Source organism: Lolium perenne, chromosome 2 (assembly GCF_019359855.2).
Source record: "Lolium perenne isolate Kyuss_39 chromosome 2, Kyuss_2.0, whole genome shotgun sequence".
NCBI classification, from domain to species: Eukaryota; Viridiplantae; Streptophyta; class Magnoliopsida; order Poales; family Poaceae; genus Lolium; species Lolium perenne.
Genome location: NC_067245.2, coordinates 286,739,876 through 286,811,342, shown reverse-complemented (window position 1 = coordinate 286,811,342; position 71,467 = coordinate 286,739,876). Strand labels below are relative to the sequence as shown.

The following is a 71,467-nucleotide window of genomic DNA, read 5'->3' as shown; positions in this document are numbered from 1 at the left end:
CCGGAGGACGTCAGCCTCGCTGATTAAAGAAGATACCGGCGTCACCTATGATTAAAGTTACTTTGTAAAGTAGTTTGTCTAGTCAAAGATGCCATTAGGGTTTGCTAGGGTTTCTTCCCCTTTAAGCCACCCTCTCCCCTATATAAGGAGAGGGGGCACACCCCATCGCGGGCATATCTGAAGGTTAGTCTGAAACTTGTAACCCAATGAGATCAATGAAGAGAAAGATCTAGAGCAGAGTTCTTCCTTGTGTCTCTCTTCTTCTATCTTGGGCCTAGGCCTTGTTCTTGAGGAAAGCACCCGGAAGTTCATCCAATCTAATCCAAAAACCCTCCCCCGAATCCTCTAGCACCCATTCGGCCCCAACTTAAGCCATCCCATGGCATCTGCTCATTCGCCACGACGACATCCATACCGCTTCTGATGAAGCCTCTGAAGCCGCTATGTACTCTGATTCTGTTGAAGACTTCGCCACCGTGCACTGCTTCGAGCTTGCTCAGCTTACTGCAGCACCATTCAATATAAACACGTACCCAGACTGTGACTTACAGTCATCAGGATCAGTGTTCCAACTTGCATCGGTGTAACTAGTTACAACGAGCTCTTGGTCACCTCCATAACAAAGAAACATATCCTTAGTTCTTTTCAAGTACTTCAGGATATTCTTGACCACTGTCCGGTGTTCCATTCCTGGATCACTTTGATATCTGCTAGTTAAACTAACATCATGTGCTATATCCGGTCTAGTACATAGCATGGCATACATAATAGAGCCTACTACCGAAGCATAGGGGATCTGACTCATCCTTTCTCTTTCTTCTGCCGTAGCTGGACCTTGAGTCTTACTCAAGACCATGCCTGGTAACATAGGTAAGAATCCTTTCTTACTTTCGTCCATTCTAAACTTCTTTAGAATCTTGTCCAGGTATGTACTCTGTGATAGCCCTATTAGACGTCTTGATCTATCTCTATAAATCTTGATGCCTAATATATACGATGCTTCACCAAGGTCTTTCATTGAAAAACTATTATTCAAATAACCTTTTACACTGCTTAATAGTTCTATATCATTCCCAATCAATAATATGTCATCTACATATAATATCAGGAACGCTACAGAGCTCGCACTCACTTTCTTGTAAATACAGGCCTCTCCATGACACTGTATAAACCCGAAGTATTTGATCACCTTATCAAAGCGTCGATTCCAACTTTTCGATGCTTGCTTCAGTCCATAAATTGAACGCTGAAGTTTGCATACTTTGTCAGCATTTTTAGGATCGACAAAACCTTTGGGTTGTACCATATACAACTCTTCCTCAATGTCTCCATTAAGGAATTCCGTTTTGACATCCATCTGCCAAATCTCATAATCGAAAAATGCAGCTATTGCTAACAAAATCCTCACAGATTTTAGCTTCACTATAGATGAGAAAGTCTCATCGTAGTCAACACCTTGAATTTTTCGAAAACCTTTTGCGACAAGTCGAGCTTTATAGACAGTAATATTACCATCAGCATCTGTTTTTCTTTTGAAGATCCATTTATTCTCGACAGCCTTGCGGCTATCAGGTAAGTCTACCAAAGTCCACACTTTGTTATCATACATAGATCCCATTTCGGATTTCATGGCTTCTTGCCATTTGTTGGAATCTGGGCTCATCATCGCTTCTTCATACGTCGCAGGGTCTTCATCATTGTTGTCCACAATCATGACATTTAGACAAGGATCATACCAATCAGGAGTGACACGTTCCCTTGTCGATCTGCGAGGTTCAGTAGCTATCTCGTTCGAAGTTTCATGATCATTATCATTAGCTTCCTCTGTTGCCGGTGTAGGCGGCACAGGAACAACTTCCGGTACTGCGCTACTCTGATCAACGAGTGAAGATTCATCAATCTCATCGAGTTCTACTTTTCTTCCAGTCACTTCTTTAGTGAGAAATTCTTTCTCAGGAAAGGATCCGTTCTTAGCAACAAAGATTTTGCCTTCGGATCTGTGATAGAAAGTGTACCCTATAGTTTCCTTAGGGTATCCTATGAAGACGCATTTCTCCGCTTTGGGTTCTAGCTTGTCCGATTGTAACTTTTTTACATAGGCTTCGCAACCCCAAACTTTAAGGAACGACAGCTTAGGTTTCTTATTAAACCATAATTCATACGGTGTCGTTTCAACGGATTTTGATGGTGCTCTATTTAAAGTGAATGCGGCTGTCTCTAATACATAACTCCAAAATGATAACGGCAAATCAGTAAGAGACATCATAGAACGAACCATATCTAAGAGAGTTCGATTACGACGTTCGGACACACCATTTCGTTGTGGTGTTCCCGGCGGTGTCAATTGTGAAAGTATTCAGCATTTCTTTAAATGCATGCCAAACTCATAACTCAGATATTCACCTCCGTGATCAGATCGTAGAAATTTAATCTTCTTGTTACGTTGATTTTCTACTTCACTTTGGAATTCCTTAAACTTCTCGAAAGTTTCGGATTTATGTTTCATGAAATAGATATACCCATATCTACTCAGATCATTTGTGAAGGTTAGAACATAACGATAACCACCGCGCGATGCTACACTCATTGGTCCCCACACATCGGTATGTATGATTTCCAATAAGTCAGTAGCTCGCTCCATAATACCAGAGAATGGAGTCTTAGTCATTTTTCCCATTAGACATGCTTCGCATTTATCAAGTGACTCAAAGTCAAGTGATTCAAGTAATCCATCGGTATGAGTTTCTTCATGCGTTTCACTCCAATATGACCAAGACGACAGTGCCACATATAAGTAGAATTATCATTCAATCTAATTCGCTTAGCATCAATGTTATGAATATGTGTATCACTACTATCGAGATCTAACTGAAATAAACCATTCTTTTCAGGTGCTCGACCATAAAAGATATTATTCATAAAAATAGAACAATCATTATTCTCAGACTTGAATGAATAACCGTCTTGCATTAAACAAGATCCAGATATAATGTTCATGCTCAACGCGGGTACAAAATAACAATTATTGAGGTTTAAAACTAATCCCGAAGGTAGATGTAGAGGAAGTGTGCCGACAGCGATCACATCGACTTTGGATCCATTTCCAACGCGCATCGTCACTTCATCCTTCAATAGTCTTCGTTTATTCTTTAGTTCCTGTTTCGAGTTACAAATATGAGCAACTGAACCGGTATCAAATACCCAGGTACTAGTACGAGAACCAGTAAGATAAACATCTATAACATGTATATCAGATATACCTTCTTTCTTCTTCTTGACAAGGCCGCTCTTCAGATCAGCCAAATACTTGGAGCAATTACGCTTCCAGTGTCCCTTCTGTTTGCAGTAATAGCACTCAGCATCAGGCTTAGGGCCATTCTTAGGTTTCATAGGAGGCGTGGCAGCTTTCTTGCCACTCTTCTTGAATTTTCCCTTAGACTTGCCCTGTTTCTTGAAAGTGGTGGTCTTGTTGACCATCAACACTTGGTGCTCTTTCTTGATCTCAATCTCAGCAGATTTCAACATGGCGAAGAGTTCAGGTGACTCTTTGTTCATGTTCTGCATATTGTAGTTCATCACAAAATTCTTGTAACTAGGTGGCAATGATTGAAGGACACGATTAATCCCCAGTCTGTTAGGAATCACTATTCCCAAGTCACTGAGTTTCTTCGCATGCCCGGTCATGGCGAGCATGTGCTCACTAACGGAGCTGCCTTCTTCCATCATGCAGCTGAAGAAGTGTTTCGATGCTTCATAGCATTCCATGGCCGCATGAGTTTCAAAGATAGCTTTCAGCTCATTGACCAACTCATGAGGATCGTGGTGCTCAAAACTTTTTTGAAGATCGGCTTCCAGAATGCATAGGATGGCACATTGAACTTGAGAGTACCGAGTTTTCTGAGTCGCATAAACATTCTTTACTTCATCGGTTTCAGTTTCTGCAGGAGGGTCACCTAGCGGTGCATCAAGCACATATTGCAAGTTTCCACCAGCGAGGAAGATCCTCACATGACGGAACCAGTCGGTGAAGTTGCTACCGTTGCTCTTAAGCTTTTCTTTTTCTAGGAACTAGTTAAAATTGATTGGGGACGCCATATCTACAACATATATTTGCAATAGTTTAGACTAATGTTTATGACAAATTGAGTTCAAATTTTAATTCAACAAAATTTAAAATCTAGGTGAACTCCCACTCAAAACAATATCCCTTGAATTGTCTTAGTGATCACACGAACCAAATCCACCACACCTAAGTCCGATCATCACGAGACAAGATGTAATTTCAATGGCGAACACTCAAAGTGTTCATCATATCAATCATATGATTCATGCTCTACCTTTCGGTATCACGTGTTCCGAGACCATGTCTGTACATGCTAGGCTCGTCAAGGCAACCTTAGTATCCGCATGTGCAAAACTGGCTTGCACCCGCTGACATAGGCACCCCCAATGGGCCTGCCGAAGATAGTACTCGGGGTTTACTGAAGGCCCACGACTCGAAGAATAAGAAGAATCAGAAGCCCAAGTTGTTATTAAGGAAAGCTAGAGTTGTATTAGGAGATAATATTTGTAATCTTGCGGGATGAGTTGGAAACCCTCCCGGACTCTGTAACTTGTACAATACGAATCCCTCGTCTCCACCTCCTATATAATGAGGAGTCGAGGGACAAAGAAAGCATCGAATCATTGTCTCGCAAACCCTAGTTTTCATATCGTCGAGTACTTTTCGGCTGAAACCTTCGAGATCTACTTGCCCTCTACTTCCAACTAAACCCTAGTCTACAACCCGTAGGCATTTACAAGTTAATCCCTTGTCAATTGGCGCCGTCTGTGGGGACTAGAGGCGTCAAGGATCTGATCTCGATGGCACGTTCAAGATCATCGACTTCATCAACTGCAAGCAACGCGATGGATCGAGGTAAACAGATCGCAACTGGTCCTATCGATTTTGTTCCTCACCCGCCCTCCCGTTTGGATGCATATGCGTATCTGGAGGAGCCTATGGAGATGACGTTCGGAAGATTCCACTTTCGCGTCGAGAAAGAGGGAGCTTATCGTCTCGAAATTCCGATCTTGTCGGGATTATCGGCGGTCGATTCCGATTTTTCGAACTCAACATCGTCAATCGAGTCAGGCGAAGAGGAGACTTCATCGCCACGCTTCATCAGCATCAGGGCAAGTGAAAGGCTCGCCAAGATCTTCAGTGACATGTCCTTCGAGTCATCCGCGGACTCCTATATAAGCGAAGACTCGAGCAGTGTCGACAGCTTCAACTTCATCGACAAATCCACTACAGTGGGCAAGGTCTTCACCAATCTTTATGATGGTGTCACCAAACCCCGCATAGATCTGAATACAAAATACCATCAGATTTATGCCATCGGAGAGCCAAGCCGCGATCAGGAGGAAACATCTGAGGCTTTCGACGATTTGGGAAATCCATACGTCGATCCCTCTGATTTACGACGAGGTCTAGGCAACAAATATATCGGACCTGAGCCTCGTGATAGGGTTCAACTCCCGCAAGCAGCATGGGATAGAGCCGCAAGAGCTATGGATGGCTCAGAACCAATGGCCACAACAGCCACGCCAGAAGATTTGCAAGCATATCAATATAGGCTCGCACGAGCTGCAAGGGAATTGGAAAAACAGACAGCTGCCCTGAACAGAAGAAAGGAGGCAGCCTCCGCGTCAAGCAGGCGAAGGGCAGAGCTGAGTCGACAATCTGGAACCTCGGGAGATAGCCACAGGGAAGCTCGGAACAGAGCAAGATCAAGGTTGCAACATATACCTGAAGGAGAAAGAGAGCAGTTGGTTCAAAACCTCGACATGTCTTTTATGTCGATAGACACGAGAGGGAATATTATCCCCAAGACACCGGAAGCTGGGTATATGGCGACACATGCCTTTATCCTTGCATCCAGGCCACCTCCAGGAGATCCAAGGGAGGCACTGTACAACATGGCAATGGCAGGAGTCGGAGCCATGGGAATGGCGTTTGCATCAACACCTCCCGAAGGAACAGCAAGGCAAAATAGTCCACGACCTGCGGCAGCAGCAGCGGTTCCCAAAGGAACAAGTGGAGCAAGAGACACGGCAGCGCATGCAAGGGTGGACAGAGCACGACAAAGTAGAAGGGAACATCGGCACTCCCCAGAACTAAACGACGAGGACATGTGCGGTTTACCATGCTTCACGAGGAGAGTCCAAAAAACTCGAGTCCCTTCAGGATTTAAACTGCCTGATAACTTCAAAAAATTCGACGGCCTGCAAGATCTAGAGGATTGGCTAATTGATTACCTCGAGACGGTGAAGCTCACAGGAGGAACCAGAGCAACAGCTATGCAAAGCATCCAGGTGCATTTAAGTGGAGCCGCGCGATCTTGGATAAAAAAGCTTCCCCTAGGATCTATCGACAGCTGGGATAGCTTCGAGGACGTGTTCGTCAAGAATTTCCGGTCCACCTGCAAAAAACCTGCATCGCTAGAGGAATTGAGGGCGTGTCGACAAAAGCCAGATGAATCAATGAGAAAATACATCCAAAGGTGGAATATCATTAAAAACTCGGCAGAGAATATATCTGACGAGAGAGCGATAGATGCGTTTGTCGCAGGAATCAGGCGAGGAGATTTTGTCGAGGATTTGGGGAGAACCAATCCAAAGACAGTATCCGCATTAATGGAGATAGCAAACAGATGGGCAGATGGAGAAGATGCTGTTCACAACAAACGGCATAGGTCACCAGAGGAGGACCACGACCGAAATTATCAAAATAGGCGACGATTTCCTCGGCAGTACTTGGGCTATGATGCTCCTGGGCAAATTTCGGCTGGCTTCCGAGCAAGCGTCGGAGGAAACAATAGAGATGATTATCAGATGAGCAGCGAGCAGCGAGGCGACAACAGAGATGACTCTCGAAACAACAGGCAAAATACAGGGTCAAGGTTTCAGAGACCTTTCGTGTCTCCCGAGGAGATGATGAACGGGCCATGTCAGATGCATTTTTATCTCGATAATAACGGAAAAAGACAGTCAGGACACTTGCAAAAGGATTGCCGAAATTTTCAGGCAATGTTAAGGTGGGCAGGGCATGCCAATGCTCAGGCAGCGCCCAGAAATCCTCAAGGACCCAGGAGTGAGATTCACCTGCCACCTCCTCCCGCAATTACGGACGATAATTGACATCAGCTCAGAATTGCGGCAGCACCTGCACCACCGCCTTATGTTGATCCCAATTCCAATGGAGCGGTCTCGATGATTCAGAAAGGCAGGCCATCCAATAGAGCTCAGAAAGCAATCTCGCGACAGATGTTCATGGCAGAGAAGATGCCTCCACCAACGGTTGAGTATTTAAACTGGTCAGGGCAAGATATTGGATTCACAATAGCAGATCATCCACAGCAAGTTCCTCGATCAGGGCAATCAGCACTTATATTACCAGCAGTGATCGCAGGATTCGATGTATCTCGAGTGTTCATAGATGGCGGCAGCAGTTTAAACCTTATGTATGCAGATACACTAAGGAAGATGAACATATCCCTAGCAAACCTGTAACCAACCGACATATGATTCCACGGTATCACACCGGAGAAGCCAAGTTATCCGCTAGGGAAGATTAATCTCGACGTTCAGTTTGGGACCCGAGAAAACTACAGGATAGAGAAGCTAGAATTCGAAGTCATGGATTTCCCATCACAATACCACGCTTTGTTGGGACGTCCAGCATATGCTAGGTTTATGGCGGTACCACATTACACATACCTGCTGTGGAGGATGCCTGGGCCTAAGGGACCAATCACAGTCAAAGGAAGCTTTGCGCTAGCCGATAAGTGCGATAAGGATTTTCATCGACTGCCAGAAACTTTCGGGATGCAAGCAGAATACATGGTGTCCAGGCTCACAACTGATTATGATGTGCTGCCAGATGTAGGAAGACCAAACAAAGAATCAACTTTCAACACTGAGAAAAATTCTAAGGAGGTGCAGATTCACCCGACAGACCCGAAAAAGACGACGTCCATTGCAAAAGACATGGACCTCGCATAGGAAAGCGCGCTCGTCGAGTTCCTCCGTGAGCACTGGAAAATCTTCGCATGGTGTCCAGCTGACATGCCAGGAGTACCCAGGGAACTTGCCGAGCACCACCTAAACTTGGATCCATTAGCGAGACCAATAAAACAACCTTTGCGGCGTTTTTCGGAGCCAAACCGCAAAGCAATGCTATCAGAAATCGATCGACTAAGAGAAGCTGGTTTTATCAAGGAGCTGCATACAGAGGCCACATGGGTAGCAAATCCAGTGTTGGTGCCGAAGAAAAACACTAAAGTCCTTCGCATGTGCGTCGATTTTACGTGTCTCAATAAACATTGTCCAAAGTATCACTTTCCCCTCCCGAGGATCGATCAAATTATCGACTCCACGGCAGGATGTGAACGTCTTTCCTTCCTGGATGCATATTCTGGTTATAACCAGATCAGATTGAAAGAAGAAGATGAGGTCAAAACAGTGTTCATCACACCCTATGGCGTATTTTGCTACCGAACAATGCCTTTTGGTCTGAAAAACGCGGGAGCAACATACCAGAGGATGATGCAGAAGTGCTTAGCAACACAGATTGGGAAAAACGTACAAGTGTACATCGACGATGTTGTCATAACATCAAAGAAGGGGACGACGTTAATTGAGGATCTGAAGGAAACCTTCGACAACCTCGACAAGTTCTGCCTCAAGTTGAACCCGACGAAGTGTTCCTTTGGTGTCCCCACAAGAGAACTTCTTGGGTTTCTAGTCTCAGCAAGAGGGATCGAAGCAAATCCCGAAAAAATCCAAGCTATCGTAACAATGAGGAAGCCAACAAAGTTAAAGGAAATACAGCAGTTAACTGGGCGAGTCGCAGCTTTAAGCAGATTTGTCGCCAGACTGGGAGAAAAAGAGTTACCGTTCTATGCTTTAATCAAGCAAGGAGAGAAATTCCAGTGGAACGAAGAGGCCGATAGAGCCTTCGAGGATTTGAAGCGCACAATTTCGACACCACCAATCTTGGTGGCACCGAAAGAAAAGGAACCTCTCCTATTATACATCGCAGCCACACCTCAGGTGGTTAGCACGGCACTAGTCGTCGAAAGAGAAGAAGAAGGGAAACTCCATGGAGTGCAAAGGCCGGTATATTTTATCAGTGAAGTGTTATCGCCTTCCAAACAGCGGTACCCGCAGTACCAGAAGTTAGCATATGGAGTATTCACGACAGCAAGAAAATTGCGCCACTATTTTTCGGCACACCCGATAATAGTGGTCAATGAAGCACCTCTATCACATATACTGGACAATCCAGAAGCTACAGGGCGTGTCTCCCTTTGGGGAATAGAACTTTCCCCTCGGGACATCACGTATGAAAAAAGAAAAGCAATCAAGTCGCAAATTCTGCCAGATTTCATTGCAGAGTGGATGGAGTTACAAAATACAGGACCCCCAGATTTGTCGAGAACTTGGACCATGAACTTCGATGGATCCAAGAGAGTAGAAGGAGCTGGTGCAGGGGTGATACTCATATCACCTGAAGGCGACAAATTGAAGTATGTCCTACGGATGATGTTCCCAAACGCATCTAACAATGAAGCAGAATATGAAGCCCTTATACACGGGATGAAGATGGTGAAAGCTTGCGGCGCAACTCGACTAAAAATCTTTGGCGACTCACAATTGGTAGCTCAGCAGGTTATGAACCAATGTGATGCAGTCAATGACAGTATGGTGGCATACAAGGAGGTGTACAACGAGCTTGAGAAGCTGTTTGATGGATGTGAAGTAAATCACATCAGTAGGCTGAGCAATGATGAAGCCGACATTCTCGCAAACATCGGGTCACAGTGCCTTCCAATCCCGCCGGGTGTGTTTTGGGAAGAAATAGCTGAGAGATCCACAAAGCCAAAGAAGGCGCAGAAGAAGACAAAGGAGGAGAAAACTTTGATAGTTAACAAAGAAGCACAAGAAGAAGAAGAGGACCAGGAGTTGGTAATGATGGTACAAATCCCATGGATGCAAGCGTACATATCGTATATCCTAAGGAAAGAAATACCCGACGATCCAGTTGAAGCAAGGCGAGTTATTCGACGATCCAAAGCCTTCACAGTGGTCAAAGGGGAGTTATACAAGCGAAGTATTTCGGGCGTGCTGCAAAGGTGCGTTACACCCGAAGAAGGAAGGAAAATCTTAAAGGATGTACACGAGGGAATAGGTGGTCACCACGCGAGCAGTCGAGCTATTGCAGCCAAGGTTTTTCGGGCTGGATTTTACTGGTTGACAGCGATCGAGGATGCAAAAGAGATAGTACGAACCTGCGACGCGTGCCAAAGATTTGCCGCAAAACCCCACTCTCCGGCAGCAGAGCTGATGCCAATACCATTGTCTTGGCCTTTTGCCCAATGGGGACTTGATATGGTGGGAAAATTGCACAAGGCTTCACCAGGAGGATACGAGTACATGTTGGTTGCTGTCGATAAATTCACCAAGTGGATAGAAGCGAAGCCGATAAATTCACCAGATGCAGCGTCAGCAATAAAATTCGTGAAGGGCATCGTTTTTCGATTTGGAGTACCTCACAGCATCGTCACAGACAATGGTAGTAACTTTACGTCCAAGGAGTTCAAGGCATACTGCGCAGAAGTAGGCATCAAATTACACTTCGCGTCAGTTGGGCACCCGCAAACCAATGGCCAAGTCGAGAAAGCCAATGGTATCATCTGCAACGGTATTAAAAAGCGCCTGCTAGGACCGCTTGAAAAGGCTCGACATACCTGGCCAGAAGAATTGCCAAGTGTCCTGTGGAGTATTCGAACAACACCAAATACGGCGATGCAAGAAACTCCGTTCTTTTTAGTCCATGGAGCTGAGGCAGTACTACCGATCGAAATAGAGCATGACTCCCCAAGAGTCACAGAGTATGACGAAGAAACTTCAAGAAGAGCTTTGGAGGACGACGTGGATGCACTCGACGAAGCCCGAGATGAAGTACTCTCACGAGTCACCAAGTACCAGCAAGACCTAAAAAACTACTACAGTCGACGATTGCGGCCAAGATCTTTCCAGGTCGGAGATTTGGTTCTACGACTCAATAAACAAAGTACTGAAAAGCTCGAGTCACCACGGCTGGGGCCTTACATCGTCACAGAAGTAATCGAAGGAGGAGCGTACAGGATCAAGGACAAGAAGACAGGGGTTCCCGAGAAAAACCCCTGGAACGTGGCGCAGCTCAGGCGTTTCTACGCTTAGAGCCGAAATATAGTCCTCCTTTGTAAAAATACAATGTACTGAAACGCCCGCGAGTTTTCAGACGCACTCTTTTCCTTTTCAGGGCACCAAGTGGGGCTGGAAAGGTTTTTAATGAGGCGGGCTCGCGGTGCTGCAATATAATAAAAGATAGTGATGAGATACATCTTTTTTCTTCGACACACTCGAGGGCTAACGCCTTCGAGGGTACAAAATATACACAACATAGATGAACTCAACTTGCAAAAAATATTTCGCCTTGGTACAAAACACCTCGCCAAATAAAAAGAAGATCAGGGGCTAACACCCATAAATATAGTATACTCAATTGCCTTGGTTTAAAACCTCGCAAAAAGCAATATAGAAAAGTCGCCACCAAAACACTCGGGGGCTTGACGATCAAAAATAAAAAATACATATACATATTTGGCGGCTTTACAATATAGATTATGCCCACAACATACAAGACGCAACAATGGAGAAAGTACATCAAGATAAAAGAAAAATCCTCAGTGGATGCCTAGCACATGATCTATGGTTATTCGCTCATTTGTAGCACGAGTACTATGCTCAGCATAGCTACCCTTCACGAAGAACTCAGCATCCATCCGAAGAAGTTCATCCATCATATCTTCTGCTACAGGAGTCACAATATCATCAATTTTTCCCATGTTTCTTTTCCTTTTTGACATCTTGGCCAGGCACTTGGAAACAACTTGATTCATGGGCAATTTTGGATAGCAAATTTTTATCATCATCATAGCAAATCTTGCGCTAGCAGATAGTTGGGCGCGCACAAAGCCATGGATTCGAGGGGCATCTCGAAATTTTTCCATCAAAAAAGGAAGAGTTTCTGACATCTTGTTGCGCGGAAACATGGTCCCATAAACTAAAAACAAGGTCCTTGTATAGAAGTCGAGGAAATCACGGACCTGACCCGCGCGATCTTGGAATCTGACAATTTGGCGAGTACGCTCAGGCGTAACCCAAAAGTTAGAGGGATTTCTATTTTCGTGCCCCTGGTTCGTTAGTTGTACTAAGTTTTCCCCAGCCTCTTAACTTTTCCTCAGTTTTCCCCTCCCTCTAGTTTGAAACCCCTCGCAGAGGCTTGGACGGGAGGGTTGCCGTCTGTTCCCGTTACCGGTGACGGCTAGGGAGCCGCGGTGGTTTTGACTTGACCGTTGCTTTCGAAATGTGTTGACTATTGACTGGAAGAGCTGACCCAAAGCTTTCCCCTCCGCCCGAGACTGGAGGAGCTCACACACCGCCCCTCCGCCGCCACGCCATCCTGCCCACCTACCTTATGGCGTCGTCCGCCGCCGAGCCGGCCCCGCCCCCACCACCACCCCCGGGCTCCGCCTCCACCAGATCTGGATCTACCCCTGTCCTCTTTGTAATTCCGTCTGGTGTGCCGACTATTGCCGCCAGCCGTGGAGAAGATTGGGAATCGGAGGGATCTAACGCATGGATTCCATCTAGGTAAGCATCATCTGCCTATGTGAATTAATAGTAGGCAGTTTTTGAGCGCTAATCGTTGTTGCTCAACTAACTGCGTTGCTTTTCGAATAGGATGGATCCAGCGCTGGCTTTTCGGCTGGTGGTTAGGCTGGATTCTAGCTTTACGCGTGATTCTGAACGCTGTAAGACTGGGTTTTACTTCCCTGCGGTGGTTGCAACCACCATCTCGTTAAGGGATTTCAAAGCTAACATCTATGATAAGTACACCTGGAGCTCTTTCGATGCAGTTCATTTCGATTATTTCAACAGCCCGGAGGGAAGATTTGTTCCACTAATTTCCGAAGACGATCTGGGAAATCTTTTTTGCTTTGAATGCTTCTTGCCGGTTCGGTAAAATTCGTATCCATGTGGACAGGGGCCAGGCATCATCTGGTGCTGGGGCATCATCAGGTGGTCGGGCATCATGTCTCTCTACTGCTGCTGCCTCTGCTAATAGTGTGCGCCGTGGCGCTCCTTGTAGGTCCACAGCAGCACCATCTGTCCCCAATGCTAGTGCTAGCCAGATCGTTCGTACGGTCGATGTGGAGGACGATGCAGACATTGAGGATCAGTGTCCTCAAGATGATGAGGATGAGTTGATGTTTCCTGAATTGGTAGATCGATGCGATGGTGCAATGGAGGATCAATACATGGAAGATATTGCTTTTGGTGCCAGATTTGATGACACTGATGATGAAGAGAAGAATGAGAATGATGACAGCCTCGTTTTAGCCGATTACGAAGGTGAAGACTTGCCAACAATTGAGTGGAACAGGGAGAATCCCAAGCTTTCAGAAGGCACCGTGTTTCAAACGATGATGGACTGCCGTAATGCAATTACTACATATCACATTCTCACTAAGAATAATTATGAGGTTATTAAAAGTGAGCTAGGTAGGTTCACAATTAAATGCCCATACCCAAGGTGTAGGTTTAGGCTGCATGCATCCACAATGCGCAGAAGCAGCTTGGTTCAGGTACTACGCCAACCAGTTGTGTATTTAGATCACGGTGTAAAATTTGTTATCTATTACTGACATCCCTTATCATTATGTTTCATATAAAGAAGAATAAGGAGATCCATAGGTGTCCACCTCTAGGGGGAGAGCCAGAGCTGAAAACAAAGCTAGCGAAGACTAGGTGGTTGGCAGATATAATCCTAGATTGGCTGAGAGAAAATCCTTCACTTGGTCCAACAGCACTCGTAAAAAAGGTGGTTGAGAAGTATAAAATGGAAGTACCTTACATGAGGATGTTCTATGCAAAGGAAACGGCTCTTGACAAGATCAATGGTCCATGGAATGAAAGCTTTCAGTTGCTTTACACTTTCAAAGCTGAAGTGGAGATGGCTAGTCCAGCAAAGTGTTGTAGCGATAGACAAGCATACGATTCCCTACAAATTGAAAAGCGGGAAGGTAATGCACAAGGAATGTTTTAGAAGGGCTTTTGTTTGTTTCAAAGCTTCTTTGGAAAGGCTTTTTGGACGGTTGCAGGCCTTATTTGGCCGTGGATGCATCAGCTCTTCATGGCAGGTTTAAAGGACAGCTAGTTGCTGCTACTGCAGTTGATGGACATAATTGGATGTTCCCTGTTGCTTATGGGGTTTTGGAGGTTGAGTCACACGAAAGTTGGACTTGGTTTCTGCAGAATTTGCGCGACCTTATAGGTCATCCACCAGGACTTGTTATCCACACAGACGCTTGCAAAGGTTTGGAGACTGCGGTAGAAGCAGTATTCCCTGGAGTGGAGCATAGGGAATGTATGCGACACTTGGTACATAATTTTACAAAGAAATTCAAGGGTAAAGTTTTTACTGACAACCTATGGCCAGCTTCATACACATGCAGCTCTAGGAAGCATCTGTTTCATTTGGATGTGTTGTATAAACAAAAACCTGGGGTGAAGGAGTACTTGGATGAACATCATGGTAGGGTGTGGTCAAGAAGCCAATTCAATGAAATTTGCAAGGTAGACTATGTAACAAGTAACCTTGCGGAGAGTTTCAATTCAAAGGTCAAGTCATTGAAAGGGCTTATGCTGTGGCAAATATTTGATAAGATTAGGCAGATGATCATGATAAAGATCGATCTGCGTCAAAGAATTGCATCCACAAATTATGTTGGCCATCTCATGCTCCCATCTTTGATTAAGTCTTTGCATGCCAGGGCAAAACAATTGAGGATGCAATGCGTCAGAAAAGGAATGGAGGCTGAGGTAACCTACACTGACAAAGAAAACAGGCAGTGGAGGTATCCAGTGAGTTTGGTTGATAGGACATGCCATTGTAGGGGATGGCAGATCCGTGGGATACCCTGCATACACGCATTATTTTTCATGAGTGTTATAGGGGGTGAAGAAGGTGAAGTTGATCAGTATGTGTCAGAGTATTTCTCTATTGCCAAATTTAGGGCTGCATATGCTATGAATGTTCCTACCTTGTTAGGAAAAGACCAATGGATGAAAGTCGATCCAGGCTTCAAACTGTACTCTCCAGTATTGACTAGACCGGCAGGTAGGCCGAGGAAGAATAGGATCAGAGCTAGTGCAGAGGGTGGTGCACCGATTCGAAAACGTAAGTGCAAACGTTGTGGAATCCCTGGACACATTGCTAGGCTTTGTGAAAATGCAGTTGACCCAGCTTTTGGAATGGAAGATCAGGCGGGAGCAGCAAATGCAGAGGAGAATGAAGAAGCAATTCAACTTGAGATTGAAGCAGCAGTTCAACATGAGTTGATTGAAGCAGCAAATGGAGAGGAGATTGAAGCAGCAAATGCAGAGGAGATTGAAGCAGCAAATGCAGAGGAGATTGAAGCAGCAATTGAACATGAGGAGATTGAACCGATGGATCAAGAGCAGAGGGAACAGATGGATGTAGAATGGCTTCAACCGATGAGTCCAGAGGATAGGGAACAGTATAATCGAGAGTGCCTCGAAAGTACTAAGGCCATGGTAGAAGCTAACTTCGCAGAGTACATGGCAGAAGAAAAAGCACAAGCTTCGCAGAAGAAGAAGAACAAGAAAGAGGGCAAAAGGAAGGTAGACACCGGTAATATCCCTGGTAGGGTTACCCGGAGTAAGGTGGTGGCCCAGGCGAGTCACACCAGGAGCAAGAGAAAGATTTTATTCTGAACAACTAATTTGAATTTGTATGAACAATTTGTATTGGGGTTCCCTTTGTATTGGGGATCCCTTTGTGTTGAACAATTTGTATTGGGGTTCCCTTTGTATTGGGGATGCCTTTGTGTTGAACAATTTGAATTTCTATGAACAATTTGAATTTGTATGAACAATTTGTATTGGGGATGCCTTTGTGTTCAACAATTTGAATTTGTATGAACAATTTGTATGCCACATTTAAGCCACATTTATCATTTTCTCTAGGGTTTAGGGTTTTAGGGTTTTAGGGTTCAATTCAAAATAATTCAAAACATGGTGGAACCTTCCCATGGAGCCTTGTTATGTTACCTATAACCTAGAGAAATAATAATGGAAAAGGAAATATAGAGATATGAAGTTTTTATGCCAAAAGCTTCAAAACCACTTCCTAGTCCATGAGCTACTAGTATGAAGATGCAGGGCTTTCTGCTCAATACACCTCCCAAATACCCACTATGCTTACAAACTTTGTCCAAATGAGTCCAAATTCGTCACACTTGTGTATCTTTGAATTGCAAACAATATCTAGTCGGCCAAAATGTAATATATTGTTCAAATAACACAATTTTACAATTTTATGCCAAAAGCTTCAATTTCCCTTAGTCCCTTTATTATTTGGGTGCCCCTGTTTTACTTAGTGTTACTCAGTTTTCCCCCTCCGGGCCCACTTGTTGTACTCAGTCCTACTCGGTTTGCCCTTCCGATAAACATTTCCTCACTTTTCCCCCTCTTAGTTCTACTCAGTTTTCCTAACTTGTACTCACTGGCTGATCTCTGATTGGTCGAGATGTATGTCACACGGATCTTGGTTGGTTGAAAGCTCAACGAACGCTTGCACCGTACGATCATTTATGATCGGACGGCCTGTATATCTCTCTCTACCACGATGGACGCATACGGAGACAAGAGCAGACACATACCTACCAACCCTGGCAGTCGCATATTCCAGTCGCATCTTCCTCTCTCCTCTTTCCTCTCTTACTCCGGCGGTCGCGGCGGCGCAGATCTAACCGTGCGTGCAGCGGCGCGGATCTAACCGTGCGTGCGGTGGCGTGCGGCGGCGCGGATCTAAGAGTGCCGGTGAGGATCTAACCGTCAGAAATAGTTGAAATGTCTCTCTCTGTCTCACTTTCGTTTCTCTTCTCAGATCTGTTGAATGATGAAGAACCCCAAGACGGCGGCCGTGCCGGCTGGTGGTCATCGATGCCACGAACATTGAAGCCATCGCCTACAACATCGCTTCGACGGCGCAGATCCAGCATTCAATGTCGGAGGCTGTTGATGTCTCACTTCCGTTGCCCTCCTCAGATCCGTTGCTGATGAAGGACAACAAGACGGCGGCCGTGCCGACAGTGGTCATCGATGCCACGAACATTGAAGCCATCGCCTGCAACCGCGCTGCAAAGCCGCCGATACAGCCCTCCGCAGATCCGTCGCTGATGAAGTACACCAAGACAGCGGCGGTTCCAACAGTGGTCATCGATGCCACGAAAATTGAAGCCATCACCTGCAACCGCGCTGCAAAGCCGCCGATCCAGCCCTCCGCAGATCCGTCGCTGATGAAGTACACCAAGACAGCGGCGGTTCCGACAGTGGTCATCGATGCCACGAACATTGAAGCCATCGCCGATAACATCGCTTCAACGGCGGATGGCGCAGATGACCACCCTCGGCCGCCCGTCGACCCGGCCTTTCTTGCCCATCGGCTGCAGCGGCCGTGTTCGACGCCGCAAATTGAGATAAATTATGATAAATTTGTATTTTTCAATTTCCAATTGGGATAAAATTGTTCGAACTACTACCACCGTCTCAAAAAAAGCTTCTCCACGTTCTTGATGTGTCCATGTACATCCGTATGTATGATTTGAATTCTATCCCAACTTGATTGGGAAGATATTGTCCCATATTGATTTGTATTTGATCCGGAGGCTGGTACATGCTTTCACTTTTGGGATCCCTTCACTTTTATAAAATGTTCATGCATGCTAAAATTATGGCGCGCATTACATAGTACAACTAGGAAATTGTACGCCAAAATACAGTGCTTAGAGCCACAACAAAATACAATGGTTAGAGCCATCTACTGAATAACAATTCTATACAAAATCGTCTACCAGAACCACATAACTGCTAGGACAGGGATGACACCTAATAAAACTGCCCAGATGAATCTACTTTTCTCCTCTCCCATCACTTTAAGTTCATGTTCTAGATTTTCTACCACTTGATCAAATACGGCAAGATCTGTCTCAACTCTCAACTTCTCCTTGCGAATAAGCTCTGAATTCTTATTTTCTTCCTCCACAATACGCTTCAGCTCGAATATCATCAGGTTTTTACGGGCCAATTCATCACCTAAATTGGCCACTTTCTCCTCCAAATCCATCCTCTGGCTACACCACTGGGTTGATTCATCTTGGTATGCAATGTACCATGGATCATCGGCTTGCCTGGCTAACTGTAACAATAATGGAAAAAAGAACAACTCAAATCACTCCAACAGGCCGTGGCGGAACTTTCAACGGTAGTACAGAGAGCTAAAGCTAGATACCTGCACTTCCGACGAGGTAGGAGAAGTAGAACGTGGCCACGACATGATCGAATCCCCACCCTCGCCGGTGTACCCGCTACGACCAGACATTGAGGACTATTTCGTACCTGCAAACTCCAATAAATTAAGGGAACCGAATCGATTAGGGGGCGGGAGGCGAAGCGGAGGTCTTACCAAGCTATACTACCAATTGGTGCGCGGAACAAATCCCGGCCGTCGTGGGCGGTGGATGCGCTTGCGGCGGAGTTTCTGTGGTGGGTACAATGTGTGCGGACGAAACAAGTGCTGAGAGCCGTGGTTGATGTGCAGCGCCGCAGATCCGTCTGACGCCGCCGGGATGCAGAGCCACGGCGCGACGAGGCGCCCGGCGATGGCTGCTCCGTCCGACTCGGTGGGGAACGAGCTGCCAGCGGTTCTCCGGTCTAGCTTAAGAATAATTAATTAGCGAACTTGTTGCTTCTCTCTATGATATTCTCTAAAGAAATATATCAGAGCGGCAATATGTGTCTTTTCCTGAAAAATAGACGACCCCACTCATCATTGGCTGCGGAGGCCCCACAGAGTGGCAATATATGATTTTCTCTAAATAAATAGACGACCCCACTGGTCATTGGCTGCGGCAGCCCCACAGAGCGGCAATATGTCTTTTCCTGAAAAATATACGACCCCACTGGTCATTGGCTGCGGCGGCCCCACAGAGCGGCAATATATGATTTTCTCTAAATAAATAGACGACCCCACTGGTCATTGGCTGCGGCAGCCCCACAGAGCGGCAATATGTGTCTTTTCCTGAAAAATAGACGACCCCACTCGTCATTGGCTACGGAGGCCCCACAGAGCGGCAATATATGATTTTCTCTAAATAAATAGATGACCCCACTGGTCATTGGCTGCGGCAGCCCCACAGAGCGGCAATATATGTCTTTTCCTGAAAAATATATGATCCCACTGGTCATTGACTGCGGCAGCCCTATAGAGCGGCCCCATTTGTCATTGGCAGCAACGCGTATAAAATCATGACATAAAACGGCCCACACGTCAGCGATAGATGGATGGCTTCTCCGACATGTCTCCTGACCCTACCCGTCAGCACGAGACGGTCAGGGAGGAGCTGCCCCTGTGTGGCCCCACCCGGTTAGACTAACGGTCAAGGCCTCTGACCTGACGGCTACCGGCCGTTCCAGCACTTGTGGGTGTTTCAAACTAGAGGAGGGGAAAACTGAGGAAAAACTAAGGGACTGGGGAAATTTGAGTACAACTAACGAACCAGGGGCACGAAAATAGAAATCCCAAAGTTAGAACCATGTTGTGCAGCAAGTCTGAGTAGTACATTGGCTCGAGCCTCAACACGTTGATCTTCGGCAGCAGTATCCAAAAATGAGCCTGTTTCAGCGGAGAAATTATTAAAGAAGGAAAAATCGCAGGAACGACATCAATCATGGTTAAATGCATGAAGCATACCTGTCATATCCAGGCTGGCGTCAGTCATCAGTTGAAGCATATAATTTTCTCGGGAAGAAGCTTCGGTAGCCTCAGTAACCGCGGCATCCTTCACAGCCATAGCATCCTGAGCCTGTTGAAGAGAATTTTTTCCCTCTCTGAAGATCTTCGAGACTATTCCATTAGTACAAGCATTTGTTTTTTCATGGATTGAAGTTGCTGGCGAAGTTCTTGCAAATCTTGCGAGGAGTGTTTACTTGAAGAACCTTCGATAAGGTTATCATCGACAGGAGTTTTCTTCGAAAAGGAGGAAGCAGGAAAAGTATCGGCAGGATGAGGATTTGCGCAGTAGTTATCAAATATCAACTGGAAAAGAAAATTTCAGTATCAATGATCACGCAACATAGAATTCCATTGATCTTCGGGAAATTTACACAGGTATTACAGAGGGAGTTTTCCAAAAGAATTACTACAACAGTTGTCGCCAAAGCTACTGCGACGACAACATCAAAAGAGGCAGTAAAAATAAAAACAGAAAAAGATAAGGGCATTCTACTAGACCTCCGGCTTCGACGAGCTAGGAGCAGGAGTGGGCTTGAATCCAAGATAAGCAAGGATCTTTTTTGTGTTGGGCTTCGCAGCCTTGATCAGCGATCGCCACTTCGTGGTCTCCATCTCCTGTGTGTCGCCAATTTTGGTCCAGTCGATGTTTTGCTGGCTGTCAGCAACCAGGGCGATAGTACTTTCAACGGCAACCTTCATATTTTCTTGGCGCAGCTTCAGTCCAAGATCTTCCGGCGGATTAAAGTCCTTGGCAAGAGCAAGAAAAGTCGCAGGTTCCTTTTTCTTCGGGAAGAAGTAGGGGAAGAGCCGCGACAATCCTTCCTTGGCCTGATCAATGCCGTCGCGCGCTTCTTCTCCGTGAAACTCAAGGAACGCAAGTGCGTCAAGAAGAGGATCATTGTCGGGATCTTCAAGTTCAAATTCCTGAGATGTTTTACCTGTCGAGGCAGAAATTTATTGATGAACAAACGAGTAAAGAAAAGCAAGTCCAAAGAATACAAAAATGGTTCGAGTACTCACCGACAAAGCGACGGTTTTGCGACTTCAGGCGTTTAGTAATCGCGTCTTCGCGAGCAGATTGTGTGGCTATATGCTCGCTCAACGAAGTCTCGGCGTCGTGAAGCCTCTTCTGAAGTTCTTCGACACCAGCAGCGTCGGCCTTGGCCTTGTCAGCCTCTGCCCTAGCCTTACTAGCATCTGATTCGGCCTTCTTACGAGCCTCCTCACTTTGCTCTAATTTCTGAGCAAGTGTGTCGGCACGTTTGTTGGCCTCTGCCAATTTTTCTACCAAGATAGTAAAATCCAGTAAAAATCACGACAAGAAAGGAGTAAGAAAGGGAAGGGTAAAGAGAAGCAAAAAGACATTACCTTCAGCTTTGCTAGCATACTCGCGGTACCCAACGAATTGGGCACCGAAGCAGATGAATTCCTTAATCAAAGGCTGTTAAAGAAAGATAGAGAAAGAAAGCGTCGGTAGGGGAAAAAAGTGTGATAGCACAAAATGAAAAGAAGCAAACAGTGAAAACATCGACAGCATCAGAAAGCATTTAAGGACTTACATCATCCAAAAGAGGAGTCGACGAGCTACCCAATTGTAAGGTAGGCTCTGTGATTGATTCAACCCTCGCCCTTTTTGGTGAAGGGACGAGGGGGCTTGCAGGAGGAGTAGGCGCATCGGTGTTTTGTTGAGGAGGCGAAGATTCTTCTCCTTCAACTTGCACCTCAGAAACAACTAGAGTATGCGACGTACTCGTTCGAGCAGTCGCATCAATAGCTAGCATTTCTTCCTCGTCACCACTACGATTAAATGGTGACAGTATAAGAAGCAAGATAGACAAAAATCTTCAAGTAGCAAAACAGTGAGAAACAAAAGGTGACTTACGAACTGACGAGGGCTTCAAGGTATGGATCGAAAGCTGCCTTCCGACGTGAAGGAGCAGCTTCTTCGGCTTTGGAAGTGCCGGAATCTTCGACGTCTGCCCTCTTCCTTTTGTTCTTTGGAGAAACAGCAGGAGGAGGAGACTGTGCCGACGTGGTAGCCTTAGAGCCAGCCTCCTTTTCAGAGGATCCCACAGATTTTCGAGAACCTGCGGGTTCATTCTCAGGGCAAGGAGCATCTTGGTTGTCATCAGTGACAACGGCTCGTTCTTCGACTTCCCCAACTTCAGGAAGGGGAGGAAGAGAGACAATATCTGGATGGTTCTGTACAAAGCAAAGATGGATGTCAATAAAGGAGTTATGCAAAGGATGTCAAACAAAAATAGAGAGTCGACAAAAGTTACCTTGGGAAGCGCATTGGCGGCGCTGTATGATTTTACTCGACAAGAAGACGGGACAGGATCTTTTTTGCTGAGGGAGGAAATTTTCCGGACAAGTTTTTCTAAGTCCTTGACCGGCAAATCCACCGACAGGCGATCCACATCATTGTCGCTAGCATACTTCCAGAGGGGATTTTTGCGAGCCTGCAGAGGCTGCACTCTGATCCTAAGGAAATACGCCGTGATTTGGATACCCGACAGTTCTTTACCGCGGGTGCTTTGGAGCTCGTGGATGCGGGTCATTAGTGCCTCCGTCGCCGTTTTTTCTTCCTCGGTAGCCTCTGCATCCCAGGAGCGGCGGCGGTAGATTTTCTCGGCACCATCAAAAGGAGGGATGTTGTCTTCAGCACATCCATGATTTTCCTCATGGATGTACAGCCATTTTTTGCGCCACCCTTGAACTGAGTCAGGGAATTTGACATCGAAGTAATCGACATCAGGGCGAATGCAGATAACAACGCCGCCTATGTTATAGGCGACATTGGGAGAGCCATTACGGTGACCGAACAAGATGCGTTTCCACAACGCCCAGTTAGGCTGGACGCCAAGGAAGGACTCGCAAAGGGTGATGAAGATGGAAATATGGAGGATAGAGTTGGGAGTGAGGTGATGAAGTTGCAGTCCATAAACAAAAAGCAACCCCCGAAGAAAATGGTGAATGGGGGCAGAGAGACCGCGGATGAGATGATCGACGAAACTAACCCGATACTCCATTGGAGGGGTTGGGTAGCTCTCTTCGCTGGGGAAGCACAGCGCCTTTGGCTTCTTGCTGATCCCCAGTTTCTTCAGGAGGTTGATGTCTTGGGTCGAGATTTTGGATCTCTCCCACTCAGCCTCCCTAGATCCACGGAAGCCATCTGTGATTCAGGAGTGTTGTGCCTGATCAATCTGCGCAGTGGTGATACGTCCAATTTGCATCACTATTTTGTATCATAATTTGCTGTTATTCATTGATATATTTCATATTTGGACACAATACTTATGTTATTTCATCTATTTTGCATGTTTCATCATTATTGGAGGATCAAGCACCGGAGCCAGGATTCTGCTGGAAAAAGCACCGTCAGAACGCAATATTTCGGAAGATCAACTGTGGAAGGAAATTATACCAAAAATCCTATTTTTCTAGATGACGAAGGAAGCCAGAAGGGGGAGCTGAGAAGGCCCAAGGTGGGGCCAGACCACAGGCCGGCGTGGCCCATGGCCTGGCCGCGCCACCCTGTGGTGTGGAGGCCCCACATCCCCTTTCGCCTCCTTTTCTTCGCGAAACCCTTCGTCCCGAAGACCTAAGCCACAGAGGGTACCTCACGAAGAGTTACAGCCGCCTCTGCGGGGCGGAGAACACCGGAGAGAAAAGAGCTCTCCGGCGGGCAGGAATCCGCCGGGGAAATTCCCTCCCGGAGGGGGAAATCGACGCCATCGTCACCGTCATCGAGCTGGACATCATCTCCATCACCATCATCATCATCTCCACCATCATCACCGCCGTCTCCACCGCTGGACACTGTCACCGCCGTAGCAATTTGGGTTTGATCTTGATTGTTTGATAGGGGAAACTCTCCCGGTATCGATTTCTACTTGTTGTTGATGCTATTGAGTGAAACCATTGAACCAAGGTTTATGTTCAGATTGTTATTCATCATCATATCACCTCTGATCATGTTCCATATGATGTCTCGTGAGTAGTTCGTTTAGTTCTTGAGGACATGGGTGAAGTCTAACTGTTAGTAGTGAACTATGGTTGAGTAATATTCAATGGTATGATATTTAAGTTGTGGTGTTATTCTTCTAGTGGTGTCATGTGAACGTAGACTACATGACACTTCACCTTTATGGGCCTAGGGGAATGCATCTTGTACTCGTTTTCCAATTGCGGGGTTGCCGGAGTGACAGAAACCTAAACCCCCGTTGGTATATCGATGCAGGAGGGATAGCAGGATCTCAGAGTTTAAGGCTGTGGTTAGATTTATTCTTAATTACTTTCTTGTAGTTGCGGATGCTTGCAAGGGGTATAATCACAAGTATGTATTAGTCCTAGGAAGGGAGGTACATTAGCATAGGTTCACCCACACAACACTTATCATAACAATGAAGATTATTTAGCCGTATGTAGCGAAAGCACTAGACTAAAATCCCGTGTGTCCTCGAGAACGTTTGGTCATTATAAGTAAACAACCCGGCTTGTCCTTTGCGCTAAAAAGGATTGGGCCACTAGCTGCAATTGTTACTCTTGCACTTTACTTACTCGTACTTTATTCAACTGTTACATCAAAACCCCCTGAATACTTGTCTGTGAGCATTTACAGTGAATCCTTCATCGAAACTGCTTGTCAACACCTTCTGCTCCTCGTTGGGATCGACATTCTTACTTATCGAAGATACTACGATACACCCCCTATACTTGTGGGTCATCAAGACTATTTTTAGCGCCGTTGCCGGGAGTGAAGCGCTATTGGTAAGTGGAATTGGTAAGGAAAACCTTTCTTTGTTTGTGCTGATTTTATTTCTCGCTTTCTTGCTATTAGTCATTATGGAGAGATCTTCTCTTCAATTTCTATTTGGGAAATCTACTACTACTGCAACGGTAGTGGATGAGGCGCCAGGTGAGGAAGTGATACCATATAAAATACCTATGAAAATTATTGAACGTGTTATGGATAACCGCTATGAAGGGGATGGAACTGTCCACCCTGGAGATCATTTATTGTTCTTGCATGAATTATGCGGTTTATTCAAGTGTGCAGGTATTGCTATGGATGAAGTGAGAAAGAAACTATTCTCTATATCGCTGTCTGGTAAGGCGGCGCATTGGTATAAATTACTGGATAATGGGGATTCTCTTGAATGGAATGATATTGTGCCCCGGTTTTATTCTAAGTTCTATCCTCCAAGTGAAATTCACAAGGATCGGAATCACATATATAATTTTTGGCCTCATGATGGAGAGAGTATTGCCCAAGCTTGGGGGAGATTGAAGTCTTTAATGCTCAAATGCCCCATTCATGAGCTTCCTGGTAATGTTATTATTGATAATTTCTATGCAAGACTTTCTTTTCAAGACAAGACCTTGTGGATACTTCTTGTTGGATCATTTACACGCAACAAAGAAGAGTTTAAAAGGGACCTTCTTGATCGGATCCAAGAAAATACTGAAGGTTGGGAGAACGACAAGGATAGAGAATCAGGTATAATTTATGATTATAAATGCATTGAAGCTTTTATGGATACTGATAAATTTCGTAATATGAGTGCTACATATGGTCTTGATTCTCAAGTTGCTGCAAATCTTTATAAAGCTTTTGCCTCTCATTATGAATTGCCTAAGAAGAATTTTGATAAGTATCATGAACCGTATAAAGATAAAATTGATTCATCTATTAATAAATGCGTTGTAGTTGAAACTGCTGATCATGTTATTCCTGAAGCTTATATTGAAAAAACTCCTTTCCCTGCTAAAATGAAGGAGTACTCTGTTATAAATAGTGCGGTTCATAAAAGTGAAAAGAAACCCGTAGAACCTGAAGAGCAAATAAAAGTTGAACTCATTGTTGCAATAGTTAAAGATCTTGTGACTGAAAATGTGGAGGATGGTCATATTATTTTCTGTGAAGATGCTTCTAATATTGTTTCACATCCTAATAAACCCAAGCAAGCTAGTGTTCCTATGCTATCTATTAGAATTGGTGATCATTGCTATTATGGTTTATGTGATATTGGTGCAAGTGTTAGTGCTATTCCTTATGAGCTTTATACGGACATTATGCACGAAATTGGTTCTTGTGAACTTGAAGATATTGATGTGGTTATTCAGCTGGCTAATAGAGAAACTATCTCTCCAATTGGTATTGTTCGAGATGTGGAAGTTTTATGCGGTAAGATTAAATATCCTGCCGACTTTTTGGTACTTGGTTCTGCTGCTAGTGATTATTGTCCTATCATTTTTGGTAGACCTTTTCTAAATACTTGTGGAGCTATTATAGATTGCAAGAAAGAGAAAATTTTGACTAAATTTGCTGGTGAATCATATGAGTTTAACTTCTCTAAATTTACCAAAGCTCCTTATAAAGCTGATTTGCCTAATAATGATTTTAAAATGGAAGAGTGTGCATCTATTGTTTTTGTTCCTAATAATCCTTTGCAGCAACATTTGGAGGATAGCGAGAGTGAAGTTTTTAGGAAAGAAAGAGATGAGCTTGAAGAAATTTTTCTTCGCCAACCTATTCTCAAGCATGATTTACCGGTGGAAGATCTGGGTACAACACCGCCACCAAAGGAAGATCCTGTCTTTGATTTAAAACCATTGCCTGATAATCTTAAATATGCTCATATTGATGATAAGAAAATATATCCTGTTATTATTAGTTCTAAGCTTACAGAGTTTGAAGAAGAAAGGCTATTGGAAATATTGAAGAAACACCGAGGCGCTATTGGCTACACTCTTGATGATTTGAAGGGGATTTCTCCTTCTATTTGCCAACATGCTATTAATATGGAAGATGATGCAAAGCCTGTTGTTGAACATCAGCGTCGTCTAATTCCGAAGATGAAGGAGGTGGTAAGGAATGAGGTATTAAAACTTCTTGAAGCTGGTATTATATATCCTATTGCTGATAGTAGATGGGTTAGTCCTGTGCATTGCGTTCCCAAGAAAGGAGGAATGACTGTTGTGCCTAATGATAATGATGAGCTCATCCCTCAAAGAGTAGTTGTAGGGTATAGAATGTGCATTGATTTTCGAAAAGTTAATAAAGTTACTAAGAAAGATCATTACCCTTTACCTTTTATTGATCAAATGCTAGAAAGATTGTCTAAAAATACTCATTTTTGCTTTCTTGATGGTTATTCTGGGTTTTCACAAATTGCTGTTAAAACTAAAGATCAAGAGAAAACCACTTTTACTTGTCCCTATGGAACTTATGCTTATAGGCGTATGCCTTTTGGTTTATGTAATGCTCCTGCTACTTTTCAAAGATGCATGTCTGCTATTTTTCATGGCTTTTGTGAGAGTATTGTGGAAGTATTCATGGATGATTTTTCCGTCTATGGGAATTCTTTTGATAGTTGCTTGCGAAACCTTGATAAAGTTTTGCAGAGATGTGAAGAAACCAACCTTGTTCTTAATTGGGAGAAATGCCACTTTATGGTTAATGAAGAAATTGTATTGGGACATAAAATTTCTGAGAGAGGTATTGAAGTTGATAGAGCTAAAGTTGAAGCAATTGAGAAGATGCCCTATCCGAGGGATGTTAAAGGTATTCGTAGTATTCTTGGTCATCTTTGGGTTTCATAGGAGATTTATTAAAGATTTCTCCAAGATTTCAAAGCCTCTTACTAATCTTCTTCAAAAAGACGTACCTTTTGTTTTTGATGATGATTGTAAGGAAGCTTTTGAAACTCTAAAGAAAGCCTTAACAAGCTGCTCCTGTAGTTGAACCTCCGATTGGAACTTACCATTTGAAATTATGTGTGATGCTAGTGATTTTGCTTTGTAGTATTTGTTCTTGGACAGCGGGTAAATAAAAAACTGAATGTTATTCATTATGCTAGTAAAACTCTTGATGCTGCTCAAAGAAATTATGCTACTACTGAAAAGGAATTGTTAGCTGTAGTTTTTGCTTGTGATAAGTTTAGATCCTATATTGTTGATTCAAAAGTTACTATTCATACTGATCATCTTTGCAATTAGATACCTTATGACAAAGAAAGATGCTAAGCCGAGGCTTATTAGATGGGTACTTCTTTTGCAAGAATTTGATTTACATATTGTAGATAGGAAAGGTGCTGATAATCCTGTTCTTTGATAATTTGTCTAGATTGGAAAATATTGCTTATGATCCTGTTCTGTTAATGATAGTTTTCCAAATGAACAATTGGCTATAATAAAGGTGAGCTCGCGAGACAGTCCTTGGTATGCTGATTATGCTAACTTTATTGTTTCCAAGTACTTGCCTCCAACCTTTTCAGCTCAGCAAAGGAGGAAATTCTTTTATGACTTGAGGCATTATTTCTGGGATGACCCACACTTATATAAAGAAGGAGTGGATGGTATTATACGAAGATGTGTTCCCGAATATGAACAACAGGAGATATTGAGTAAATGCCATGGTAGTGCTTATGGAGGACATCACGCCGGAGAAAGAACCGCGCAAAAGGTTCTACAATCAGGTTTTTATTGGCCAACTCTCTTCAAGGATGCGAGAAAGTTTATTTTATCTTGTGATGAATGCCAAAGGGTTGGTAATATCTCCAGACGTAATGAAATGCCTATGAATTATACTCTTGTTATTGAACCATTTGATTGTTGGGGATTTGACTTCATGGGACCTTTTCCCTCTTCAGAAGGTAACACTCATATACTTGTTGCTGTTGATTATGTTACTAAATGGGTGGAAGCAATACCTACAAAAAGTGCTGATGGTGAGACCTCTTTAAGAATGCTTTTAGACATTATTTTTCCTAGATTTGGAGTGCCTAGATATATTATGACTGATGGAGGTTCTCATTTTATTCATGGAGGTTTTAGAAAAACTCTTGCTAGGTATGGTATTAATCATAGAATTGCTTCCGCTTATCATCCTCAAACTAGTGGGCAAGTAGAATTATCAAATAGAGAGATTAAATCTATCTTGCAAAAGACTGTTAATAAAACTAGAAAGAATTGGGCTAGTAAATTGAAGGATGCACTATGGGCTTATAGAACTGCTTATAAAAATCCCATGGGAATGTCACCTTATAAAATGGTTTATGGGAAAGCTTGTCATTTACCTTTAGAACTAGAGCACAAAGCTTATTGTGCTGTTAGAGAATTAAATAAAGATCCTAAACTTGCTGGTAATAAGAGGTTGTTGCAATTGAGTTCTCTAGATGAATGGAGAAGTGAAGCTTATGAAAATGCTAAACTCTTTAAAGAAAAAGTTAAAAAATGGCATGATAGAAGGATTATCAAAAGAGAATTTAATATTGGGGATAAAGTCCTATTGTATCGGTCTCGTCTCAGATTCTTTGCAGGGAAATTACTCTCGAAATGGGAAGGACCATATGTTGTTGAGGAGGTGTATCGTTCAGGAGCAATCAAAATTAGCTCTCTCCAAGGCAATGCCACACAAGTGGTGAATGGACAAAGACTCGAGCATTATATCTCAGGTGATTCCTGTAATGTAGATGTTGATATTATTCAAGTGGAAACACCGGAGGCTTTCATTAAAGGACAAATTGACAGTCCGCCAGAACTCGACTTTGAATAGGTAACAGTACTGGTAATGAAAAGTTCGCAATTTACTTTCCGAACAATATTTTTGCTGTTTTTGGAAAATATGAAAAATTACGAGATCGAAACGGAGTGGAAAAGACGCACGAGGGCGTGCCACCATAGGCCGGCGCGGCCTGGCCTGGGCTCGCGCCGACCTATGGTCTGGCCGCCTCGTCGCCCCTTTCCGACTCTAGTTCGATCTGGTACTTTCCTTTTGTTGTGAAATTTTTTGCTATATAACCCCCCGGACCCCTGGAGGTCCGTATATCGCTTTCTCGACGAGTTTTGTTTCGAGCTGTTTTTGCCAGGATCTATTTTCAGTTTAGAAGCACCATGGCCTCCAACAACAAGGGCAAGGGGCTTTCGGAGGAGGAAGTGAGAATGGTGTCGCCAAAACAAGAGCAGCAAGCCGTTGGGAGTAAGCAAATCTTGGTGGGATCTGTTGACACTCGACGTTCTTTCTCTCATAACTTGCAGGGACCCTTACCACCCGCTCTTAGCCTCGACTCCTTCCCTGTGTTGGAAGAAGCTCTACGGACTACCGATGAGTTTTGTGATCAATATCGGGCTCTGAGAAGAGAAGTGGAGATACTCCAGGAGGAGAATTGCCGTCTCCGTAGAATGCTGGAATACCACTCGATTCACATCACAAGGTCATCATCGCCAACTTCAGATAACAATGAATCTCTTCGAGTCTTAGTGCAGAATTGCCAAGCTGAGAAACTGAAGCTGAAGGAGATCTGTAAGAAGCGCGGGAGGAGTTCATCACCACCATCGCCGCAGGAGTAATTCATCATCGGTATTGGCATCCCCTTGGTTTGTTCCAAGCTTGGGGGAGTGCCGCGGTATCACATCATCACTATCTTTTACTTTTTACTGTCAAGTAGTGTCATATCATGAGTAGGGAAGTTATCATATAAGATGGGTTGTAGTTTGGAAGTATCTCTCCTTTAGTTAGTTATCTATGTATCCCTTGGTGTGAGTTATCGTTATGGAATATTAATGAGAAGTCTTATCATTTACATATTGCACATCTTATTTTAGTTTGCAATCCTTATTATATGATTGATCTTGTTATTAGTATTGGTATCACTTTGGGAGCATTGAATAAATCTATTTGGTTTTGGCAAACTTAGCATTGGTCAATAGCAACAACACTTTGAGGTTTAAGTAGAAAAGAAAAATACATGTAGTTGTTTCATTGTCTTCCTTTCTTGATTAGCTCATAGCTTATTATTCTGAAGTTAAAATTGTTTGTGCTTACAAGGAAGATGCATGATTGTTTCTGCCACATGTATATTTGTTTGTTTTCCCTCGACTCTTATGCTTGCTAATTAACCTTGCTAGCCAAAGACCTGTACTGAGAGGGAATACTTCTCGTGCATCCAAACCTCAACCCAAACCTATGCCATTTGTGTCCACCATAACTACCTACTACATGGTATTTCCTGCCATTCCAAGTAAATACTTCGTGTGCTACCTTTAAATAATTCAAAATTTATTATCTCTTATTTGTGTCAATGTTTTATAGCTCATGAGGAAGTATGTGGTGTTTTATCTTTCAATCTTGTTGGGCGACTTTCACCAATGGACTAGTGGCTTCATCCGCTTATCCAATAACTTTGCAAAAAGAGCTGGCAATGGGATTCCCAGTCCCAAATTAATTAACCTAAATAGACACTCCTCCATGGTATGTGATTGTTGGACGGCACCCGAAGGATTCGGTTAGCCATGGCTTGAGAAAGCAAAGGTGGGGAGGAGAGTCATCATAATAAAACTAAAATAAAAAGGCACTCCTTCATGGTATGAGATTGCTGGCAGGCACCCGAGGATTCGGTTAGCCATGGTTTGTGAAAGAAAGGTTGGAAGGAGTGCCACACAAAAATAAAAATAAAATGGGAGCCGCTCTTTGAAGGTTTGTCTGGCAAGGGGGTTAGAGTACCCGCTACCAGTCGTTGACAACAACAAACACCTCTCAAAATGTTACTTTCATTCTCTTTATATGATTTCAAAATTGAAAAGCTCTAGCACATGATTTAATCCCTGCTTCCCTCTGCGAAGGGCCTGTCTTTTACTTTACGTTGAGTCAGTAAACCTATTTCCCTCCATCTTAAGCAAGCATTTGAGTTGTTGTGATCAAACTATTATATTGTGATTTGCTTCATCATGTCTTTACTCTTTCTTGTTTAGTACAAGTTTTATCCGAATGAATATAGCTTTGCAAGTTATCAATGATCATGAGGAGACCATTATGATTGAGTATGCAAGTTGTGCCTTATAAACTTTAACATGAGAGCGTTGCTCAATGAGATAAGTATAATCTGTTAATTGTTCTCTGACCAAGAACGAAGTTTGCCATCACCAACTATGATTTCTTATGCACCTTTATTTGTGATTACTTTATACTTGTTTCAAGTTGAGTTATATGAGGAAGTTGTTTACTAGAATGTCTTGTGTGAATGAATATGATGCTTCTTGTCCGTATTTTATTTATCGACTCTTCACTCCATAAACATGTGGTCCTGTTTACCGAGTTCAGTTTCGCTTGGGGACAAGCGAAGTCTAAGCTTGGGGGGGAGTTGATACGTCCAATTTGCATCACTATTTTGTATCATAATTTGCTGTTATTCATTGATATATTTCATATTTGGACACAATACTTATGTTATTTCATCTATTTTGCATGTTTCATCATTATTGGAGGATCAAGCACCGGAGCCAGGATTCTGCTGGAAAAAGCACCGTCAGAACGCAATATTTCGGAAGATCAACTGTGGAAGGAAATTATACCAAAAATCCTATTTTTCTAGATGACGAAGGAAGCCAGAAGGGGGAGCTGAGAAGGCCCAAGGTGGGGCCAGACCACAGGCCGGCGCGACCCATGGCCTGGCCGCGCCACCCTGTGGTGTGGAGGCCCCACAGCCCCTTTCGCCTCCTTTTCTTCGCGAAACCCTTCGTCCCGAAGACCTAAGCCACAGAGGGTACCTCACGAAGAGTTACAGCCGCCTCTGCGGGGCGGAGAACACCAGAGAGAAAAGAGCTCTCCGGCGGGCAGGAATCCGCCGGGGAAATTCCCTCCCGAAGAGGGAAATCGACGCCATCGTCACCGTCATCGAGCTGGACATCATCTCCATCACCATCATCATCATCTCCACCATCATCACCGCCGTCTCCACCGCTGGACACCGTCACCGCCGTAGCAATTTGGGTTTGATCTTGATTGTTTGATAGGGGAAACTCTCCCGGGCGAGATTTCTACTTGTTGTTGATGCTATTGAGTGAAACCATTGAACCAAGGTTTATGTTCAGATTGTTATTCATCATCATATCACCTCTGATCATGTTCCATATGATGTCTCGTGAGTAGTTCGTTTAGTTCTTGAGGACATGGGTGAAGTCTAACTGTTAGTAGTGAACTATGGTTGAGTAATATTCAATGGTATGATATTTAAGTTGTGGTGTTATTCTTCTAGTGGTGTCATGTGAACGTCGACTACATGACACTTCACCTTTATGGGCCTAGGGGAATGCATCTTGTACTCGTTTGCCAATTGCGGGGTTGCCGGAGTGACAGAAACCTAAACCCCCGTTGGTATATCGAAGCAGGAGGGATAGCAGGATCTCAGAGTTTAAGGCTGTGGTTAGATTTATTCTTAATTACTTTCTTGTAGTTGCGGATGCTTGCAAGGGGTATAATCACAAGTATGTATTAGTCCTAGGAAGGGTGGTACATTAGCATAGGTTCACCCACACAACACTTATCATAACAATGAAGATTATTTAGCCGTATGTAGCGAAAGCACTGGACTAAAATCCCGTGTGTCCTCGAGAACGTTTGGTCATTATAAGTAAACAACCCGGCTTGTCCTTTGCGCTAAAAAGGATTGGGCCACTAGCTGCAATTGTTACTCTCGCACTTTACTTACTCGTACTTTATTCAACTGTTACATCAAAACTCCCTGAATACTTGTCCGTGAGCATTTACAGTGAATCCTTCATCGAAACTGCTTGTCAACACCTTCTGCTCCTCGTTGGGATCGACATTCTTACTTATCGAAGATACTACGATACACCCCCTATACTTGTGGGTCATCAAGTGGCATCAACAATGGCGCAGGAGTACAGTGTGAGAGTGGCTGAGCTCAAGGAGTTATGGGGCGCAAGAGGGGATTTTTGCAGAAGAGAACAGAGGAGCGGCGCGAGCGAAAGTGCTGGAGGAAGAAGAAGGAGACCTTAAATAGAGGTGCGGCGAAGCGGCGTACCGTTGGATGTAAAAAGCGTGAAGCATATGATGTACACGTGGAACAGGAGTAAAAAAATAATTTCACCCTGGAAGAGTTACAGTGCGTGCGCCAGGAAAAGCGGAGGACGTGTGTCCCCCACTTGCACGACGTGTCAATATGATGCGTAACTTGGGCCCGCAAGGCAGCGAGAGAGAACATCTCGAGATTTCCAGGAACAGCGGTCGTGGCTATCGTCAGCAATGATGTCATCTTAGCAAGAGAAAATTTCGACTCAACAGTTTCATAAAAAGGCGACAGCAAAAGATATTGGAGAGCCTTTGATCAAATACAAGTTTTTGATCAAATGCTCGGGGGCTACTTTGGAAAAAATGAAAAGTTCGAGAAAGACAAAATAGAAATGGTGTGAGCCTATGATCAAATACAAATATTTGCTCATAGCCTCGGGGGCTACTCCCATCGGGAGCGCTGTTCGCGCACCCGAGAGATTTGAAAATATCGGGAGAGAAAAGAAAATATAGCGGCATAAGGCGTGGAGCCTACACCCAAGCACAAGTCCTTGGCTGTAGCCTCGGGGGCTACTCCCATCGGGAACGCTGTTCGCGTGCCCGATGAAATTATAAAAAAAAGAGAAAAGAAGAAAGATAGAAGAACAAGAGAGTATATTTCGAGTTATAAGTAACTCTACATATACTCCCATCGGGAGGTCAATATAAGTCATCCGTTGACTCAATAAAATGTGCCATTCCAACAGCCGAATACGCACTCGACAATATATTCTCAGAACGCCAAAGTTGCGAACAATTTCTGAATGCCGCAAAACTTTGCGAAGGTAAGACCCCAGATCCGTTATGTGTGGCGTGGCGCCGTCTCTGACGTCGGTTTGCTACTTTTATCCGTATCAACAGATACGAAGAAAAATCCTAACGGACGCGTTAGGTACCCGATAAATATGACTGGGACTCGACAGAATGGTAAGACCTTAAGCGGCACCTGTCGAAGTTTACACCAGTATCCCGAGATCATGTCCAGGGATGTGATCTTGAAGTAGGTTTTTGCGGATTGCCACTAGAGCAGTTAACTAGTACCTGATCCGTCAGATGAACTAGCCCCAATTACCATTATCCCTGTACAATATAGAAATTCATATGAAAAAATATAGAGAAGTTTAAAGTTGTCGAGTAAATATAAACAGTGGAGATTTTCCCTGACTCTACGATTCAAGCAAAATCTCGGGGGCTACTGACATAGGCACCCCCAATGGGCCTGCCGAAGATAGTACCCGGGGTTTACTGAAGGCCCACGACTCGAAGAATAAGAAGAATCGGAAGCCCAAGTTGTTATTAAGGAAAGCTAGACTTGTATTAGGAGATAATATTTGTAATCTTGCGGGATGAGTTGGAAACCCTCCCGGACTCTGTAACTTGTACAATACGAATCCCTTGGCTCAACCTCCTATATAAGGGGGAGTCGAGGGACAAAGAAAGCATCGAATCATTGTCTCGCAAACCCTAGTTTTCATATCGTCGAGTACTTTTCGGCTGAAACCTTCGAGATCTACTTGCCCTCTACTTCCAACTAAACCCTAGTCTACAACCCGTAGGCATTGACAAGTTAATCCCTTGTCACCCGCTGTATGCACTTGTTGATTCTATCACACCCGATCATCACGAGATGCTTCGAAATGACAAGTCTTGGCAACGGTGCTACTAAGGATGAACACTTTATTATCTTGATATTTTAGTGAGAGGGATCATCTTATAATGCTACCGTCGCGATCTAAGCAAAATAAGATGCATAAAAGGATTAACATCACATGCAGTTCATATGTGATATGATATGGCCCTTTTGTCTTTGCGCCTTTGATCTTCATCTCCAAAGCACGGACATGATCTCCATCATCAACGGGCATGATCTCCATCATCGTCGGCGTAGCGTCAAGGTCAATGGCGCCGTCTTCATGATTGTTCTCCCATGTAGCAACTATTACAACTTCTTTGAAATACTACTCAACATGAAATTTAAAGACAACCATAAGGCTCCTGCCGGTTGCCACAATACAATAATGATCATCTCATACATATTCATCATCACATTATGGCCATATCACATCACCAAACCCTGCAAAAACAAGTTAGACGTCTCTAATTCATATTTTACGTGGTTTAGGGTTTTCGAGTGAGATCTAATCTACCTACGAACATGAACCACAACGGTGATACTAGTGTTGTCAATAGAAGAGTAAATTGAATCTTCACTATAGTAGGAGAGACAGACACCCGCAAAGCCACTTATGCAATACAAGTTGCATGTCGAGCGTGGAGCAAATCTCATGAACGCGGTCATGTAAAGTTAGCCCGAGCCGCTTCATCCCACTATGCCACAAAGATGCAAAGTACTCAAACTAAAGACAACATAAGCATCAACGCCCACAAAACCATTGTGTTCTACTCGTGCAACCATCTATGCATAGACACGGCTTTGATACCACTGTAGGGATTCATTGCATAGAAAACAAAAAAATTCCTACCGCGAGAACGCAATCCAAGCCAAGATGCAATCTAGAAGACGGGAGCAATGAGGGGATGAACGAGACTCACCCTTGAAGATTTCCAAAGCCTACAAGATGAGGCTCTTGTTGCTGCGGTAGACGATCATTTGCCGCTTTCAAAAGCGCGTAGAAGATCTTGACGGTGTCACAATCGGGCAGCACCTCCGTACTCGGTCACACGTTCGGTGTTGATGAAGACGACGTCCTTCTCCCCGTTCCAGCGGGCAGCGGAAGTAGTAGCTCCTCCTTGAATCCGGCAGCACGACGGCGTGGTGGTGGTGCCGATGGAGATCTCCGACGGAGCTTCGCTAAGCGTTGCGGGAGAGGTGGAGGAGTGGGGTGGCTAGGGTTTGGGGAGAGGGGGTGGCCGGCCTCCTTGGGGTGCGGCCAAGGTGGTGGTGTTGTGGTGGTCGGCCCCCTCCCCTTGGCCCCTCATTATATAGGTGGAACCCCCAAGTGTTGGACTACAAGTCTTCGAATAAGACCCCAACCCAAAACCTTCCATGTGTAGGGAAACCTACCCAAAGTGGGACTCCCACCTCAAGTGGGATTCCCACCCTTCCATGAGGGGGGGTGGCCGGCCCCCTTGGTGGAGTCCACTTGGGACTCCACCCCTCTAGGGTTGGCCGGCCATGGGTGGTGGAGTCCCTCCGGGACTCCGCCTTCCAAAGTGATTTCTTCCGGACTTTTCTAGAACCTTCTAGAACCTTCCATAAAATCATCGGATCATTTTCAAACTTATAAAATGACTTCCTATATATGAATCTTATTCTCCGGACCATTCCGGAACTCCTCGTGATGTCCGGGATCCCATACGAGACTCCGAACAAAACTTCGAACTCCATTCCATATTCAAGTTCTACTAATACAACATCAAACCTTAAGTGTGTCACCCTACGGTTCGCGAACTATGTAGACATGGTTGAGAACTCTCTCCGACCAATAACCAATAGTGGGATCTGGAGATCCATAATGGCTCCCACATATTCAACGATGACTTAGTGATCGAATGAACCATTCACATACGATACCAATTCCCTTTGTCACGCGATATTTTACTTGTCCGAGGTTTGATCATTGGTATCTCTCTATACCTTGTTCAACCTCGTCTCCTGACAAGTACTCTTTACTCTTACCGTGGTATGTCATCTCTTATGAACCATTCATATGCTTGCAAGCTAATTAGACGACATTCCACCGAGAGGGCCCAGAGTATATCTATCCGTCATCGGGATGGACAAATCCCACTGTTGATCCATATGGCTCAACTCATACTTTCCGGATACTTAATCCCACCTTTATAACCACCCATTTACGCAGTGGCGTTTGATGTAATCAAAGTACCTTTCCGGTATAAGTGATTTACATGATCTCATGGTCGAAAGGACTAGGTAACTATGTATCGAAAGCTTATAGCAAATAACTCAATGACGTGATCTTATGCTACGCTTAATTGGGTGTGTCCATTACATCATTCATATAATGATATAACCTTGTTATTAATAACATCCAATGTTCATGATTATGAAACTAATCATCTATTAATCAACAAGCTAGTTAAGAGGCTTACTAGGGACTCATTGTTGTTTACATAACACACATGTATCAATGTTTCAGTTTATACAATTATAACATGGTATATAAACATTTATCATAAACATAAAGATATATAATAACCACTTTTATTATTGCCTCTTGGGCATATCTCCAACACAAAGGGGGAAGGTGGAGTCCATAGTGGCCTCCACTTCCTTGGCCGGCCAACTCAAAAGGAAAGGGGGAAAAGTCCCACCTTGACTAGTTTTTGACTTTTGCATTTGTGGTAAGTTTCCAATAAGACTCCTAGAGGGAGTATGATTGGGAGCTAGGGTTTTCCACCTATATAAAGGGGAGAGGAGGGAAGGGGCCGGCCACATTGTTGGCCGCACCACCCAAAAACACCAAGGCCGGTGCCCCACTCATCTCTCCCAAACCCTAGCCCACCCTCCTCCACCTCTCTCCCGCACGGCTACGGTGAAGACCTGCAGGAGATCTCCACCACCGTCACCACGCCGTCGTGCTTCCGGGATTCCGAGGAGGATCTACTACTTTCGCTGCCCGCTAGAACAGGGAGAAGGGCGTCTTCATCAACACAGTACGTGTGACCGAGTGCGGAGGTGCTGCCCGATTGTGGCACCATCAGGATCTTCTACCCGCTCTTGAGAGCGGCAAATGATCAAGTACATCATCCACAAGATTTATCTCGTTAACGCTTAGCGATCTTTGAGAGTACGTTTATCCCATCTCGTTGCTACCATCTACTAGATTAGATCTTCACTTGTTTTTCGTTCTTGCGGTATGATCTTTTTTGTTTTCTATGCTACAAATCCCTACAAAGATATATGACATACTCTCTTTGGCTGTGAAGTTTGGTGGAAACTTGGAGTAGCAGATAAGATAGAAGATGCAATGCTAGTTGACTGAGCAGATAGTGTTGTTCTTAAAGAATTTACAGTGAATAGAAGGTTAAAAAGTGCAAAGGGAATTAATTCTTATGGCCTCCTGGTATATATGGTAGATGTGTCGCCAACTTGTGGAAGTACCTATAAATTCAATTGATGCGCTATTCATTCGAGTAATCACAACAAATAATATAAGAGCAATTAGTAATAATTCTGCGAATACGAAGAGTGTATGGATAAAAGCGAAAGAAGGACATGTTATGGTCAACATAGATGCAAATTCAATCAAGGAAATCTTACAAGTGGAATAGGAGCAATCATTAGAGATGTTCATGGGTGATTTGTTGCTGCATGTAATGTTTCGGTCCAATATGCTACTGATGCAAACACCTTAGAATCTCAAACGATTAGTAGAGGCATTGCATTAGCCAATAAGGTGGGCTCTTTGCATATTATTATTCAATCTGATTGTCTACAAGTGATTGAAGCCCTCCAAACGGGAAGTTTTCCATCAATGGCGTTGGCTGTTCTTTTTGATGATATTTATATCCAAGCTTATGTGTTTTCTATTTGTGAGTTTAGTTTCTATAATATGGAAGCAAACTTGCTGATTGCTTATCGGGAGAGATGAATTCACTCCCATGTGTGTTGGTAGATGATCTGTCAAGTTTTATCGTTTTTCTGTTAATTGACGATGTATCTATTACGAGTATATTTGATTAATAAAGCTCGCGAGTCCTGCTCTTTCAACAAAAAAAAAAGTTATTCCCTAGTTTAAAACCGCAAAAGATGAAAATGAAGAATAGTTCTTAGAGCAAACCTTCGTTGACTAAACTTGACAGGCCTGCATTTACGGCCCAGATAGCCTTCCATAGTCCCAAGTGGCACCCACCAAAAGCCCAAGAAAAGTATGGCCTACACCGTGTTCCAAGTTCCAACCAGCCATCGCCCCCAATTCCACCTGCACCTTCCACCACCGCCGGCTTCCGGCGACCGCCGCTCGCCGGCCTATCGGTGATGGATCGCACGTCCGCTTGATGGATCCCTCGGCGGCAGAGCCCGGGCCACCACGGGCTGCCGCAAGCGTTGGGGCAGAGCCAGCGGAGGGCAGCAGGCGGCGGCGCGGGGCTGCTGTCCGCGGCGTGCTCGGGGTGGCCTTCCCCATCGCGGCGTCATTCCTCTTCTCCTTTCTCGTCGGCATCGCGGGCCTCGCCCTCGGCGGACTCTCATCCACCGCATCTGTCTCCATGCCCTCCACTTGCCGCATCCTCTCCACTGGTCGGCCACTGTTCATTCCCTTCCTACCCTTAGTTTCCCGATTTATGTCCATTCTGTTTCTAGCGCTAAATAAGCATGCAATTTAGCTACTCTGGTGTTCGGCGTGAATAACTTTGCTGCAAATTTGAGGATCCATTCCATTTTATGTAGTACTCCTTTAGCTGCAAAGTAGCTGTTTCTAGTACAACTTTACCATTTTGTTCCACAGAGTCCAGGAGGTGCTTGCGTCTTGATGACTTATAGCCTTATAGGTATTATGTTAGCATGTGGATTGTGATATCCTATTACTAGAGTGTCTGTCGGTTGCTGATTATGCTGTACCTCATTTAGTAAGCTTAAGATGCCATTACAATCCTTTCTTTAGATCGAAGTGTGTTGATTAGATGTGTACCACCAGTTTAGCTTGATGCGGTTGTTGGCACACTGTAGGCGTGGACATCCGGTCATCGAAGATTTGCGAGCTTGGACTGTTGAACTATAGAGCTAAGCATGTATTTTACCCCTCAAGTAATCGAAGATTCCGCTGCCATGATGACTACTACTGGGCATCAGTTTTCGAGGTGAGAACTCATGCTGTGATTATGTTTTTTTTTTTTGTTTCTCTAAGGCCGATTGGTTCAATTTTTCACTTGCTTTACCTTTTTATAGAAGCACAATAGCATTTTATAAGACCTGTGTTAATTAGTTATGAAGCTATTTCACATTCAGCTCCTCTAGATTTGGGCTGTCTATAGGTATCTAATATATACAGATTGTTGATGCCTTGTATGCATTCTCAACTCCAAAATAAAGGAAACTAGTTGAATGCCGTGTGTTGCTACGGTACAGCAAAGTTAGACCTAGACACATTAATCAAAACAATTGTAATTCGTAATATATTAATTCTGTCTAAAAATAAGTGTTTAATTTTGTTGATACAGATGTATTTGGATATTCTTTAGTTGTAGATACATCTAAAAAAAGTTGTGACACTTATTTTTAGGCAGAGGAAGTATTTCTTATGGAAGTATTCTAAAAGAACTGAGCAACCCATACGCTTAACCTATTGTTGTAAGTCATATTTCTTAGTATAATATAGTCAGGATTGATTTCTTAGTCTCGACAGTGACTGCAGAACAAGAACTTATGTCATCAACAACAATGGTATCATACTGAATATAGGGGTTTAAAAAGTCCAGCAACTACAAGGCATAGAACTTGAGGCTTCTTTAGCAGTTCATACGAAGCCAAAATAAACAACCGCACTTAGCTCATGGATTAGTTGAATACCTTCGCGTTGCCATGGCTGTTACACTTTTAGATGATTTTCTCAAGAATTGTACGTCTAAATACAAAACAATGTACTGACTTCAAACTCTTGGAAAGAATGCTCATATTTTCTGCATTGTACATACTTCGTAAGAGTAAATTAATAGCAACAATGGGCATCTTTCCTCCACTTAACAGTCTGGACTTGTGTAGCATGCAAGGAAAATACTCTTTTCTGAGACCATGGTAGATAAGCCCAAACAAAGTTCACAAAAAGAGCATAATCTAAGTTTTCTTCTCACGTGTTACAATTGCAAATGATCAGTGATAAGGTATCCGTATCATACAAGGATCTCTGCAGCAGCATAAGTATCAACTAATAAAGCATTGCCTTAACTCAGGCAAACGCAGTTGCTGTCTAGCTATTCTTTCTGTTTAAATGACACATGATGCATCTGGTTAAAGTTCCATATGACCATGCGGCAGATTCTGCTCCCCTTTGTGATTCTACTTATTCGAGCTGCTCCATCTGCTAAATGAAATGGAAGTCGAAGTTAGCAAAATAGTCTTTGCATAATGTGTTCAGATGTATCTCTGCTCCCCATGCTTGGATCTTCTTGCGTTAATCATGAACAAGTTACAAGGGTAAAAAGGACCGACAGTCACAATCTGGTACATAACTCACATACTTAATCTAGCAAAGCCACTTGCTATGTGTTCAGCTGCAACAACTAAATATAACGATTCTAATATTGCTAGTTTACTGGGTAGATAATGACATGACGAAATATGGAAGAGCAGAGTACCTCCACATGCCATCATTTGGAGAGTGCATGTTATAAGCTCCAATTCCTTTGTTGATGGCGCTTCTGCAATTCCAGAATTTTAGGAGCAGAATTACCCGTAGCCAGATGCAAGGCATGATCCTAACAAAGAACGTAGTGGGTGTACGGAATATCTGCTATGTTGAGATATAGTTTGTAGCCACTATTGCAAAGAATATGAGGTAAAGAATACTAAGGACAGCACCACAAGTGTATATCTCCCATTTGAAAATCATTATGACAGAATCTGACTGAAACCTCAAAACAGATAAAAGCACCATGGGAGCACAGTTCACGCTTCAGAAGTTGTAATTTGAGGTTGGGAAGCATCATTAGTGCATAAGCCCTTAAAAGGGAGCTTACACGTCTTTTGCTAAAATCTTTGTAAATCCAATCGCCACCACTTGTTGTTTGCCTCCAGCCATTATAGCCTGACAATTGTAATTTTGAAGAGATAAATAATTAGTCTGGTGGTGGCAAGTTTAAGGAAGGTGGGCTTTTTACATCATTTTAACGTGCATCAGGATGCATAATTAAACAATACTATAAAATAATTATCATACTACAACAGATCAAATTTTGGCGTATAATAGTCCATCTATGAAACCGGTACTTCATCACAAGCTTATAGGAAAGTGGGTTATCATGCACATTAGAAAGAGATTTGTCCTACATTTGACCAAAAATGTATATCAGTAACAGCATATACAAGAGAAATTCATTGGGAAATTCATTTTCCACTTGGATCCTGAGAGTTCAGAGTTAATTACTTGAATCTTGAGAGATGAGATTATTCTGGAGAAATGTGAAAATAAACAAAATAACAATGTGGAGTAAGATGGCCAAGAGAAAGTGGCTATCATGCATTTTAGAAAGAGATTTGTCCTGCATTTGACGAAGGAAGCTAAATGCACAGCAAACACATAACCTGGGATGAAAATCTGGCGGTAGGGAACTTTACCACCTTGATATGGAGAGGGCAATGAGTCTTGAGAGTAGAATCACTGAATGATGTTCCAGCCACAGTCAGAGTTTGAAATTATTGCTTACCCCCGAACAACTGAATAATACTGGGATTATTCTGTCGAACATATTAGGCATAACTTATTTGATACGGGTAAAGACTAAAGAAATACATGTTACAACTACTATATAATCAGAGAGAGAAAAGGAGAATCAACACTCGATTATTAGTCAAAATGGTAAATTAAACTTAATTATAGCCAAGTCTGGTGGTATGCAATTCACATCAGCATAGTACTTCTAGGTGGAGAATGTATGTAGTTTGTTCATTGTGATCCTCTCTGCGATTAACGGAATGTGACTCCAGATGATGTGGCGCAGCAGCAGCACCGTTTCCATCTTAAAGAAATTCTAAAGGGATCCTCCCAAGCTTGTTTTCACTTGTGTTGTGGATTGATTATGTAGGTTGAGTACACAGAATATTTTTCTGGCCAAACATCTTATGCAATGGCAGAGGCTCCAAAAGAGGCTCTTCCTCACAATTGCCGGCCTGATTTTGGTGCAGCATGGTCAACAACAGCAAAGTTCAAGGTACTCACTATGTAACATCTAATTCACATATCTGAACTATGATGTACTTAATGTTCTCTGCAATGAGTTTTTGAATCACCAATTGTTTGCATGTCTTTTCCCTGTATCTTGTTGAGTATTTAAGAGGTTGTAATTTTATTATCATTTTTCCTTGTAGGTCAATGAATCATATAGTTGCAGATACACGTTAGGGAGTACCAAAGCTGACGTTTATCCGGACAAGCTATTCAATTGCACTGCTGAGGAACCTTCAATAGTTGAAATGCTGAAAAGGATATTTGTATCGTGAGTATATATGCCTTGCTTCCCTGAATTCCTACCTGCCACATGGGTATTGATGTATTTTTCCATAAAGTAATAATTTCATGTTAATCCACATTTCCTCCGTCAGACATAGATGTCCAAAAGTACTTATGGCTCTTATTTGCTCGGGAAATGTAACTACTCCCTCCGTCCCGGTTTATAGATCCTGTGTGTATCCCTAGGTCGTAAATTTGACCAACATAATATAAGATATTACAAAACATATATTAGAAAGTTCATATGTTCTATTTTCTAATGATATAATTTTTATGTTGTACAATTTATGTTGTGTTGCTCAAATTGACGATCTAGGGATACATGCAAGCCCTATAAACCGGGACGAAGGTACTAGCTTTAGTGCTTTAAGCTTATCAGTTGGGGTAGTTATGCTAACTCTAGGAACTTAATAACCTTTGCCGCCTACAGAATCTTCATATTTTCATTGCTTGGTTACAATTGTCACCTTTATTCTTCCCTTCTTCCAATGATTCATGGTCATTTATCTTAAACATATTTGCATTCTCTTCCATTTAACTTGAGATCGGAATCTGACAGGTTTTCAAAGTCCTACATGTCAAAAGATTTCAGTTCAGGACGGATGCTTGGATATGTAGCAGCAGGGGTTGTGGCTGGCATGCTGAGTTCTCTAGTCATCACTATAGTACTACGAAGCTTCCGAGGAGTGTTCCTCGGTGTTGTCAGGTGGGCTGTAAGCAACCATAGCATCAGGGTGTTTGCTTATCGTTTTAAGCGAGCTTGTCTTCTTGTGGCATATGTATCTTTTGTTGGCTGGATTACTTTGCAGTACAGCAAAATGATTGGGTTGAAAGAACTTCTATTAGATTACAAACTCATGGAGAGGTTCATGTAAAATGTACATCTTCTCGGCATTGTATATCGTATGAGCCGATTCTGGTCCTCGATGAAACAGTTTTTTGTTTCATTCGAATTCCTCTGATGTAACTTATCTTGTTTTGCTACGCTATGGTGCCAGGAATGCCTAATACTGCTGCTCTGTTCATGGCAGCATGGCAAATGTATTCCAGGTAGATCAATCGTGTTGTAGCTACAACACATGTGCAACCCTCATCTGTTGAAACTTGTAACATGTATCCACTTCCTGATCATCATATTTTGAGACTTTAGCGGGATTCTTCTCGCATTTGAAAATATGATCTAACTTTGTGGCTTTGAATGCAAATCATTGTTTTAAGGCCTCATTGGTTTGTTGGATATATTTTTTCTGCAAAACGATGAGGTCCTAACATAAATACTTCTGGAACTTTTTTTTTTTTTTTTTTTTTTTTTTTTTTTGCTGCTGGGAATTCGTCTGTAAATATTAAGCTTAATATTAGTAGTTTTTTCTGTAAAACTTTTACTTTCTGGAACGTTGTTTTGTTGCCGTTGGGAATTTTATCTGTTCGAAGTATATACTTATCAGTTGTTGTGGTTATGTATACTTGGATTGTACCGTTGCATCACCACTTAAGTGTTAAACTCTAGGAACTTAACCACCTTTGCCTCCTACACAATCTGCATTGGTTGGTTACAATGTTCACCTTTTATTCTTTCCTTCTTCTAATAGTCATGGTCATTTATCTTAATAATATTTGCATATTCTTTTGTTAACTTGAAATCGAAATATGGCAGGTTTTCAAAGTCCTATAAGTCAAAAGATCTGAATTCAGGATGGATGCTTGGATATGCAGCAGGGGTTGTGGCTGGCATTAGTTTTCTGTTCATCGCTATAGTACTACGAAGCTTGCGAGGAGCTGCCAGGTGGGCCGTGAGCAACCATAGCATCAGGGTGTTTGCTTATCGTTTTAAGCGAGCCTGTCTTCTTGTAGCATATGTATCTTTTGTTGGCTGGATGAGTTTGCAGTACAGCAAAATGATTGGGCTGAAAGAACTTTCATTAGATTACGAACTCATGGAGAGGTTCATGTAAAGTGTACATCTTGTCGGCATTGTATATCCTATGAGCAGACTCTTGGTCTCGATGAAACAGTTACCCGTTTCATTCAAATTCTCTGGTGTAACTTGCCTTGTTCTGCGTAATATGCAGCCACGAATGCCCAATATTGTTGCTCTGTTCATGGCAACATAACGTACGGTAGGTCAATAATGGGTATCTGCATGGAGTTCATGTGCAAGCTTCCCATTTGTTGTAACTTGGTAACATGTGTCCAATTCATGGTCATGATAGTTTGGGACAAGGTGGGGTTCATTCTTCCATTCGGAAATACAGTATATGATCTAATTTTCTTGCTGATTTTCTTCTCCGAATCAAAGAGGCACGGCAGGGATAGTTGTGACTGTTTTTTCTATCCCTCTCTTCCAGTTATAAGATGATAACATTTCCTATAATTTTGGACGGAGGTAGTAATAGAGCCACTAGTCCCCAAAATGACATGTACATAGCTGTTTGTTGCCCCTGCACGACCGTTTCCTCAAATTGAAATGGAGCATATACTTTTCTAGAACCCGTTTGACAACAAAAGTTATCTTCAAGTGACCAAGTATTATACTACTACGTATACTTGTTTTCCAAGTCTTTCGACTACTCTGCTCGATACCTATTTGGACTCGTCTTCCATTCTGATTCTGGCATCTTGTGGAACGTTCGTAGAGCTCGACTGCGCGTTTGCACCTGATGCAAATGATCCTTCCTCTCATCGCCGTCTGCCTTCCCGGCCACGGCGATCCGGCGAACGGTCAAGTCGCCTATCCGGTTGACCTCCAAAGGCGACGACTAGTAGGAACACGGCCCTCCCGTGGCATCCACGCCATGGAAACAGCTCGCATGCCATTCGTGTCCGCATCGTACACCGGCGGAGCAGAATCTGACGCCAACAGAGAACGTCAACGATGATGTCTCGCGAAACTCCCCCGGAAGGCCGGAAGCCGTGGACGCCACGATCAGTAAGTTCGTTCTACTAGTCTATCAGCAAGACGAAGACAGACACCGGCACGGTACGGGAGTGGCTGCTATGTCCAGGAAGCAGCGCGCCGGCCAAGCATCACGAGACGCATAATTATGCACATGCACTCTTCCAAATTTTGTTGCTGTCGTCCAGTCTCAAATTAAATATGTTTACATATTCTTAAGAGATAACATTGTGTAGGACGTACTTTAACCCTAGAATAGTACTCGGCTAGCTCTTAGCAGCCCCTCTCCACATGGCACGTAATAGTACGTTAATAGCACACTTTTCTATATTTTATTTTCCGACACACGCCCTCTGGCGACACCATACGCACCGCCGGGACGGGAGGACTTTATTCTATCTTTGGATAGTCATCACCTCCATGGTTTTTCTCAGTAGAACACAAACCCTAAACAAGCTAAAAAAAATATAAAAAAAGCTGACAAGGACCGGGATCCACCGAGGAGTAGCACACTTTTCAATACTGAGTGGAGATTTTTTTTTGGCTCTCAGGCTCCGGTGATCTCATTGTTTCAAAACAGTTAAAAATCATATTTATGAGTTTCCAAAGAAGTTGAAAAAATCTGGATGTACAAAAAAATATTGTATCCCTAATGTGCAAAACATCAATTTAAAATTGTCCATGTTCTAAGTTGCACAAAAGTGACACAAAAGTGTGGAGCTGAGTATGCATATTTCGAAATCCCCAAATTTTGTCAGATTTTGTGTAGCCTACAATATAAAAAAGCGCATTGGGATTTTGCATGTTTGCATATTACGACAAAAGACTATGTCCAGAATTTTTCTTATAACTTTTTGAAACTTATAAATATGATTTTTGAATTTCTTAAAATGAAGGGAGCACTAGAGCTCCGGAGCAGACACTTTTCGATATTTTTATACGTACACAAATTTACAACTTTTCAGCTGTCGCGGCGGTGCTCACATGTCGAAATGGATCATGGATGCAACTTTCCAGGAAGCACCTAGCTTGGCCAAGTCGCTCGCGGTTCGCCCTCCTCCTATAAAACCAATCCCACACGAGACGTCGTCGTTCCATCACCATTCACCAGTTACCAGAACAACACCAACACGAATCATTTCCTTGACCTTCCCACGCCACACAAAGAGTTTTGACTAGTCTGATACTCCGATCACGCAATGAGCTCTCGAATGGCCGGAACCACGCTTATGCGCCACCTCGGCCCCCGCCTCTTCGCCGCCGCCGAGCCGGCGTCCGGCAGCCTCGCCGCCAGCGCGAGGGGCATCATGCCTGCGGCCGCCAGGATCTTCCCCGCCCGCATGGCCAGCACGGATGCCAAACAAGTCGCCGCTGAGATGCCCGAGGAGGCGGCGGCGACCACGGACCAGAGCAACAAGAAGAACGCCGTGGCCAGCTACTGGGGCGTCCAGCCGCGGAAGCTCGTCAGGGAGGACGGCACAGAATGGCCATGGTTCTGCTTCACGGTACGTACAGCTCTGGCCAATTCGTAGCATCTCAAGCGATCAAGGTGTGTGTGTATGTATGTCTGATCGTCTGAATATGTGTGTGCAGCCGTGGGACACGTACAGGGCGGACACCTCGATCGACGTCAAGAAGCACCACGAGCCGCGGACGCTCCCGGACAAGGTGGCCTACTACGCCGTGCGCTCGCTGCGCGTGCCCATGGACCTCTTCTTCCAGCGCCGGCACTCGAGCCACGCGCTCCTCCTCGAGACCGTCGCGGCGGTGCCGCCCATGGTGGGCGGCGTGCTGCTGCACCTGCGCTCGCTGCGCCGCTTCGAGCACAGCGGCGGCTGGATCCGGGCGCTGATGGAGGAGGCCGAGAACGAGCGCATGCACCTCATGACCTTCCTGGAGGTGACGCAGCCGCGCTGGTGGGAGCGCGCGCTCGTCGTCGCCGCCCAGGGCGTCTTCTTCAACGCATACTTCGTCGGCTACCTCGTCTCCCCCAAGTTCGCGCACAGGTTCGTGGGGTACCTGGAGGAGGAGGCCGTGCACTCGTACACGGAATACCTCAAGGACCTTGAGGCGGGAATCGTCGAGAACACGCCGGCGCCCGCCATCGCCATCGACTACTGGCGCCTCCCCGCCGACGCCAAGCTCAAGGACGTCGTCACCGTCGTGCGCGCCGACGAGGCGCACCACCGCGACGCCAACCACTACGCATCGGTACGTCCTAACTCGCTTTGGTTCACGAACAAAATTAGGCAATGCGTGATTGACCGAAGACTGACTGGTTTGATCGATAATTCGATATACCTCTTGCAGGACATCCATTACCAGGGACTGACGCTCAAGGAGACGCCTGCGCCGCTCGGGTTCCACTGATCAATTCAGTAGACGATCGATGCTTGCTCAGTTTTTACACTGTACTACACCACCGTCGCCAATTTAAGCCCTCTTTACGTAAATGATTTCATGTCGGTGGAGTTGTTTTGTCACTCTGTTCTGGCTAATCAAGTTTGTGTCTTGGTCCTGTGGATGGGATGTTTACGCCTTATGTAAGCCGGTAACGCCTGTAAATATGATACTCCTGTATTATGAGTTGCCAATGAGATTTTTTAATGGACGTGCAAATTGTTATAAGCAAACGTTCCAAGGGAAATATCTTGAAGACTGGTTTGAGAACTGAGACCAGGATGGCTTCATCCACTTAATTTTGAATGTCGACACTCAAATTTACATACACTACAGCTATATTCGTTCACTAGGAATTTAGTGTGTTTTACAAACTATAATTTCATCAGTTTTCTTTACAAGACCGATGTTCACACCAAAAATTCTCAAAACGATACTATATCTGCAAAATTCAACCGTGCTGTGTGCACCAAAATCTCAAGAAATCATGAACAAAGCGAGCATCAGATTTGGGGGCTGAGCCGAGCCTTTTCGCCGAGACTATGATCAGGATTCAAAAATACTACTGCCACAAATAAATAGCTCCCTCCTCCTATGCTCTTTCCTCAGGGACCAACGGAGGATGGGAGGTGAGCCTAGCTCAACTTTTTTTCTTTCGAAATAGGAGCATCGCCCCAGCTTCTGCATCCAAAGGATACACACAACTTTTTTTATTAAATTATTCGCAAAGCTTTACAAGGGAGATACAAAGATCAACTCGAAGCCACCTTTCCAGCGACAATTCGTTATACCTACAACAGCGATGAAGGGGGTGACCATAAATAGGGCCATTACCCTGACCATACAGCAACACACATCATCTAAAACTGAATGCCTTCCCAAGCCGCCCATTAGCAGGTGAGAAGCACAACCAGTCAAGCAGACCCTAAGCGCACGCCATTGCACACGTCACAAAAGTTGCTACCTCCGTCTTCCTCGCACCCATTTCCAAGAGGGATCACCGCATGGACCTTGCCAGACCTGCCATCGACGCCACCATGACGCCTGACAACACCACCATCCTGTGCATGCTCTTCATCTCGCATCCAACACCGATACTCCGCTGCGCCACGCCGCCGAGACTCACCATCGCCTACGCGGTAGATGAACACCACACCACCGCAGCCCACCACCATCCATCAGCTGCTCCAAAAACGATGCCCCAATAGGTAGAGCGACGCATAGAGCGCCGCCATCGTTCGATCCGAGCCCAGATCTAGGGTTTCCCCCGGAGCAGCACGAGTGAGTAGACACAGACTGCGACGGCGATGCCTTCAAGAAGGTAACGACGCATGACGTCACCATCCCACGCCACGACGAGGGTCGGAGCACGGTTTTCACCGGCAGCCGCGCATCCCCAACTCGCTGCTAGGACTAGATGTGAGATCAGGAGATCTTCAAAACCAGCCCCAATCCGGCCGACCACCTCCGACGGAGAAGATGGGCACCACCGCCATGCCTAGAGCAGCTGCCCTAGGATTCCTCACGATGCAAGAGAGGCCCGATAGCGCCTCCCTGCCGACGGCGTCGCCACCTACAGATCCACGCCATGGCCGCCACCTCCCCGCACCGCTGCATCAGGGAAGGTTTGGCGGATCGCCGCCGCCGTGCCCGCCGGTACGCAGCCAAGGAGAGTCCGCCGCCGCCGCCACCAAGGCTTTGCCTGGCAGCGCCTCGGGCGGCCGCGGTGGGAGAGGAGGGCACCGAGGGGAAGACGAGGAGGAGCTCTCCCTCTCGACTGGTTCAACTGGTTGGGAGAGTAGATATACAGAGCGGCATGCGATGAAAGAATGTAGTGGTCATGAGGGGTGTGGAACAATGCTTCTGGGAGCACCTTTATTCGGGCTACAGCTGGGCATGGGCGGCCCGACCCGAAAATTCCGGGCCGGGCCGGGTCGGGCTTGCACATCGGGCTGGGTTCGGGCCTGATTTTCGAGCCCGAACGTCGGGTCGGGCCGGGCTCGGGCTTGCATAAAACACAGTTTAAGCCTAGTTCGGGCCGGGTTCAGGCCTAATTTGTAAGCCCGAAGGTCGGGCCGGACCGGGCTCGGGCCTGGGAATTTCAGTTCGGGCTTTTTCGGGCCCGGCTCGAAACCCGGCCCGACCCAAGAAATGCCCAGGTGTAATTCGGGCCTCTCCCCACTTCGCAAACATGTACCAACAAACATATTGAATCCCAATCAATTTAGTAACAATGCTAGTTGTGAATGAGGGTTTCCCTGAGAGCGTCTTTTATTCCTTTGTAGTTCATCTAATATTATTTACATGCTATTAATTTACTTATTATAGCATTTACTTTACCATGTTTTAATTATTGTTCCTATTTACACCTGCTTTAAATTCTCTGGTTTATTACAGTAGTTCTATAGCAACCTATAGAATAGAATAGGCTATTTCCAAACAATGGTTTGGGTATGAATGCGGATGCACCGGCAACGCAGTCGCGGGATTGTTTAGTTTCAATTATGCAAAACTCTCATGCGATCAATCTTTAAATATATGTATTTTGTTGTTAAGTACTGCAATAACCCTGTTGTGGTGCAGGAAACCTAGTCAACAGTAGGTGCCAACCTGATCGGCATATAGGATTCCATGGTGTTTCTTATTTGAAGCTCGACACGAATGTTAGCTCGTCGATGCGTAGCCGCCTCCTTCTTCGCGAGAATTGTTAGGCCAACCCATTTTTCCCTCACGTCATGGTCAGATAGGAAGAAGATGAAGCTTACCATCGACGGGGACGATGTGGCTGGCCGTGGCGTCGCCGACGGAGGCGAGGAAAGAAAACTTAGGGTTAGGGTGGGGCGGGGTGCAGGTGTAGGGAGTTCACCGACGGTAGGTTCTTATGGTTTGGTTTGGGGTGCTGGGAGTTGGCCAGAGATGAGGGAGTTTAGAGGAAGGGCGGGGCCATCGGCAGACCAATGGAGGTCGCGGATCGAGCAAGGCGGGGCGCCAAGGCGACGCGGGCGACTGAGGCAGGCGGTGACGGCGGGAGGAGGGGGGTCGACAGTGTAGGCTAGATGCAGAGGGGATTCGGGGGTAGAAGATGATGGTGCTAGGCGTGCCGACCCATCCACCGTTTTCTTCGGGCGTGGGTAGGGTAAGCGGTTGCGTCGAGCGTCAATTATAGCTCCCCGGATTCCACTCTTTTCCCAGGTTTATTTTTTTTTAGCATATTTTCCCAGGTTTACTACCCTCACGGTTTCGGCCGGTCCAGCCGGCCCATCCAAAAACAAATAAGACCAAACCCCAAGGAAGCCGAAGGCCTTGTTTACTTATCCGGGTTGTCTGTTTTTTTTTTTCGAATGAACTTGTCCGGGTTTTGCAGGGTTCGGTTGGAATTTTCCCAGCCCACCCACAGTCCCGGAAAATCTAGACAGCCCGTTTACCTCTTTGGTTTATCCGAGTGTTTTCCGGCCCATCCCGAAAATTCCAACCCTCACGTAAAAAAAATTCCAACCCCAAACGGCCAATCCGAGTACCCGACGCAGACCGTGTGTAGGCGACGGCGCGGACGCCGACCTGGGGACGCCGCCGACGGACACGGCACGGCCTTCTCTCCGGTAACTCCCTTCCCGCCTCTTCCCCTCTCCTTCCCTCCTTAGGTTTCGTGGCGAGCTCCCAAAGTACTCCTCCCTTCTCGTCCTCCTTGTCGTCGTACCGGCGGTGAACTGCAGCATCACCATTGTCCGGCCTCCTTCTCTCTCTCGGTCCTGCCCCCCCCCCCCCCCCTCCCCTCTCGGTCCTGTCAGTTCCCCCTTCTCTCTCGGTGCTGTCCTCCTCGGCTAGTGCGCTGGATTATTGGATTGCGATTTGTTTAGGGTTGGGGCAGGGCACAGCTTCCAAATTTTGTTTGTAATTTGGTGATAGAGCGACTGCAAGAGCACAAGAGTGCATACCCTTTTGGTTAGTTTTGCTCCGTATTATTGATGATTTTCTCGTGTAAGCTTAGTGGCTGTACGTTAGAAATTATTGGATTGGATTTGCCTAGTAATATGTCCAGCTTTATCTGCTCGTGCGTTTGGTTTTGGGGGAAGGGGGTTGCTGGTGGGCGTTGTCATGTGCTTATGTTGATATTTATTGATATTTTAAAATGGAACTGCATGTGCATGTGGTTAATGCAGATGATTTTGCTCATAAATGTGGGACTCTTATTTCGTTGATACACATGAATATCTTACCGGGTACTTTTGTGTGGTTTGATCATTAATGGAGTTTGGGCCACCTGCAAACTTTTTGAGAGGTTGGTAGTTGTTTGTTTGGTTGCACTTGGGCTATAACGATTATATGAAACCAACTAGTAGACAGCAAAAACACCAATTTAGGCCATTTGGTTCCCCCTTGATAGCCTCTCAAACAGGGCTTGCACATACTGAACATGATGACCTTTTTTTTTATCTTGAGTAATTCCAAAAATACTTTAGTCATTATTTTACCTCAATAAAGTTACTCTCTGCACCTTGACAGTTGGTAAGTACCTTCTACTCTTATGGTGCTATAAACATTCAAGAAACTTGTATATCTGGGCACTGATGGAGCTTACATAAAATTGACATGGGCCATACTGTTGGATCTATTATCCTTACAGGGCTGTTGTTTATAAAACAAAATGTCAGGGCACTTTGTAATCAGTAATGCATCACTTTTTTGCAGTTTTTTGTCAGAAAGGCAGTACGTAAAAGATTACATATATAAGTCACGATGAACATCAACTCAGCAGGTATTATCTTCTTTTATTGTACTTCCTTCTTATTAGCTTGTCCTTTTTTGTGTGCTTTAGCATCTTATACAGCAGGAAGCAGTCCATTGTATACTAACGCTTGAAATTGCCTTCTAATCTACTCCAGGTCAGACCACAGGAAAGCAGAAAATAAAAGAGAAAGAGGTACAAAGTATGAAATTTATGATCTGTACAACCTTTTTTGTGTAATATATGTATCTTAATAGAATTTATGAATTTGCAGGCTGCAAAAATTCGATATAGCCTGTTAGGTCTAAAGATTGATCCTGATCAGAAAGCAAGGGGCAAGCTGAGGATGCCGGCAAATGTAGCAGCTTTCTACGGCCCTCCCACAGCTGAGGATCCTCTGGTTGTGTTGGATGTCAGGGATTCAAGTGACATTCCTTGTGTCACTCTGATGCGGGACTGTCTACATGAGAATGTTCTTCATGCAAGAATTCTGATGGAAAGGGATCCCTATTTACTTGTCCTTGTTGAAAATTATACTGGATTGTTGTCGACATATCTGAGAACAATCGAAGCACACATACCCGACTCTCAACAGATGTCTGATCCTCACATGATGCCATCATTGACACTTCAGCTTATTGTCACTCATATGATTGACGGATTGCTTGCTTTGTTTAAACATGGCAAGTGTCATGGGAACTTGAAATTGGAGAACACGTGCTACATTAAGACAAGGAATGGTGACATCATCACAAAGCTTACAGGCTTCAAAGATCGTAAAGGTATTATGTTTAGTCATTCAATAGGGTGAAAACTTATTTGATATCTGTAGACACAGTGCAATTCATAATTTATTACTTCAGTTTCAGCTACAAAGCCTGTTTCACACTACCAGGCTGAGGATATAAGGTCTGTTGGCCACGGGTTGACTGAAATTACTGAAATAGCTGAGGATTTCAATAAGCAAGGCTATTCGCTGGATTGCTTCCAAATTGAGCACCTTGCCCAAAGGCTGAAAACTGTCTCCCCGTAAGTTAATATACCAAAAGTGCTCTAAATTCTGAACTCTCCTTCTATGCAATGAAAAGAAGCGAATGTCTTTTTTGCGTTTTCTCGAAAAAATCATGTCTTCATATTGTTTTGGACTAATGCTCAGTTTTTTTTTGCAGGGGAGATTTGTATATCACCATCGAAGAGATAAGGACATACCCTTTCTTTTGGACAGAAGTTGAGAGGAGTTTCTTTTTCGTTTCTGAAGTTCCGCTCGCTCTGCACCACAAGTTAGTAAGATCATCGATAGAAAAAGAGCAGGACTTGTGTGACCTGCCTTGGAACTGCAAGCACTACAATGGCTTTCTTCAACTTATGATTGATTACCGTCGAAACAAAAAATTGCCTGCATATAACTTTGATAGCAGAGTTGATTACGTGCAATTTATCAGTGGCCTGTACACCCATCAAAGTCAACTTACGGTACGTATGATATCTCTTTATTCGATGTTTGCAACTTGCACTTAGACCAAACCATGATATATTATCATTACAGAATCCATATGGTAATGTCGACACAACTGTCAAGTCAACAAACCCACGTCTATATGCAATCTTATACTCTTTGCTTCCCCGTGGTCCAAGACGACCCATTAGACAGGATTGATGTCAAGGTAAGGTTTCAATGACTATGAAGTTTATTTTTTGACTGTTGTGTTCTAAGTTAAAATTCCCTTGTCACATGTTTAATCATGCTATAGTCATGATGATTTATAACGTGATGAGTAGTGATCAACTTAAACAAGTTCTCTCCATTTTGTACCCAAAGTTTTTTCGTTTAGCTTTTTGGCAATGTGGCTCCTAGTGCATTTTATGCATATCAATGGAATCCAACTAATGAGAAAAGTACTATTAATATAGGGGTCTTTTATGGTACCCCCAACTAAATATAAACCGTTTATTTTTGTCGATCCAACAGGTTGTATTAACTCATACTACTGTCTAAAACCTGTGTGGTATGAATGATACTACCGCCTTGAACCGAAATATAGTCATGCATGCAGGGTCAGACTCCGAAGGGTATACAACGGCATCAAACAAATCCCGTTAAAAGTGGGGTTCCTTGTATTGTATATTCTGCAACTACTTTTCGTTGAACTGAAATCATGCAACAATTGCATGCATGCATCACCGCGGGCCGGCCGGCGCCTGGTCATTTTCCCTTCACGGTGGTGGTATAAACTGATGAGATCTTGCCATCTTGACTTGCTAGAAACCCTAGAACTAATGAATTTACATAATACGAGTGCATCACCATTGTTTTAGAAGAATGGCCAAGCCCAAGCTAGTTCTGTTAGCCATGAGCTTTTCCGTCGTCCCACGTGGCCGGCCGGCAGCCATGCGCACATGAATTCCATCGATGTGGTTCTGATGTTGTAGACTTGTAGTCATACTCGGTGGGGAGAGACACATTTAGAAGATAATCGTCCGTGAAGAACATGGTAATAAAAAATTGAGATCTTGTTGCCAAGATTTTAGGCTAAATGAATGGAATATTTGGTGGATATAGTGTTTCAATAAATGATTTCCTACTTAAAAAGTCCATGTTGCCCCTATAAATCAACGGCTAGATTTTAATTCATACCTCTCACCTCTGGTGAGTAGTAAAAGGTACCATAAAAGTAGCCTTAATATATCCTTTCGTTTGAGTGGAAGGGATTTTTAACAAATCCAGCGGCTACAACTCAAAGGCATTGTTTATTGATGTTGCTGCATTTGGAATTAGTTTTAGTATATGATATATTACCCACTCTTAGCCATTTTGGCTAGTATTGCAGTCTTTTATAGTATCTTTTTTTTTTGTAGAATTTGCATTGGCACCTTCTAAAAGAGTGCACTTATCTATTTTCTTAGCAACATCTGAAGGTGTTACAATATGTTTCAGTCTTGCAGATTGTCGACCATGCAAGACTGACGATTCCGGTCACAGCCAGTGATGTGAGGACTATGCTTCTGCCCAACAGAGATGAAGACTTAACTTGCCTGCAGTGCAGCTATGCTATGACCCTTTTAACTCCTCCAGGACATCAAGTTGCGCATCTTCCAATTGGTGTCATATTTATATGTTGTCATCTGGCTTGGGGGACATTAATGATCTTTTTCGTTGGAACTTTGAGATGCTGACATGTGTTAGATACCAGACTTATGTTGTACGAGTGTACTACGTGTTGCTTGGTTTGGAGGTAGGGTGAGTTGGGGATAGAATCTTCAAGCTTGTACATGTGTTTTTGAGTAATGGGGATATGAAGTCGGTACCATATAAGGGTGTTCGATCTCAGTTGCATGCATGCATTGGCCTTGGTGTACAACCAGGAACCTTTATTAATTGCATCACCTTCAGTGGGAGGCAATATTTGAACAAGGTATGTTAGCGACCAATTTGGAGATGTCCAGCCCCAGTTAGGTCCCACATTCGACTGCTCGAGAAGCTGATTAGGCTTTTGAATTTTGACAAAGCAAGCAGCAAACTCAGCGGATGCCAGGCGTGGATGCATTAGCATGAGCCCGTCACAACGCCCACATCTGTGTTGCTAAGAAACGGCCCTGTGGCGAGGCGATGAGGCCAAACCAGTTGGCAATCGCCGCATAACCGTAACCATCTTCTTCTAGCACTTGTTAAAGAAGATTCTACTCGAGCAGGGTGAGTTCCTCAGAACACCAAACACCTGTGGTCTGAAGTTTCAGCGAGTGAAAGCCACATTTTTTTGTTTTCCCCGAGCCTCGTTAATTCCATTCAGAGTAAACCACCCTCCACCAAGCCTACCGAGGTTCCTGTTAAAATTTTCAACCGAGTCTAGTCAGTTAAAACTGTCAACCATGGTGGTATATATGTGGTATGCGCAGGCGTGCAGCAACTGTTAGGCTGTTGGTGCCCTTCCAATCCAACCGATAGATAGTATCTGCCGCCCTCAATTATGCAGCAATAGGATTGGTATGAAGATGTCACATTTTTTGGGGGTCTATGGTAGTGGCAGCACTGGAGGGCAGTGGAGGTTGAGCGGAGAAAGCGAAGCGACCCGTGCAGCTGTCGGGGCCAAGGTTTTGATACCGGTTTGAAAAAAATCTCAGAGGGGGCTGAGATTTCCGGTAACCACGGTTACCGGAGATAACCGGTCAAATACCGGACGAAATTCTCAAACAAAATTTTAATTTCAAACTGAAAAATGTCTAAATATTTTTGAACATAAGGTTTTGAGGAGAAGAAAGTGAAAGATTTGTACAATGAGTTGGGGGTTATAGTGGAGAGGAAACACGTAACATTTAGTTTGGCTAACCAGTCAGTCTAAACTCAAACCAAATTTGAATAGACCGAGATTTTTTTGACCGATAAATTTATTTACCGGAGGGGGCTCAGAATTCCGGTTACCGGCCGGTAACCGCGATATTCCAACCGGTAACCAAATCCCTGGTCGGCGCCCGCCATGGCTATGCATGTCCGCGAACGATGTCGGTCCTTGTCGTGGTCACCGTGACGGGCGCGCGTGCGGCTTCCCGCGCTTGGGAACTGTGGCGGTGCTCGGAGCGGCCAGCACGGTCGTCGTAGTAGTCCTGTGCCCGCATCTACGTGGTGGCGCTGTCGAGCTAGCTCCCGGTCGTCGCATCTACGCCCGTGGCAGGACCGGCTGTGACCATCGCGCGAGCGATCCCGGCCGTCCTTCGTTGCGGCGGCTGCCACGCCCCTCCTCGTAGCTCGTAATGCACGGCATCACGCCGCCCATCAGGGCTATCATCGTGGCCGTCACGATCAAGCGTAGGAATGGGGGCCAGCAGCACAGAACCAGGGCCCACGGACATGCTGAAGAACGGAAGTCTAGCTTTTCCGATCCTCAGAGACCCCGCATCACGGTCACGGCAGCAGCTAGCGACGAGAGAAGAGACCACCCCCAAGTCCTGTTGGCAAAAGTACACCAAAGTACCTGACGCCCACAAGCTGAAAGAGGCCGTAACTATCCTCCATGGTGGTGGTGAAGCCGTCATCCATCCGCTGAAGCGCACACTTCCGCCCAAGCACCTGGTCAGCAATTTCCGACCGCCACGCCACGCATATGGACTGAGACCATCGATGTGCAGGTGAACGCGGTACTGAAGATCGGCGTTGTAGGCGTGGGAGATCGAGCGCCAATGGCGGAAGTGCAGCTGCAGCCCGTTGCACTTGATCATGGAGCGCTCAGTCCATTTCGTCGCGCAGCTCGTCGGAGCCCGGAGGAGAACTTCACCAAGTACTCCTCCGGATAGTATCTATCGGCTCGCCGTGAGGTCCGAGGCGTGGCCAGGAGAGCACCCAAGCGACCATGGCCATTGCCTCCCAGTCCAGTCGCGCACGTTCCAGGTCCTAGGACGTCTTTTTTTCTTCGAGATGGAAAACCCTTTCATTACTCAACAGGCTCAGCAATATCACTGGCAACAAAGACCATACACGGCGAGAACGTCCGCAACTGTATTACATGCCCTTGGGCAAAGACTCACTTGGAAACAAATGAATTTTTTTAAAATTGACTCTTTGATCTCCTTGAAGAGAACTCCATTTTCCCCGCGGTGGACTTCATCTCTGTTTATGGCCTGCACCAGCAGCTGGGAGCCTTGGCTCGAGTTGAATACCCCCATTCTTGTATAATCTGCAGGGCTCGGCTACAGGTTTCGGTTTCAGTCTGTAACACATCCTGAGCGTACTGAATTCTACCTCCACCTGTCCCAACTGCTTCTCCAGCTGAATCGCGAACCACGAATCCCCATCCGCCACTCTTACATTCCGCATCAAAAGATCCTTCTATGTTAACTTTCAGCACATCCCCAGATGGAGGCTTCCATTGCTGCACCGTGTTTGTACACTGCTTCTTTTCCTCAACAAAAAACTTCTCATATTCTTCGGCTAGCCTGAGCACTTGGACAGTAACATGAGCTGAGCTACAATACAAGCACCTTCACCTGCATTGGTTTTGTTCCTCGCTTTCCACCACGACCAGCACAATGCAATACATTTCAGCTTTGTCTTGACATCCTGTTACATAATCGTAGTAATTACTTCCTTTGGGCCCTGACACTATCGGTTTTAACCGCAACTGATTCAATTGCAGCTTCTCACAAACAGCACACACACACACCCTTGTATCTTAACAGCAGATATGCCCCGTCTTCATTCAGTCGATTACATACTGGGCATGTCGGCTCCACATCCAAACCTCTTCGTTTAATGTTAGAGTTTACAGGCAGGCTATTGTGTGCAATTCTCGAGGAAATTCTTTACATTTGGAGGGCATATGGACTATTCCAGATTTGGTACCAATCAAGCTGCCCACTTTCAGTTGATGACTCGCCCTCATAATTTGTTCTGTTAATCCGCAATAGCTGACGATGTAGTTTATATGCAGATTTAGAGAAAATTACAAAAAACCACCACATATCAGGCAATGGTTTCAAAAAACCACCACTATTCGAATTTTTTTCAAAAAACCACCAGTCTACGGGTAACACGTAACATATAGCACTGACTCGTCTCTAATGCTGGTTTAATGGCCTGACTGACATGTGGGTCCCGCTGTCATGCTGATGTGGCGACTGATTAATGAGAAAGAGAGGAGCCTCATATATTGGTTCTAGCTTTGGGCTTATCTGTAAATTTTAGTGGGACCCACTTGTCACGTAGCATTACTTTTTTGCGTCAAAAAAAGATAGCATTACTTTTCTCTTCTTTAATTTTCTATTTCTCCTATAATTTTCGTGGGACCTACACGTTGACTCGTGCGAGCCTGAGCAAGCAGAGTCCATCGTGGCCTCCCGCGGCGGCGTCGTGGGCTCTCGCTGGATGGCAGCCATCCCGCGTGCCCAGCGGCAGCGCCACGCTCGTAGCTCGGCGGACGACGGCGACCCCCGTGCTCGCAGATCGACGGCGGCGCAGTGGTTGCAAATCCTGCCTCTCCAGCTCCATCTCCGGCAACGGCGCCGCCCCTCGTCACCCGCAGCTCCGTCCCTTGCTCAGTCCCCTTGCCGGAGCAGAAGCTCGCCGCGCCCGCCCCTTGCGGAGCCGGAGCTCGCCGCGACGCGCCCGCCCCTGCCCAAGCCGGAGCTCGCCGCCGCCCAAGCAGTCCCAGCCGGAGCTCCTTGTGCCCGTGCCTGGCAGGAGATGGGAAATCTGCCGGCAAACATGTGCTCGTGCTTGACCGGAGATCCTTGTGAATGCCCGTGCCTGGCTAGAGCTCCTGCCGCCTCCATCCGATCTCCGTCCGATCTGCGCGCTCACAGGCTTGATCTCCTGCCGGAATCCCGTGCCCGTCAGGGACGAGGGGCGGCGCGGTCGCGCCCGTCGGTGAGGAGCAGGGCGCGCCTGTCGGGCAGTTGCCGGGGGCAGCGAGTCTTCTTGGCCGGATGGTGGGGAAGGAGCTGCGGCGGCGGTAGTGTGGGGTCGCGGCGGCCTTGGTCGACCTGGGCAGGCGCGGGCGGGCTCCAGCTCCGGCGAGGGCGACCGCATGCGGGCGCTGTGAGCTCCGGCCTTGGCAGGGGCGGGCGGGCTCCAGCTCCGGTGAGGGCGGTCGCGTGCGGGCTTGGTGAGCTCCGGCTTTGGCAGGGATGGGCGGGCTCCAGCTCCGGCGAGGCGGCCGCGTTCGGGCGCGACGAGAGCTCTGGCAAGATCTCCGGCATGGGCAAGGGCAGGGGCCTCCGGCAGGGGTCACGTAGGCGCCGCCGTCTCTCTCCGCGATGGAGCCCGTGGCCTGCTTTATTTTTTAGAAAGAAAAAAGAACAAGAGATGAACTGCTATGACAAGTGGGTCCTGTCAACTGATATTTTTTACAGGATAAGTAAGAAACAAAGTGGCCCAGAAATTTAAAATTTATCATGTACAAAGGGCTTTTTTGCAAAATGCACATGCCACACCGGCCTAGCAGCGGGACCCACATATCAGTTTTGCCATTAAACCTCTGTTAGACACGAATCAGTGCTATTTGTTAGGTGTTACCTGTAGATCGGTGGTTTTTTGAAAAAAAATCGAATAGTGGTGGTTTTTTGATAGACTAGTCTCTAATATGGTGGTTTTTTGTAATTTTCTCGCAGATTTAACAGAGAACAAACCTTTTGGATCATAGAACCAGGCCCGAAAAGCCTCCATCCCTTCTCTTAACGGTAGAGCCAAAATCTGATGAGCATCGACTTGCCAGAAAATATCCTGCACCATGGTAACATCCCATGTCCCAGATATCGGATCTATAAGCTCGTGCACATTTGATACCACTGCAATACCTCTCCTCGTAATTGGTTGCCTATTCCATTCCGAGGGATCCACGGATCAGACAAACAGTTGATAGTTGTGCCATCACCAACTCTTCGGATAACTCCTTCCTGTAATTGCTCTATCACCTTGAGAATGCTCCTCCAAACGTACGACATTCCACCACATGGTTGGGCATACAACACCGACCCATCCAAATAATATTTCGCTTTGAGTACTCTATCACACAAGGATTCTTGTTCGTGAGAAGGCTCCAAGCTTGTTTGGATAACATAGCCACATTAAAGGAATGTAGATCTTTGTGCCCCAGTCCACCCAAACTCTTAGGCAGCGCCATTGTCTCCCAACTCAACCAATGCATTTTGTTATCCTTTTGCATATGTGACCACCAATATCTACATATCATAGCGCTGATCTGATCACATAAACCCTTTGTGATGTTAAAGCATGCCATGGCAAAAATAGGGATCGCTTGGGCACATGCTTTTATCAACACCTCTTTGCCGCTTCCGTGAGAAATCTCTCCTTCCATCCCTGGATTTTCTGCCAAAATCGATCCTTAAAATATTCAAAAAAAAAAACATCTTTGATCTACCGACATACACCGGAAGCCCCAAGTATCTTTCATTTCGGCCCTCCGAAGTCAGACCTAGCTTGTTCATCATAGCCACTTTAGCACGTCGTTTTGTGTTTTTGCGAAACACAAAAGACGATTTCTCAACATTTATGGTCTGCCCCGAGGAAACCTCATAAAGTTGTAGGACATCTTGCATATGTTGTGCACTCTCGTCGGTAAATTTCAATAGAATGAGCGAATCATCAGCAAATAATAGATAGTTAAAACTCAGAGCATTATCACAAACTTTGATACCTTCCAACTTTCCTTCCACCTCCCCACTGTTCAACAGACTAGAAAAGGCTTCACCACAAATAAGAAAAATATATGGTCATATTGGATCACCTTGGCGAAGTCCTCTTCCCGGGATGATCTCCTCGGTTAGCTTACCATTCAGCTTAAACCGGTATCTCACGGTAGTCACGCACTTCATCACCAATTGTATCCATCTCTCATGGAAACCCATTCTCCTCATCATCTTTTCAAGGAAACTCCACTCAACCTTGTCGTATGTCATTCTCATATCCAACTTAAGAGCTTCATATCCAGTCCTCCCCCAGCGCTTATTCTGCATGAAATGTGTCACTTCATATGCCAAAAGAATGTTATCCAAAATAATCCGCCTGGGGGAAAACACGCTCTGATTAGGTGCAATGATCTCATGTAGGATTAGCTTTAGCCTATTTGCAAGAACCTTTGAAACTAACTTATACAACACATTGCATAAGCTAATGGGTTTAAGATCTTTCATCTTCTCCGGATTTTTTGACCTTCGGAATCGCTTTTGAATGCAACGGAACCAGTTAACTCTGAGGAAGAAAGGAATAACACAGAGCTCAGCTGAGCCACTACGTGGGAGAATGAAAAAAAAGATGGTGGTCTGTTAATGGAAGGACTTTGGGCCAGAGCGGATCTTCATTCGCCCAGAAGCAGAACGACATGGTGTTGCTTTCGTGATTCATGAATGCCATCGTACCAATCCTACACAATGCGTTTGATCAGTTATCTATGTGTAAAATTCCCGTTACATGGCCATCAAGTAAGCCGTGCCACCCAAGGTCCAAAGCCCTTGCCTCCAACAGGGCCTGCCTTTCCGATTAAGAACAAAACGCCTAGAAATAAATATTTGAGGTGTTATCTACAACACCACATATATCTTTCAAATGCTTCACTACATTCTTAAGTGAAGATACGAACACTGCCAAACTTGGCTATTTGGACATATTACTGTCTGAATACCTAGTCAAAACTCAATAATCAGTCTTGTTTTTTCATTTGGCATGCATATAAACCTCAACACAGAACATGTTACAACTGTTTAATCTTTATGCAGTCAGCCAACACAACAGTACATATCTCAACATCTCGGCCATAGGTATTGAACAACATACGTTACAGCAAACTAAATACCAAGCAATAACACAAATGGGCATTGTCATCACAACTTTCACTCAGCAAATACACCCTCTCATCAGAACACCAAAGACAGTTAACCAACTTGACAAGTCTTGTGTCTGAAGAAGCTTCATCAGGTTAGTAGCCATCAACCTCATTTCTCCTGCAATTTGAAGGGTGCATTTCATTTGCCATTTCTAGCACCTTGAAAATGTTTTATTTATTGAACGCAAATGCTACGAAAACTTGTTCAAGTTTATTTTGAGCAATGGGTGGCTCTAAATTGCGGAGCTACAAGCAAAATTATGTATATTGTCTTCACTTGAAACTACCCTATTCTGAATTCAGATTTTGACTGCTAGGCCCTAGGGAGCATAAAAAAAAAACACTACTGAACAGCACAACAGTAATAATTAAAGATATTTCACAATAAAATAATTTCTTATCTTAAAACTATTAAATCATTTAGCTCAAAGTGGGACAACACAGCATCTATCGCCAATAATGGCTCGACCAGCCTTATAGTAAGAAGTTCAGAACACAAAAAAAGCAATTTTTTGTGGACAAGTAGTTCTCACAGTGATTGATGCCGTTGCATCATATAAGATGCACCAGATGAGACGGTTACACCTCTCCATTTTGTTTATTAGCTCCTCCACCGTGCTGCACTCAGCCTGTGATTCAACTTTCAAGTTTAATATCTTACACAGTAGATACGCATTGTGGACATTTTATTTTTTATGCATTACCTTCACAGATTGAGGAAGAACTGTCCAGTGTTTTATCATGTTCTTGCATAGTCTCAAGTAATCGAATGGTTCATTCAGATCATAGGTCCTTCCACCTGGTGTCTTTGCCTCATGCTCTAGCATCTCATAAAACGGCGAGCGCACTCGGCCTTTCGGAGTTTTTGGCCACTCTATGGGTGCAGCCTGTACCAGAGGTAATATCACAGTAATATCCTCTGACATTAGTGATAAGAGAAATCTTGCTTTTTTTTCGAAGTCCCACTGGTCAGGATAACTCTGCAGCCTGGTTACATTCTGCACCCCAATAGACATCAAAAACATTTCTGCAAGGGGGTCAAGACTTACTGCAGCCTGCTTGCAGATATCATATAGAGTCATTCTCATCTCATCCCATAATTGTTCCGTACGGGCTTCTATCCTACCAAGATCCCTCAGTTTTTCCACTGCATTCATAAATTGCAAAGTCAGGGGAAGTAATGGAACAGTACATAGTTTCTCGCGTAAGTTATCAATTTATTATGTACCTTTATTGACAAGAAGTTTCGCAACTGCCTTGTGGCCCAATCGGCACACACAGATATCTTGTCTACCAATATTGATTGGGTACAGCTTTTCATCAAGTAAGTGTTGCAGTCCACGACACAGATCACTACATACAAGAAGTGTGTGTTAAATTATCTTAAACTCAACACAGAATTAACTTACATCACCACTGCCCCTCCCTGTCCAATATCAACCAGAGTGAACAATGTGATAAGATAGACGAAGAGAAGTGGAATACTCACAATATCATTTGCCTCATTGCTCCAGTGGGAGCACTCCCTTTCATTGTGGACTTGAACATCTTTCCAGACCCATCCTTTTTCAACCACGCAGTTAAGCTTCCATCAACCCAGGAAAGAACAAACCTAGGACATCCTTTCTCTTCATAACAATTCTCCACGGAGACAATGCTCGGATGCCTCAAGTCCTTGAGAAGTCTGTACTGATTGAGCTGATCTCCATCTTTAAACTTCTGGATGAGGCACTTAGATGTGACTGGCCCCATTTGGTATGTCCCCTCAAAGAGCTTCATGAGCGTGCCATCAAAATCATTGTGCATGATACTGGAATCTCTGACGAAACACTCCCAAGGCGGAGTGCACTTTTGGTAGCCCAACCTATATTTCTTCAATTTCTGAGCCATTTCTTCGTTTTTTGTCAGGGACTGAGCCATTTTCTTCAATAGTTGCAACAGAAATAATCTCAGTTAAAATTTAGTTCAAGTGAATGTTCTGCATTTACAAGAGTTGAAATGCTAAACACAACATTGATAAGAAATTGTGTAGTAAAATGTGCAATCAATTTTAAAAAAACTAATGTATCAACATTGGAACAAAATGAACCCTGAATCTGCAATCCATTAAAATAGTGTCAAAGTTTGGGCAATTTCGATTTTTCCCAAGAAGAGACGCTAACCTGCATATGAACACATAAAAGCATGCTACTCTTTTTTTGAGGGAAACCGGAAGGGGGAAACTCCTCACTGGTTTTTATTGCCACATTTCAATCGAAAAGTCAGGCAGCCATGCACAAGATAAACAGAGCATACCAGCACGCCACTGATCTAGGCGCATACAATCAGCAAAGAGGTTAACTAACTTTTGGTTTCAAGTTAATGTTCCAGTTAACTGCACTTACAAGAGCTGAAATGCTAAACACATCTTTGATAAGAAATTGTGCAGTAAAATGTGCAATCAATGAAAAACTAATGTGTCAAAACTGGAGCAAGATGAACCCTGAATCTGCAATCAATTAAAATACTGTCAAAGTTTGGGAGATTTTGATTTTTCACAAGAAGATACGCCAACCTGCACATGTACACAAAAGGTTGCTACTCCTTTTTTCGAGGGAAACCAGGACTGGGAAACTCCCCACCGGTTTTTATTACCAGGCAGCCATAGACAAGGTACACAGCACATACCAGCACGCACTGATCTAGGGGCATACAGTCACCAAACAGGTTTGTCCAAGAACCCGCATAGGGGCGGACCTAGAGTAAAACCAACCCGGTGTCCTCTTATAAGTCACACATGATTATCAGTTAGAGCTGGGGGTATCATATGCCACAAATTCATAGAATTTAGCAAAGAAATGAGAGTTTACCCGGTGTCCTGTGACACCTGGTAGCACAACCTGGGTACTTTTCTTTCAGGGAAACGGGGAGGGGAGAAATTCCCCACCGGTTTTTGTACTTTTCAATCGAAGAGCCAGGCAGCCATACAGAAGGTACAGCGCGCAGACCAGCACGCCGCTGATCTAGGCGCATACGGTCAGGAGAAGAGGCTACAGAATTAAAAAGCAGGCTAGTTCGTACCTTGTACGGACCGGGAGAAAACCCTAACCCCGATAGATGTAGCCCTTGGCGGAGCAGCACGCCTGCGCCGTCGCTGGATGTTTGCGGCGGAGGAGCACCGCGCTCCGATTGAAAACTCTACCGGATCTTGCTCGTCCACGGAGAGGAGGAAGAGGGAGAAGAGAAGGAAGGGAGGGTTTAGGGGTTGGTGGTCTGGTCGAACCCAGAATGCGGAGTTATTTCGATTTCGTATTTTTTTTTTTTTGGTGGGAGGGGGAAAAGCAGAGTGGGGGGTTTGCCTGATGGTCTGTAGCCCTGTAGGTGAGGGGCGCCTCTTGAGAACGGCCTGACAAATGATTTGTTTTCAATTGGCTGCGAGTTGCGCGCATGGATATGGGTATTTTTTGCAATCCGGTACAGTTGATACGAATTATTTTCTTTGGTTAAAAAAAAGAATTCTTTTCGGGCAAGGTCTGTCTGCTATGATCCAGCTCGAGTAAAAAATTCAGAAAAAATAGTAAATAAAATAAAAAAAAGTCTGAAATTTTTGTACAATGAACATAAACATGTGTTACAATAGCATGCCTAAAATCTCAGAGAAAAGATACATGCTCCAAACAGCATCAGATTTTGTTATTTTTTGCATAGACCACCAAACATGTTATTTCTCCCCACAATGTTGCTGGCAGTTAGAAGACATTCTCATGTTCGTCGTTCAAAAAATTCAGAATTTTTTATTTTGTTTGCTATCTTTCTAAAAGAAATATTCAAGCAGGAGCATATGAGTTTGGGTTCAGATGTGCATTTTCGATTCTTTTCTTTTTACAAATGCTTCCTAATCAAATGAACCGTCTGTCTGTCTAAACTTTCTATTAGTATATAAAAAACTATCTCCTCATCTCGACAAGGCCTTTAACTTCTATGAGAGATATTTTGATGGAGTTCTAGAGCTTTTTTACAAGGAGCGGTTGATGACGCGTAAAGCACACGCTCGTTGGGAACCCCAAGTGGAAGGTGTGATGCGTACAGCAGCAAGTTTCCCTCAGTAAGAAACCAAGGTTTATCGAACCAGTAGGAGTCAAGAAGCACGTTGAAGGTTGATGGCGGCGAGATGTAGTGCGGCGCAACACCAGGGATTCCGGCGCCAACGTGGAACCTGCACAACACGACCAAAGTACTTTGCCCCAACGAAACAGTGAGGTTGTCAATCTCACCGGCTTGTCAGAACAAAGGATTAACCGTATTGTGTGGAAGATGATTGTTTGCAGAAAACAAGAAACAAGTATTGCAGTAGATTGTATTTCAGTATAGAGAATTGGACCGGGGTCCACAGTTCACTAGAGGTGTCTCTCCCATAAGACAAACAGCATGTTGGGTGAACAAATTACAGTTGGGCAATTGACAAATAAAGAGAGCATGACAATGCACATACATATCATGATGAGTATAGTGAGATTTAATTGGGCATTACGACAAAGTACATAGACCGCCATCCAACTGCATCTATGCCTAAAAAGTCCACCTTCAGGTTATCATCCGAACCCCCTCCAGTATTAAGTTGCTAACAACAGACAATTGCATTAAGTATTGCGCGTAATGTAACTAGTGACTACATCCTTGAACATAGCACTAATGTTTTATCCCTAGTGGCAACAGCACATCCATAACCTTAGAGGTTCTTGTCACCCCTCCAGATTCACGGAGACATGAACCCACTATCGAGCATAAATACTCCCTCTTGGAGTTACTAGCATCAACTTGGCCAGAGCATCTACTAATAACGGAGAGCATGCAAGATCATAAACAACACATAGACATAGCTTTGATAATCAACATAACAAGTATTCTCTATTCATCGGATCCCAACAAACGCAACATATAGAATTACAGATAGATGATCTTGATCATGTTAGGCAGCTCACAAGATCCGACAATGATAGCACAATGGGGAGAAGACAACCATCTAGCTACGGCTATGGACCCATAGTCCAGGGGTAGACTACTCACACATCACACCGGAGGCGACCATGGCGGCGTAGAGTCCTCCCAGAGAAGATACCCCTCTCCGGCAGGTGCCGGAGGCGATCTCCTGGATCCCCGAGATGGGATCGGCGTTGGCGCGTCTCTGGAAGGTTTTCCGTATCGTGGCTCTCTGCACCGGGGGTTTCGTCACGGAGGCTATTTGTAGGCGGAAGGGCAGGTCAAGAGGCGGCACGGGGGCCCCACACCACAGGGCCGCGCGGCCAAGGGGGGGGGCCGCGCCGCCCTAGGGTGTGGCCCCCTCGTGGCCCCTCTTCGTCCCTCCTTCGGACTTCTGGAAGCTTCGTGGAAAAATAGGCCCCTGGGCTTTGATTTCGTCCAATTCCGAGAATATTTCCTTACTAGGATTTCTGAAACCATAATCAGCAGAAAAAAGAATCGGCACTTCGGCATCTTGTTAATAGGTTAGTTCCAGAAAATGCACGAATATGACATAAAGTGTGCATAAAACATGTAGATAACATCAATAATGTGGCATGGAACATAAGAAATTATCGATATGTCGGAGACGTATCAGCATCCCCAAGCTTAGTTCTGCTCGTCCCGAGCAGGTAAAACGATAACACAGATAATTTCTGGAGTGACATGCCATCATAATCTTGATCATACTATTTGTAAAGCATATGTAGTGAATGCAGCGATCAAAACAATGTATATGACATGAGTAAACAAGTGAATCATAAAGCAAAGACTTTTCATGAATAGCACTTCAAGACAAGCATCAATAAGTCTTGCATAAGAGTTAACTCATAAAGCAATAATTCAAAGTAAAGTTATTGAAGCAACACAAAAGAAGATTAAGTTTCAGCGGTTGCTTTCAACTTATAACATGTATATCTCATGGATATAGTCAACATAGAGTAATATAATAAGTGCAATAAGCAAGTATGTAGGAATCAATGCACAGTTCACACAAGTGTTTGCTTCTTGAGGTGGAGAGAAATAGGTGAATTGACTCAACATTGAAAGTAAAAGAATGGTTCTCCATAGAGGAAAAGCATCGATTGCTATATTTGTGCTAGAGCTTTGATTTTGAAAACATGAAACAATTTTGTCAACGGTGGTAATAATGCATATGCATCATGTAAATTATATCTTATAAGTTGCAAGCCTCATGCATAGTGTACCAATAGTGCCCGCACCTTGTCCTAATTAGCTTGGACTACCTGGATTATCACCGCAATACATATGCTTTAACCAAGTTTCACAAAGGGGTACCTCTATGCCGCCTGTACAAAGGTCTAAGGAGAAAGCTCGCATTTGGATTTCTCGCTTTTGATTATTCTCAACTTAGACATCCATACCGGGACAACATAGACAACAGATAATGGACTCCTCTTTTAATGCTTTAAGCATTCAACAACAATTAATTCTTTTCTCATTAGAGATTTGAGGATGTTTGTCCAAAACTGAAACTTCCACCATGGATCATGGCTTTAGTTAGCGGCCCAATGTTCTTCTCTAACAATATGCATGCTCAAACCATTCAACTCAGTGTAGATCGCCCTTACTTCAGACAAGACGAACATGCATAGCAACTCACATGAAATTCAACAATGAAAAGTTGATGGCGTCCCCAGTAAACATGGTTATCGCACAACAAGCAACTTAATAAGAGATAAAGTGCATAATTACATATTCAATACCACAATAGTTTTTAAGCTATTTGTCCCATGAGCTATATATTGCAAAGGTGAATGATAGAATTTTAAAGATAGCACTCAAGCAATTTACTTTGGAATGGCGGAAAATACCATGTAGTAGGTAGGTATGGTGGACACAAATGGCATAGTGGTTGGCTCAAGTATTTTGGATGCATGAGAAGTATTCCCTCTCGATACAAGGTTTAGGCTAGCAAGGCTTATTTGAAACAAACACAAGGATGAACCGGTGCAGCAAAACTCACATAAAAGACATATTGAAAACATTATAAGACTCTACACCGTCTTCCTTGTTGTTCAAACTCAATACTAGAAATTATCTAGACCTTAGAGAAACCAAATATGCAAACCAAATTTTAGCATGCTCTATGTATTTCTTCATTAATGGGTGCAAAGCATATGATG

At 44.5% G+C, this 71,467-nt stretch overlaps 4 protein-coding genes across 5 annotated transcripts; 3 read left to right on the top strand and 1 right to left on the bottom strand.

The window, feature by feature from the left end:
- Positions 1-39,691: 39,691 nt before the first annotated feature.
- Positions 39,692-45,999, top strand: LOC127336345 (uncharacterized). Its single transcript, XM_051363152.1, has 6 exons — positions 39,692-40,050; positions 40,480-40,610; positions 43,551-43,676; positions 43,834-43,961; positions 44,535-44,681; positions 45,630-45,999. Exons 1-6 carry the CDS (start codon positions 39,810-39,812, stop codon positions 45,925-45,927), a joined length of 1,071 nt encoding a protein of 356 aa, XP_051219112.1. The 5' UTR covers positions 39,692-39,809; the 3' UTR covers positions 45,928-45,999.
- A 1,953-nt stretch (positions 46,000-47,952) lies between these two features.
- On the top strand, positions 47,953-49,330 carry LOC127336346 (ubiquinol oxidase 1b, mitochondrial). Its single transcript, XM_051363154.2, has 3 exons — positions 47,953-48,373; positions 48,462-49,079; positions 49,179-49,330. The coding sequence occupies exons 1-3, from the start codon at positions 48,068-48,070 to the stop codon at positions 49,236-49,238; spliced, it is 984 nt and encodes a 327-aa protein (XP_051219114.1). The 5' UTR covers positions 47,953-48,067; the 3' UTR covers positions 49,239-49,330.
- A 3,441-nt stretch (positions 49,331-52,771) lies between these two features.
- LOC127336348 (uncharacterized) lies at positions 52,772-57,431 on the top strand. 2 transcript variants are annotated; one of them, XM_051363155.2, is made up of 8 exons: positions 52,772-52,867; positions 53,958-54,024; positions 54,152-54,189; positions 54,269-54,776; positions 54,858-55,023; positions 55,164-55,467; positions 55,541-55,658; positions 56,938-57,431. In XM_051363155.2, the coding sequence occupies exons 2-7, from the start codon at positions 54,006-54,008 to the stop codon at positions 55,649-55,651; spliced, it is 1,146 nt and encodes a 381-aa protein (XP_051219115.1). In that variant the 5' UTR covers positions 52,772-52,867; positions 53,958-54,005; the 3' UTR covers positions 55,652-55,658; positions 56,938-57,431. The 2 variants fall into 2 exon arrangements, with proteins under 2 accessions (XP_051219115.1, XP_051219116.1); XM_051363156.2 differs by having other exon boundaries at positions 56,930-57,431.
- Positions 57,432-64,128: 6,697 nt separating this feature from the next.
- LOC127330702 (uncharacterized) lies at positions 64,129-67,572 on the bottom strand. The gene is made up of 6 exons (XM_051356826.1): positions 67,383-67,572; positions 65,812-66,245; positions 65,551-65,675; positions 65,027-65,469; positions 64,856-64,951; positions 64,129-64,440 (listed from the first exon to the last, which is right to left on the bottom strand). The coding sequence occupies exons 2-6, from the start codon at positions 66,240-66,242 to the stop codon at positions 64,432-64,434; spliced, it is 1,104 nt and encodes a 367-aa protein (XP_051212786.1). The 5' UTR covers positions 66,243-66,245; positions 67,383-67,572; the 3' UTR covers positions 64,129-64,431.
- Between the last annotated feature and the right edge of the window lie 3,895 nt (positions 67,573-71,467).

Coding starts and splice junctions, on each gene's coding strand:
- LOC127336345 (XM_051363152.1), top strand. CDS start 39,810: ATGGATCCCTCGGCGGCAGAGCCCGGGCCACCACGGGCTGCCGCAAGC. Junction 40,611..43,550: donor ACTGGGCATCAGTTTTCGAG/GTGAGAACTCAT, acceptor TTGATTATGTAG/GTTGAGTACACAGAATATTT. Junction 43,677..43,833: donor CAACAACAGCAAAGTTCAAG/GTACTCACTATG, acceptor TTTTCCTTGTAG/GTCAATGAATCATATAGTTG.
- LOC127336346 (XM_051363154.2), top strand. CDS start 48,068: ATGAGCTCTCGAATGGCCGGAACCACGCTTATGCGCCACCTCGGCCCC. Junction 48,374..48,461: donor GGCCATGGTTCTGCTTCACG/GTACGTACAGCT, acceptor ATGTGTGTGCAG/CCGTGGGACACGTACAGGGC. Junction 49,080..49,178: donor ACGCCAACCACTACGCATCG/GTACGTCCTAAC, acceptor TACCTCTTGCAG/GACATCCATTACCAGGGACT.
- LOC127336348 (XM_051363155.2), top strand. Junction 54,190..54,268: donor AGAAAATAAAAGAGAAAGAG/GTACAAAGTATG, acceptor ATGAATTTGCAG/GCTGCAAAAATTCGATATAG. Junction 55,024..55,163: donor AGGCTGAAAACTGTCTCCCC/GTAAGTTAATAT, acceptor TTTTTTTTGCAG/GGGAGATTTGTATATCACCA.
- LOC127330702 (XM_051356826.1), bottom strand. CDS start 66,242: ATGGCTCAGTCCCTGACAAAAAACGAAGAAATGGCTCAGAAATTGAAG. Junction 65,676..65,811: donor GCAATGAGGCAAATGATATT/GTGAGTATTCCA, acceptor TCTTGTATGTAG/TGATCTGTGTCGTGGACTGC. Junction 64,952..65,026: donor TTCTTCCTCAATCTGTGAAG/GTAATGCATAAA, acceptor GTTGAATCACAG/GCTGAGTGCAGCACGGTGGA.